Source organism: Ixodes scapularis, unplaced genomic scaffold (assembly GCF_016920785.2).
Source record: "Ixodes scapularis isolate PalLabHiFi unplaced genomic scaffold, ASM1692078v2 PGA_scaffold13__105_contigs__length_92229423, whole genome shotgun sequence".
In the NCBI taxonomy this organism is placed as follows: Eukaryota; Metazoa; Arthropoda; class Arachnida; order Ixodida; family Ixodidae; genus Ixodes; species Ixodes scapularis.
Genome location: NW_024609839.1, coordinates 57,051,414 through 57,122,320, shown reverse-complemented (window position 1 = coordinate 57,122,320; position 70,907 = coordinate 57,051,414). Strand labels below are relative to the sequence as shown.

At 47.4% G+C, this 70,907-nt stretch overlaps 4 protein-coding genes across 4 annotated transcripts; 2 read left to right on the top strand and 2 right to left on the bottom strand.

Moving 5' to 3' along the window:
- The first annotated feature begins 1,711 nt into the window (after positions 1 to 1,711).
- LOC120848854 (protein ALP1-like) lies at positions 1,712 to 2,785 on the top strand. Its single transcript, XM_040220894.2, has 2 exons — positions 1,712 to 1,860; positions 2,191 to 2,785. The coding sequence occupies exons 1-2, from the start codon at positions 1,712 to 1,714 to the stop codon at positions 2,783 to 2,785; spliced, it is 744 nt and encodes a 247-aa protein (XP_040076828.2).
- A 1,412-nt stretch (positions 2,786 to 4,197) lies between these two features.
- Positions 4,198 to 9,172, bottom strand: LOC121835444 (trihelix transcription factor GT-3a-like; the record flags this gene model as incomplete). Its single annotated transcript, XM_042289644.1, has 3 exons — positions 4,198 to 4,623; positions 7,952 to 8,108; positions 8,985 to 9,172. Coding segments are annotated over 3 exons (771 nt in total), but the record flags the coding sequence as incomplete, so codon positions are not given.
- Positions 9,173 to 33,777: 24,605 nt separating this feature from the next.
- Positions 33,778 to 36,588, top strand: LOC121835443. The gene is made up of 6 exons (XM_042289643.1): positions 33,778 to 33,907; positions 34,563 to 34,659; positions 34,960 to 35,159; positions 35,429 to 35,765; positions 35,991 to 36,148; positions 36,227 to 36,588. Exons 1-6 carry the CDS (start codon positions 33,778 to 33,780, stop codon positions 36,586 to 36,588), a joined length of 1,284 nt encoding a protein of 427 aa, XP_042145577.1.
- Positions 36,589 to 38,589: 2,001 nt separating this feature from the next.
- On the bottom strand, positions 38,590 to 44,698 carry LOC120848861. Its single transcript, XM_040220902.2, has 6 exons — positions 44,619 to 44,698; positions 43,718 to 43,899; positions 43,234 to 43,393; positions 40,415 to 40,541; positions 40,188 to 40,328; positions 38,590 to 39,520 (listed from the first exon to the last, which is right to left on the bottom strand). Exons 2-6 carry the CDS (start codon positions 43,818 to 43,820, stop codon positions 38,636 to 38,638), a joined length of 1,416 nt encoding a protein of 471 aa, XP_040076836.2. The 5' UTR covers positions 43,821 to 43,899; positions 44,619 to 44,698; the 3' UTR covers positions 38,590 to 38,635.
- Positions 44,699 to 70,907: the final 26,209 nt, after the last annotated feature.

The window sequence follows — 70,907 nt, the reverse complement described above, 5'->3', positions numbered from 1 at the left end:
TTGTTAGAACTGTAGGGAAGATTGTGTGTTTCTTGAAAAAAGATTTCGGCCCCTCCCATCCGGTCCGCTTTCCTATAGGCCTCAAATAACGCGGACCAATCTTTCCTTTTGTCGCAATTCCATTTGGCTGCTTCCGCAAATTATGAATGTTGTAGATATGTCCAGTGGCTTAGTGCTCACTTTTTGAATGGAACCGAAACTAAAAACGGACCAATACAAGCTGAAGTGTGCAAGACACTTCAAGAGAGCCTATCATAGTGAAAATGAACTTCTCTAATGTGGTAAGTAGGGTCAGCCAGTTCGTAATTTTTTATCCACTTTTGAAAGGCTCCTGAAAAACAGGAGTCATGCGATTTAGAGCAGCTCGTTTTAGCGAATACCGTTTTACCGACCCCAGTTCATCGAATGCCTTTATAGAGAAACCAAGTTTAGAGAAAATGGCGATGAGCCTCCTTTTAGCGAATTCGGTCGCCGCGATCGACGTGTGCGGATAACTCTGGTGAGTTAACATTTTTGTAATGAGCCGCCGCGGACTGCCGGCCGCGAAGCGGCGGGAGCGCAGCGGGGGGCTTGGGTTAACACGCGCACCAGTGATACACGCGCGAAGTAGAAAACCCTTTTTTCATTAGCGTCCCCTTTTCGATCAACGGCACTTCTCTATCTGAGGCTCTGCTTTCTCTAAACTATGCTTCGATAAACCGTACCCGTTCTCTAATACCCCTGTCAGACGGCAGCTAAAATGGCATTTACGCCAAATGACATTCAGGTTTTCAAATGACATTCAAGATGGGACCTGCCAGACGACAACTAAAATGACATTTAGGTGATGTTCATTGCGATTGCATTCGCCAAGTCGAATCAGTCACACAGAGTATGCTTTTGCGGTAGCGATTATTAATTCCGCAATAAACTATTTGTTATATTTTGTTTGAAGTAGATGAAATTTATGAAACACCGCAAAGTGTTTTTTAAACGAAGTCTGCTTTTTGATGAGACGCTTGCCGCTTGGCGGCTTGGCTTGCTTGGCTTGCTCAGTGGGCTCCCTCCTTTGTTCAGCGCCGTGTCTCGTTTCTTTTTCTTCTCTTCGGCTGCCGTCGCTGTTCGTTCCGCACGAGTTTCCCCCACTTTTCCACGTGCGATGGATCCTGCGGTGGACCCCGTGGACCCTGATCCGGCTGCCGCCGTTGCGATGGACGTACTGTCGTGTGCTGCGTATGTTATGTACGTGCCCGCTCTGCAAACAAGTAGTTTGTCTACTTTTAGCGTGGACATCAGGTCTGCCAGGAGGGAGGCGGATCTCCTCGAAGAGGAGCTTCTTGCGAACAGCGTTTTGCTTGCTGCCGCTGCTGCTGCGTCAATGACTGACGCCGTGCCGCGCAGCGTCCAGGCGTTCGTGAGGAACGAGCGGTGGTTTGAAGATACACTGCCAAACTTGCCTGCTTATTTTTTCAAGCAGTCTTTTCGCGTGATGCCGACCACGTTCCGGTACCTCGTGGATGTGTGCCGGCCGCACATGGAGCGTGAAGTGACTGCCATGCGTGCGACCATATCGGTGGAGAAGCGAGTAGGCGCTTCCTTGTACAAGCTGTGCTCCACCGCTGAGGACAGGACCATCGCCCACCTGTTCGGCCTGGGACGCTCCACGGTGAACGAGCTGTACAAGGAGTTCTGCACAGTCGTTGTCTCCGCTCTCGAGCCCGAGTGGGTGAAGATGGTAGGCGCCGCCGAGCTTGCTGAGCACGTCCGGGAGTTCGAAGCTACCTTGGACTTTCCGCAGGCCATAGGGGCACTTGACGGCTGCCATTTCCCTGTGTCGCCACCACAAGCGGACGCCACCGACTACCGGAACTACAAGGGCTGGTAAGTACCTTTTTCCGAAAGGGAACCGTATATAGCCTCCATTATTTAAGAGATTATGTTTGGATTAGCAGTACAGAATCTGCATGTCCTAGCATTCCCGAGTTTAGACCACATAGTTTCTAGCCACATTACCAAATTTTTTTTTCTTCCAATCGCTATTTGGGAACTTACTGCTTGAAGACAGAGTCAGTGGAACTGTCTGACCAACATTGCTAAAATGTGGTTTAAAAAAAGTGTTTTTTAGCCAATGTGTTCCATTACCTTATTGGGGGAGGTAATTATGTGGTGACCCAGCAGGCTAATTGAGTGCTTTGTCACGCTTATATGCAGGTACAGCATCATCCTCCTTGCCCTGATGGACCATAGATACCGTTTCCTGTATGTCAACGTCGGAGCGCCAGGGCGGTGCCATGATGCCCATGTTTTCCGGAGGTCGGCACTGGCAGGCATTCTAGAAGGGCCAACCTTCCAGAAGCCCATGATCACCATCAATGGGACCGCCGTGCCACCACTGATCCTCTGCGACCAGGCATTCCCGCTTACGTCCAACCTGTTGAAGCCGTATCCGCGGACGGACGTCACGGACAACTCCACGCAGGCGGGGTTCAACAAGCGGCTGTCAGCTGCACGCAGGATTGTTGAAAATGCCTTCGGCCGAGTGAAGGCACGGTTTCGCCTGATCCTGAAACGCATGGAGTGTGACGTTAACAACGCCCGCCTGATCGTACGAGCCTGCTGCGTCCTCAACAATATCTGCGAGCACTTCAACGATGGCGTTGAGGCCCAGTGGCTCAGGGATGCCCAGCGTGTGGACGGCGTCCACATCCAACCGGTCTGCGCCATGGACATCGAAGCAGACAGCGGACAGAGGATCAGGAACGCCATTGCTGTCTACCTGCACCAGCGCTCCAGGCTGCAGCACTGAATCCCTGTTGCGTGATTCACCACGGAGGCCCCATGTTACTGGTGGCATGGCACTGGCCTGTCTAAACATCAGTGCTGTCTACATTTGTGCAAGACAACTGAGGTGCACCCTCGGGTGCACTTGAGTCGTCTTGCACAGATGCAGACAGCACAGATGTTTAGACAGGCCAGTGCTGTACCATCAGTAACATGTAGCCTTCGACCAACCAAAAAAAGGCCCTTTTCAGGGCCAAACAAATAGGCTTTTGGAGCTTGCTATACTGTGAGACCATGCCCTCCCGTGTCTCGAGTAAATGCTTCATAGGAGTCATGAAATGTGCCTTTCATTCTTCGAAACAAATTTTGTTGATTGAATTATTCCAGTTTATATCTCAACTTCTTTACGAAAAATATAGAAAGCTTTGTAAGGCTTGGCAGATGTTTAGTGACAAGTACATATCAATAATATATGAAATATGTAAGCAATGATTATGATATTCATTGGATATTATTGAATCATTGGATAATATCAAATGATTTAGAACAGAAATTACCTAAATCATTGGACATTTTTTCTTATATTTGGTGGCAGGTTAAGGACCCATTCGATGTTATATCTCTAGCGTGTGGTTGTTGCCCACCACCTAATCAAGTGTCGCAAAAGGCAAAGCTTCAGAGGCAGAAATCTGCACTCTCAACTGTTACCACAGCTCTGAAATACTTCATATTTTGATACTAATACCGTATACTCTATCCTAAACATCCCCTTTTTTTCACACCCGCGATGTTCAAAGGGGGGGGGGGGGGGGGGGTGCGCTTGGAATCTCGAAAATACGGTAGTTACCTTGAGAGAAAGTCATCCGTGAAATTTTCCTTTAACAATATCTGCACAAATGGCACTAGACTTCGTTGCTACGAGTGATCCCAACCAATTGAGTGCTGAGCAAGCTCCTGTGCTCCCTCCAGACACTTGCATGGCATTGAATTGAATCCAATGGCACGTGTCTGCTGCAACCTTGTCATAAGGGTGAAATGGAGCATCATGCCTAGCATTAAATGCCGAGGTAGAGATTATTTCATATTCAGCAGTTTCCTTCACCTTGCAGAATATAATGATTATATAGAGGTCTATTGCTACAGTAAATACTGATATGGGCCTCCAGCACTGAAGTTGCACAATAAAAGCTGCACTACACTGCAGCTATTTAGAAATTGCCCCGGTAGTGCAACAAAATCCAGAGATGTCCTTAGCTGGCATGCAACAAGCAATGGCATGACCAAAATGTCGTAGGTGACATGCTGTCATGCAAGCTTATGCCTAATGAAGTACAGGCGGTGGTGGGTTTCATTCAGACAGAAGAAAATTGCTTGGACCACATAGCTAGTACATTCTTCACTTGAGATAACTGAAATGAGCCTGCACAGAATGATTGTTTACTTGGAGGCTTTATTAAGGAACGCCATCATGGCAGCCGCAAGGTCTTGTTGAGACTTCGCCATTTCTCTCTGTGCTTTCACAGCGTCCTGCTGGGTCTTCAGTGCCTCTCGCTGGACAGCCAGCTCCTGCTCCCTGAGCTCGAACTCTCTGTTCCGCGCTGCTTCGTAACTTGCCAGCAGTTGAGCTTGGCGATCCATAATGACTTTGAATGCAGCAGTGCTGGGGCCCTGCCTCTTCCTCTTGGGCCCTCTCGGCTGGGCCTCGTCCGTCGCCTCGCTGCTGCTCCCGCTACTTCTTCTTGAAGCCGTGGCGGAGTCGAAGCCAGCACTGGTGCTGGCATCTGCGCTTTCGTCCTCGACATCCGCAGCACGCTCCCAGTGAACATCTTCCTCGGGGGTGCTGCCTTGCGTCTCCGAAAGGAGCTGTAAAGGATGTCACAAGACAAGCTTTCCATATAGAAGAACATGAACTTGCTAGTGGCCAAGTATTGCCCGCAGCCACCCTGCAAGGTGTTTCTCAAGACGAGAGTCAAATTGTATCTGAAAAGCATGCAGCGTATACAAAAGGCCACTTCCAGAAAAAACAATTTCGGCGTAATGTGTTCATTATTTACAGTCGAGTAATGACTTTTGAATTTGTAAATTTAATAGTATGCTTTTAACAAGAAACTTCATCAGCATCATCGGAAATCACTTAATTTATTTTAGAAATGTATAAAGCACATAGAGGACTTTACGGTGTCCTGAACAAAAAGCTAGATTTTGATCATTTTCTAGGTTTCGGTTTTCTGTCTGGGCACTTTTTTGGGCCAGCGGTTCTGCCTTCCAGCGAGAGGACAGTTGAATTCTCACGCTGTTACACAGGAATTAATGCACACAAAAGCAGATACCAGCACAACCATGCGACAAAGTGTGATAGTTGAAGAGCAGTTAAATACGTCGAAAAGCTGGCACCCCTCGGTAGAGCCGCTCTCAAAAGAAGCATGCGCCATTCAGAAAACTGCAGTTTAAGCCGTGATGTCCATGACGCCAGGAAAGCAGTGAAAGCGATAAGCTGGTAGAGCGATACAAACCCTTTCAGGTGCATTTGTTGCCGAGTTCTTAAGAGTCTCACTGACTAAAACTCCATTTCATTGCTAGCAACGTACTGGTATATACACAAAGTACAGTCACAGTCTTTGCAATCCCCCAGTCTGCAAAGGCTTTCAGAAAAGCTTCACAGCTCTGCCACCATTTTAAACTATTGAGTCAATAATTGACACCACCACCAGCATCAACAGCAACACACGTGAGACGGCCGACGTGCATGAGACACTTCTGTTGAGACGCAGCTGCGTGAATAACCTCTGGCAAAGTCCAATTAAGGAGCATTTAGCATGAATGGAAGACCAATGATATCAGATACCACAGCAACCTATTTATTGAAACACTTTATTTCTAACTACATGAGTAATATATCCTTTGTCGGATGGTTTTCTGCTTACATACAAAAACATGCCACCTCGCTTCAGAGTGCAGCGGAACTGCTGCTTGGACTTCACCTGACTACACGCCTGGATTTCTTGAAGCCCTCTACAGAGCTAAATGTCCAGGGGGCACAGTACAGGCAGCTGTTATCCAGAGGTCATCGAGCATGTCAGTTTGCTTTTGGTGAGCGTGTATGTCAAGAACTTCCACCCAGGAGACCGTTTGCTGAAAAGAGTCATCCTGTCTCGTGCAGGGCCTTTGTCCTACCAATTGTGAATGAAAACGTCTGGTGGTACATTCAATTGGCAACAGCACCTAGACCACCTGAGGCCATGCGGGTCTACCGTTCCTGGCATGGAAGGCATCAATCTGGTGCTTCCGTGCTTTGGAGCGTCCAATTGAGTGCCGGAGCCGGGGAGTGAGCCAGAGACAGTAGAAAGATACGTGGGGGTCAGTGCTCCTGGCTGGGAATCACAGGCAACACCGGCCTGAGCGACGGTACCTGAGCGACCACCTGGACGTTCAACAGGTTCGAGGTGGTGCGGGGCTATGGAAGATGGCCATCGTTCCGGGACTCGCGTACGCAAATGGCGTACTCGTCCTCTCATCGCAAACGAGAGAGTTCCTGGAGAGAATACAGAGGGATGCGGGAAGAATGGCCCTGGCAGTCTCAAGAACAGCACCCAACGAGGGTGTCCAGGGGGACCTGGGCTGGTCGTCCTTCGAGGCCAGAGAAGCCAGCGCCAAGGGACTGTTCAAGAGGAGAGTGTGCAGACTCCCGGATGAGAATTTTGCCCACCGCACCCTGCGCTACTTGATATACCAGGAAAGAGGCACCAAATGAATGCACCGCCTCCGAAGGCTGCGGGACTACTATGGTTTCGAACCGATCTGGCTGGAGTCTGCGGGCGAGAACCAGGAGGGCCCAGCGGCAATCAGAAAGGGCATCCGAGCGGTGGAGACGGAGAGATGGAGAGCGGGAGCGGCGGCGAAGCCGTCCCTCGCGATGTACTACGCGGAGAAGGAGGCCATAGGGAAAGAGCCCTGGTACGACAACTCGACAGGCAGTGGACTCCTCGCAGAGGCCCGCATGGGTACATTACGGATCCGGGTGTGGAGGGCCAGGTTCACCGAGGGACAAGAGAGAACGTGCATACTCTGCAGGCAGACCGACGAGACGACGGAGCACCTGGTGCTGCAGTGCCCACACATTGTACCGGTCCGTAGTACAACGGTGCTACCAGCAGCACTGGCTTTCCGAATCAGTGCAGAAAAGGGGAGGAAGAACAATCGATCGGCGGTAGACGTGAAAAAGAGGCGGCTGGAAGTCTGGTGGAGGCCCTGGGGAGACACATCGGCGGAGGGAGTGCAACCGATCAGCGGAACACCAAGCGGAAGCGGAAGTCGCGGGAGGCGCGACTGACTAGGCTAGATCCAGTATCCGTTACTGTTGATCACCCGATACAAAGGGAAGAGCCGTAGACTCAAATCCAATCCAATCCCAGAGAGGATTCGGGGCACTCTGAACTGGTGCCACGATTTTGTAATGCACTTTTTATCTAGCGTAGAGGAGTGTGTTTTATGTGGTGTTAAATTTTCCCGCTAAATTCGGCAGGAAATTATTCCGAATAGGGTGGCGTCAGGTGCGACGTTAAAAGGGTAAAATTTTCCCACTAAACATGGCGGGAAATTCTCCTGCTAAATCAAGCATGAATATTTCCTGCCAAACGTAGCGGGAAAATGTTACCCTCGTGATGTCACATGTGACGTCATGTGTGACGTTATTATGGGAAACGTCCCATAATGTAACACGCGGTTACGGCGACAGCGACGCCGCTCAACCCGGAAACAGGCGCCCAAGAGCTGCACTCTAAAACAATGTATTAATAATGCCTGGCTCGACTAGCATGTTTCGCCCACACACCAGGGGCCCTAAGCTGGACACTTGGCGAAAAGGTCGGCGAGAAATCTGGCGCCCGTGATTGGTCGACGCCGCACTTGACCTTGGCGCCGGCCAATCATAGCCGCCGGATTTCTCGCCGTCTTTCTCGCCAAGTGTCCAGATTAGGGCCCCAGACGAGAAGTGCACACGAAGCACCACTGCTGCAGCGTGACGTAAAAGAGTTGGTGTATACGGAGCGCCCACCAACTATGTCCATCTAGGGCTGGCACAATGGTACGGTTCACCAAGAAATGCACACAGGCTCCACTCTCTATAAGGACAGAACACATACAAAACATGTAGACAAGAAAAAGCCACGATTAAAAACTGAAGTATGGATACCTCCGAAACTGCTGGTGTGACTCTCTCCGAGCAGTCGCTCTCCTCTACCAGGCTGCTGTCATTCACGGGCAGCGACCCCAGGATTCGATGTACTTCCCAGTAAAAGGGCCAGGTGATACCACCAGACCCAGTGGTGGTGCAGGTCCTCTGGTGTCTTCTAGGGAATTAAATTGCAGTGAGTGGCAGGTTTCCGGTGAAAATCTTCAACATATGTGAAACTACCCGTATAGCTGAAATAAGCGTAAAAGCAATGTCGGAATGGGGATGCGCACATATTATGCTAGTTGTTCTATTCCCCTTACAGATGAGGCCGATGATATGAAACCTGTTGCTGCCGCATCACGTAGCACTGTGCACTTGGTTGCACAGTTGCAAACATTGATGACGTGATAACGCTATCATCATTAATTTTTTTTTCGATTTATTGAGACACGCAGTTACGCGCTATAAACGTGTTTGTTATACATTTAAATGACTTTGAGAATACAAACTCATCGTGAAATTCTCGCGTCCCTGATTAGCTGCTGCTGATTCAAAAAGTTGCTCGCTTGTTTCGAGCCGAACAACCGGTCTCGATCCCAGCATTTTGTGTCGATCTAAGGAAAACCCCGCTAGCAACCCCAAAATTGCTGAGAAAGTTGCCCCGTCCGAAGTGGGCCTCACGAAACGCAGCCGGAAAGTCAGCCTACATACGGGACTCCCCACTATTTCGAGGTACGCAATGCAGTTGTGGCGGGTAGGCGAGCATCGCCCTGGTCGCCGCTCCTGCCAGTTGCATTGCGTGCGTCCTCGCACTACAAGAGTCTGAGAACGGCAGGACGCTTCTTTCGAATGCCCTGGCTTCAACACGCGCCCGCTCCGCGTGTTGAAGCCAAGGCCCTTCGCCGCGCCTTGGCTGGGTGTGCATGCCCGGGGACCACAGACTCACGAGAAGCCAAAACGCTATCGAAGGTACCGAGCGCGCGGGGGAGGCACTCTGGCAGGCTCCTCTCTTTTTATTATCAGTCACTACAGCAGGCTACGTTCAACTCACCGGTACGTGTTCGACAGGTTCTCTATCTTGTGATGCACCTGGTCGACGGTCTTCTTAAAGCCCGCCTCGGCCAGTTTCGCCGCCATGTCGGCGTACACACCAAAGTTCCTCTTTGCTCTTCGGAGGTCCTCCAGGCGATCCTCCCATATCGCCAACAACACCCATGTTTCGTGGACGCCCCACTGGACGCGAGGCTGCCCCTTCTTGCTCCCGCCGCTCCCGCTTGCCTCCGCGCCGGCCGACATCGTTCACGTCAATGTTATTACAAAATGCGAAATATATACAGAAAATACACTCGATTGAATATATATACACAACACAGAAAATAACACGCTATTAAATGATGAAATAAAAGTAAACGAAAAAGAGAGATAATTATAAAAGAAGAAGAATAACAGGGATGAACGAAAGTGAGCAGCGAACGAGCAGGCGAACGAGCGGACAAGGAAGCAAACGGACAGCGAATTAGGCAACCTGGACAATAAGCCAGAACGCGAGTATATTAAACATTTCAAGTTTAAAATATGCACAAAATTTTCATCTCGTTGTTATTTGTTTTAAAAATAATGAAGATGGAGCTCATTTTTGGAAATAATTAAACCGTTTTATTTCAAATAATATATCAGTTGATGTTTATTACAATTGCAGTCGCAAAGTCGGGCACTTCGGGCGTCTCGCGAAAACACTATTTTTCTTGTGTTGTCTGCTGGGACAACAGAATATAAAAGAAAACTGGGATATAGAGTTGCGCACAATGATTTTTTTTAAATATGTCAGGCTTATGACGAAACTAAATGTTTGTGGCTAAACGTCGGGCGAAAGGTATTAGCCAATGCAAGGTCGTTGAAAGCCGATCCGTATTCCGAGCCTTCTGAGCTAGCGCGCAGCTGACCCAGCTGACAGCTTCTCGCTATCGATTGTTTCGGTGATTTCGCTCATGTTTGCTTGCTGTGGCTGTCCTTCACGCTAGAGCTTCGTTTGCCGTGTTCACTTCTACGTTTGCGAAGGATCCTGAATGCCGTATTGCGCTTCCGCCGTTGCTTTCTGGCGGTATGGGTCGATCTTGGTTCGAGCGTCTCCGGCTTTTGAGAAGGCTGTCATCTCCGTCGTAGACGAATTTCTCTAGCTTCGCCGCGGTATGACTTCTATCGAACAGGTGAGTGCTGTTGCTACAGAAACTAGTGGCTCACATGACGTCCAAGCATACTCAGCAAATGAACGCTGGTTTGGGGACAGACTGCCGTACCTACAAACGTACTACGTCTACAAGCGGCCGTTTGAATGATGCCGGCGACGTCATCGGGGACCTTCTGAATGTGTGTCCGCCCCACGTAGTGTGCTTGGTTGGCCAAGTGACTCGTCGGTACAGATGTCGCTGGTCTGCCGCTGGCGTGGCCTAAAAAGAGGGGAGGAGCCTGGGAGAGGGGAGGGGGAGGGGCTATTGCGGAGCGCCAATGGCGAGGTGCGCGGAGGGGCGCGCGCCGGGAAGCAGGCACGGGCGCTGCGGGCTCCTATTTCAGTTGCTTTGTTGGAGTACAGATGGCGCTACGAGCGCGCTGTCGCGTGGAGTGGGGAAGACAGGGCAGACGGGCGCACCAAGGACGCGGACACCTATTTGAGTTGCTTTGTCAGAGTACAGATGGCGCTACGAGCGGCGCAGTGCGCTCGTGACGGTTGTGCGCCTTCGCGCTACGCGGTGAAATGGGCGCACGGTCGCACTAGCGACGCCGGCGTGCTGTCGTGACGGCTCTTGCGGCGCGCCGCCGTGTTTCGCTTGCTTTTGACGGCTCTGCGCTCGGTCGCGCGTCGTCGCTCTCTGCGCGCTTTTAAACATGGCGCTAGTCACGCGATGTACTCGGGGTCCCTTTCGTGCGCGCTTTTAAACTGCAGATGACGGGGCTCTGTTGCGCTTTTGAGTTTATACATTTGAACAGTGATTGCAGTGATGTCTTGTAAAATTTAATCGGAATATATAAAACCATCCCTAATTGATAGACAGTTTGACGTCTATTTTTAGGTTATTAATTGTCGTATCAATACCGCTTTTCTTCTAGCAGTCTTCTAGCTGAAAGGCTCAATATAAAAAAAAAAAGAAAACGCATTACGTATAGTGCTGGTACCTGATACATAAGAGCAATTCTTACAAGCTGCGACATTCTTTGAAGCGCCGACTGCTTGACGGTGCAGTTTTAAGGAAGCGAATGGCGGTGCACAGCACAAGACTGAACGGAATGACGCCATTTTGTTTCAGCGGAATGGGCCCCGTCATTTGGATTGGTTCTCGTTACTTGTAAAATTAATAATGAAGGGACTTTACAGTGTTAAGAAGCGGGGCGTCCCCTACATCGTGATGTCACCGTCTTCCAAGCGCCGGCCGCTCCCGATGCACGGCGGAGGCTACGCGGTCACTGTCGTGCTGTCGTGTGACCGCCAGTGACCGCCTGTGGCCGTGTGGACGTACACTTTCGTTCGCGGCTCCCGGAAGGCTCCCACTTGCTTTGCAGTCACTTGCTTTCTCTTTCTTTATGACAGCATTTCAGAAATTTCATAACATAAGTATCGTGATAGTTTCATACCAAAATTTATTTGTCTTAAAAAAAAAAAATAATAAGACATCCTCGTTGCCCTTTTTAGTGCGACACCTTTAAGCTCAATTATCATACTCAATCTCGAGCCCTTGTTTGTTTCATTCTCCCAAGCTTGCCGATCGATACCAGGGGGTCCGGAGACTGTGCCAGTCTGACAAAGGCACGAAAGAAGCCAAGCGAATTCGATCAATCTTAATGTACGAGAGTTTCCCATCAACTCATAAACCGTCATACATACGCAGAATGAGAGTCGTGGAAAAATGGACAGCCATCTAACGACACTTTTTTGGGAGTGCCAGATAATGTGTGTGTGTGTGTGGGGGGGGGGGGGGGGGGGGATCATAACGCGTTGACACGTGCTGAAACGCGCAGTTGTTCGGCGGCGCAAGTGCGCATGCTTCGGACGGTGGCGAATTCTGAGTTACCTAGGTTCCGTTAGAATGGAATTCTACATTGATATTGGGAACTTCTAGCAGTCCGTTACCGTGTTCCGCGTACTGCGCTACCGTCCACTCAAGGTATCATCGAGGCACGCCCTTAAAAGCATGCTTCAGAGGCTCCGGTAGTGCGGTACGCGAAACACGGTAGCGGATCGCTAAAAGTCCCTATTACTACTATCTACGACTACAAACTGTTCAGAACGCTATCGAGCCAAAATATTGCGTTACTTTTACTCTGAAATTGTTTCTCCCCACGTATCGTCACCTCTAGTTGACTTCTTCCGACATGGCTCGCATACGTCAATCGTACAAACCCACCGTAGGGACGTACCGTTCAGAAGCCTGGCACTCTGGGACTATTATGTTTTCTTGTGTTTTAGACTACCCAGCTATGCGGAGAGTCAAATAAAAACACAAAAAGCTGTATGAAAGTAAGACAAAGCATAGAATAGTAAAATAAGGAATAAGGAGAAATATAGTAGATTTTTTATTCTGCGATGAACATGAACAGAGTTTTAAGTCGCACTGAATAAACTGATGCACTTTACACACAGAAGTCGGATCTATTTCAAGATACGCGTATTCATTTCAAATACAATTCATAATGCGACCGTTGGATATAAAGAGAAAAACAATTATATGTTGCTCTTTCAAGACGAAATCAAAACTAGCCCATAAAGGGGGTGGTAAAACAAATTCTGTATTTTGCGCGAATACGGCCTATACCCACGTCAGACGGGAAGGTAAATGTCATTTTGATCGAATGTCATTCATCGCTCGGCGAATCAGCTCGTGATGCTATAGTTCTGCATGTGGCGGTTGCACGCGCAGCGTGGCTTATTAAACACGCGGATTGGCCGAGCTGTAATGTCATTTTGCTCAAATGTCATTTAACGTGCCCGTCTGGCAGGGGTATCAGTACAGTGGTCTCAAACTCATTTGAGTGTAGGCTTATAGATTAGACACGACAACTGCGTGGGCACTCGACTTCGGCTCGTAACAGTCAATGCCTCGGCGGACACTCGGATCGTGGCTCGTGTCCACCCACAGCGGTGATGAGAATAGCCGTAACAATTCCTGGATTCCTGGAGCCGTTTAACGGCATAGGATTGGCACGAGGCCACGTGGCCGCTTGTTCTGGCTTAGATTTGAGGGGATAGACGATGCATATAGATATTTCTCGAATTTTTTTAGCGACTGCCCATTGCCTAGAAAGAAAAACTAAGTCAAGTTTATTCAGTTATTAACGTTGGTGAGTGATATTAAGTAGTAATTGGCGAAGGTACAAAAATCGTTTCGTGGCTTCTTTGATGGTGATATTTATTTTCTATTTTTTTGAAGTCGAGAATCCCGAGCTTTTAGCTTTATTTTTGGCAGTTGCTCCTGTTGATCGAGAGATCGCGCAACCGAGATGCATCCCTCAACGAATAGCTCGCTCTTGCATTACAAAAAGCTGGAAAGCAAAAAAATATAACAATACAAAGGGCAAATGAACACGGATAAGTTTAAACTATGTGAATACGCTAAAAGAGCAGAGGTACTTTTCGAGCAAAAATGAATCGACGACACGAGATCACTACGCCGCATGCCATGTCTAGCGGTCGAGACATTGGAACCGCGGGACTCGAAGCTGATAGCCTGCGGGCCGCGTGTTTGAAACCCCTGGCTTAGAACGAATCCCTGCACGTTTATGACCAATCAAACACGCGTTCGTTTTTCTCCGCACAAAATAAACGTCGCAGAAAAAACAAAAAACAAAAAAAACAGCGTTTATTCTCTTAACTCGCAGTCAGAACAAGCGGCCGAGTGGTCTGGAGCCGATGATATGCCGCCAGTGTGGATCATAGCCACACGCTGAGGTTGGCAAAGCACAGGACACGCGCTGAGTTTCAGACATTATTTGGGTTCGGCGTCGTGATTGCCGCGATCGGACACACGAGCCACTATACCCGAATGCTTGTCGAGCTATCGATTATCACGAGTCCAAATCGAATGCTCACGCGATGCTCGGGTTCAATCTATGAGCCGCATTTAAATATTATCACTAGGGGACTATACCAACACTGCGACCCCCACGCTACGTCATCAAGTTTTGCGAAGGATAGACTGAAAGAACACGCTCGCTTTTATCCTTGAAATTACACTGCAACGAAGAGGTTTCTCGGTCATTGGTGTTGCGTGCGAGTATACCTGGGTCCCACGAGCGCCAGTAAACTCGTGTAAAGTGAAACACATTCCAACTGAATATCCTTGCACCGCCCATTTGTAGGGGTAGTGCAACAATTTTAGTGTTAAAAAAATTGTCAGTTTTTCTTTTTTTTCCTTTTTCTTTTTCTTTTTTTTTTTGCATCCAATCACTACGAATGACATGTAACAAAACGACGAATAACTGAAGAAAGTGAGACGTTTAACAAAACGAATTTGTACAAATCCACGATCCCGGCACGTCGCAGAACAAAGTTGTTTTTCTCGCCTTAAAAAAAAAAAAAGAAAAAAAAAAAAGAGATGCTTTTGATGGCATTGCGGCCATCTTAATTAGTGGCATTTACAGTCAGTGCCTCCATCACGCGCTCTTTGTCTTTCGCAGCGCTTTGGCTAGAGTGTACTTTGGCTGCTTGTATTCGCGACTCCAGCGACCTATAGGTGGCGCCCCCACCAAACAAACATGGCGGCTGAGTCCAGGTCGCGGCGGCTCGGCCGGGCCGCCTGAACAGGTGGCGCGTTCAATTTAACAGATTTTCTTTTGTTCAATGCCCAATTTTATAGGTATTTGAACTGAGACGGTTAAGTGTAGCCGGTGCAGATAAACTTGCAAAGCATAGTTTTGTTTTGCCGGTGTTTTTTTTTTTTTTTTTTTTTTTGTTCTTTTCGTGTCAAACTTTCGTTTCGGAGATTTCGTTTAAAACCGAAACTATGGGCTCCAGAGAGACAGTAATATACTAATCAGTTTTGATCATCTAAGGAAAGCGGCGATGACTATAGAATTGTTCCACAGAGAGTAACTTTTCAGCTAACTCGCATGCCTCGACCATGCGACTTATCTGTCCGCGAAATCGAGCTTTTGTGCGTATCCGGGTTTACGAAACGGCTCCAGTCGTCTGCTCGGCCAACAACACAGGCTGCAGGAAAATTACGAAAATTAAGCAACCGCTTCTTGAGCCAAGGACCATGTTAACCCGCCGGCGCCCCACTAAGCAGCTGATACTCGTATTTCGATTCAGGTTTCAGTAGCAATCGAGAAGTCATTTTGACGAGCGGGTTATGTATTATATTACGTACTGGGGGGGGGGGGGGGGGGGGGGGGGGTTCCTACTAAAGCGATATTAGTATATCCTTCGGGTTGAAATATGAGCTTAGTTGACTAGCTATTAGGTGAGCTGCTGAATAAAAGTATATTTGACAGACGGAGACATACTACTTAAACTTAGCCAAATGGTTCTATAGCCGGCAGCATGGGGACAAACTGAAGACAGTCTTCATTGAAGATACGCGCAGAACTTCTCTGCATTGAACGAAGAAAATTAGTATTTTTTTGTGGCCGGTCAACCTGACCAATGCAGACGTATATTGCTGCTGGCTTCGACGTCCTCGTAATATAAATATTGGAGGCGCGATAGGTCAAAATGCCGTGACATCATCTAACGTTGCGAGACTTGTCTCCCACCTTTTGAAAACAGAGAATTTCCCTCATTCATCATTTGCAGTGAGCAAGTTTTCCTGAATCAGGTAATTGCGTAATCAGCTTAACTCCTTCAGTGTGGTCCAGAGGCTTTTTCGGCGAAAAGCAGCCAAGATGAATAGCCAACGCACCGACCGGCGTGGGTGGCTCAAACTTGAAGCTAATCGAACACAACCAAACTCAAGAAAAGCAGCTATCGAACCTTCCCATTCACTTGACTGCAACATTGATGTTCCCTCCAGTATCAGTTACCAAGCAGTCGTCACTTTGAATGTGATTCGAGACAGACAAGAAATCAAAGTTTTTCCGTTATTCCTCCCCATCCAAGAAATCGAAAGCACGCGACCGTGTGCTGTGGAGTAAACGGGCTTTCAAACACGTAATAGAAGAAAACAATCTGCTGAGGCTTTACCACACTAATGATCACTCAGGTAAACTTAAGAAATATTCGGACCTTCGTCAAATTACATTGTTCGCCACCGCGCCGACAACACGTCTCCGCGAAAGCCACCAGAGACGCGGAGGGGCGCGGAGCGACCTGGACCGGCTGGTTCCCGGTTTTCCCGCTTGGCGGCGTCCGTTTTGCTGGAGTCGCGAATAGGGAGTATTCACTGTCGGCCATAGCTGTGTGCGCGAATGCTGAGCGCGTGCTGACGGCGAGCTTCCACAGTTATTTTGCAACGTGCATTCCGCACCATCAAGAGTGCCGGTCTTAGCAACCTATTGATGTTAGCTCGTTCTGAGCTTGCGCTCTAAACAGCACCCACAAATATGGCGTCCAGTGAATACTCCCTACAGCTGCGTGAGCACTCTTCCGCTTTCAAGACGAGAAAGCTCGCGCTGGAGGCGGAGCTTCGACTGCGCTCTTCGCCCACGACTATTCGCCCCGAGATTCGATCGACACGGCTCATACGGTGAAAATCAGAACTACGCTTTGTTTTACACTTACTTGGAGCAAAAGGAATGCTACGCACGTGAGGCCGAACCCATGGGAGACGCCAATGCAGCGCTCGCGCACTGGGATCAAGTGCTAAGAGCTCGTGCTCTGTACCCTTGCCCGTGCTCTGTGCCGCTGGTGTGGATGCTTTGTCTCCACCCGCATTGTGGACAGATGGAATCACCTAGGGTGCCTCAATGTCCTTAGAATCACCCCATGCCTCATAGAGAACCATAGATAAACAAAAGCACGCTTCCATACAGTCTAATCCGGGTCTCGAGGCCAATAGTGTTTGTTTTGTGCGCCATAAAGAGAGCAAGACGCGTTATCGGAACTGTTTTCTAACGGCTATAAACGAGACAAAATGCCTTTATATAAAATCGGCTTCGATACTTAAGTGATGACATAACGAGGAAAGGATCATGCCGGCGGCATCGCTTCTTTCGCCTATTGTTCGTGATAGTCTAGATCAGGGGTCTCAAACACGCGGACCGCATGCGGCCCGCGACTCGCCGAGACGCAGCCCGCAGGCAACCGGCTACGAGTCCCGGTTCCCATGTCTCGAGTACTAGAAATGGCATGCGCCATCGTGATCTCATCTCGCCGATTCATTTTCGCTCGGAAATTGGCCCTCTTTTTTCAACTTTTTCACATCGTTTCTACATACCGTATCTGTGTTCATTTGCCCTTTGTTTCGCTTTATGTTTTGCTTCCCAGTTTTTTGTTATGTACAACAATTCCGCGACTAGGCTGCAAGCGTGAACTCTTCCTTGAAAAATGCATCTCGGAGAACTCCCGATCAGCAGGAGCAACTGCCTAAGATAAAACTACAAGCTCGGAATTCTCGCCTTAAAAAAAAAAAAAAAAAAAAAAAAATATATATATATATATATATATATATATATATATATATATATATATATCGCCATGAAAAGACAAGTATATGGGTGTTGTAATGAAACTCTTCGGGAAAGCAAGAACTGCCAAATTAACTGATTCTTTCATACAGACATATCGAGCTTGGTTAATTCCCGAGTGAATTGAGCAACGGGAACGGCAGTATACTTGCTCTCCTATTTTAAAAATGCGAGCACGTTGGCGGGGCGGTGTCATTTTAATTATCATTATATCACATCAAGTCAGGGCCCAGAGTAGTCATATAAACAAATGAAATCTAAAAACGTCCCTCGGAAAACTGAGTTTACCTAGATTGTATATAGATTGTAGGGAGGGTCCAACTCAAACTATGGGGAGCGTTTGCCGTTTGAAAGCGGACGCCTCTATCGGAGATTGGTCGCAAGTGTATCTTGTTAGCTCCATAACCTAAAGGTGTACCTTCTGTTTGCAAGTAGAAAAATGCTCATGCACGCTTTGGTGTGGTGTCCTTAGGTATGGTGTCACTCTATTTTTTAACTGCTTTCGACAATGGCACGCCAGAATTGATAGCATTCTGAGGGGGATGTTGAAAAGTGTTACTTCAACACCTCAGGTGATAACTTATTTAGTTTACTCAAATTGCCTTGTTTCTATTCGTTATTTATTCAGGCGGTTGTTTTTTGTCACTTTTGATGCAGTGATTTTAAAACTGAGAGTTTGGCCCCACGTATATTTAGAACACTACTCGGCTTTGAAATTCCTCGTATCTATACTCATTATGGGGAAAGCATTAGGTAATTTTACGTGCCGAAGATTTTTAATGAGCTACCAGATAACTTATTCTAACCATGGGTTCAAAAAGAGTCTGAAAAAATTTATTACATGATATTCCCAAGTGATAAATCTACAGTTGATATTTAGTGAGTTATGCTGCTACCTGCTATTTCTGCAAGGAATGGGCTGTACCGCAAGGTCATGCAACATAAGCCTCCCTTGGCTCACGCAGACCTGTATTTGTATTTGTTTATTACTATGAATAAAAATGTATAATTATTATATTATTAATAGTATTATTACTAGTATTATTAAGTGCGCATGCACTGCGTTATCGCGTGACTATACCCCATCTCACTAAAACTGTGCAGTACAGCCAAAGCTACAGGAGAGAGTGTACCCCTGAGCTGTTCAAGAGGAGGGAAAGGGGGAAGGAGGGAATCCCGTTCCCCCGTTCCCTCCTCGTAAACAGGTTAGCACATGCTCTCTCCCCTGTAACTTTGGCTGTACTGCACGGTTTTAGTGAAATGGAGTATAGACACTTTTCACAAGGGCGCCCCAGTATCGGCGAAAACGTTGTTTTGCCGTCGCCACGCCAATATAATATATTTAGGATATAAGTGGTAGCAGTCACACATTCTCGTTTTGCCGCCCCTCTATATTTTTTTTTTTTTTTTTTTACTATTTACAGGTTGAAGCGTTTTATTATTTTTTCGTCGCCCACACCGGATACGTTTATTAAGTGGCCGGGGACAAGAGTACACAAATATGCGGATGGCTCCGGTCAGCTGTGCCCGGAAGCAAAGCGAGAGGCGCCTTGGGGTCGCCAACGTGGCCTCCAACGAAGGATTATTGAGTTGACCGACGAAGTTCGTCCCGACAGCCTTGGAGAGATTCCGCCTTCTCCTAGCTTCTGGTGCGTTTGTGGGATTATCCCTTACCGCATGGATTATCCTCTTCCTCCGTCCGGACTTCGATGGCGACACAGCGACGAAGGACGTCTGGCCCCTCGGCGCGGGTGTGGTTAACGCGAATGGCGGTGTTTGAGGGAGAAGGAAAGGCATAGCTGTACGTTGAGACAATGGCCCTATCGCTTTGGTCGGGGCATTGTCCATCGGGATTCCCTGCTAGCGATATGGAGAAATGTGACGTTATAAAAGGAGCGGCAGGCGGCTGCTAGTGTGGGTGCGATTGCGCTATGAGCAAAAAGTTTCCATATGCCGCCAACGAAGTTTTGACGCAAAAAAAAAAACCATCCTGTCGGCAAAAAAAAAAAATTTTTTTTTTTTCATTGCGCGCTTTCAATTGTGACGGACGGCTCAAGGAGCTGCTTGTAGTAAAACATTTACGATCTTGCGATGTACTGGTAAGCAAAGTAAGGTTACCGTCATAATCTAAACCCTGAAAAAAGGAGAAAAACAAATACTGAACAAGACGACTCTCCTTGTATCAAGGTTTAAATTATATTTCCTAAGCAGCTCACGTGCACGCTTTCGCTCCTTGCAAAGGTTATCGTGTCGCAGACGGCACGAGCCGATGCCCCGCTTGCGGCGTCTCTGTGAGCGTGCACACGGCGGCGCCGCTGACCGATCGCCGTCTGGCCGGGCAAACAGCCCAAATGTGCGCTTGAAGCGTGGAAACGGCGTGATGAAACGAAAGGCCAAGGGTATCTACACGAACGGAGAAAGCAGATGCAAAGGTGTGCACCAACGTAAACAACGGTAGAAAAGTGCGGTCGCTCGCCGCTATGAAATCCGTCCGCAAACTCAGTAATGCGCGCCCGCATTCCTTTCCTGCTGCTCGTACTTTTTCTAACTTGATGATTACTCTGTCGCGGGGCATGCCGACGAAACGCTGGGCGGGGCACTTAGCAATCGCTTCAACCGAGCGCGGCGCAGTTTACCAAGGCTCTTGCCGCGAATCACCATCGGCTCAACCACCACCATGGGTGTTACCGGTGTTCAATGTCGTCATGTGACGTAGGTTCAAGGCATGTATACAAATGACGAAGCAGATTCCACTGGAACAAAATGGCGCCATTCCGTTCAGTCTTCTGCTGTGCGCCGCCATTCGCTTCCTTAAAACTGCACCGCCACGCAGTCGGCGCCTCAAGAAATGTCGCAACTAGTAGGAAGCTCTTATCTAGGGACTTTGTGACACCGCGACGCCCCTACACAGCGCGCAGTCAAGTAATGCAAAGAGCACGTTGACAGGTATTTCGGGAACAAAAACAAGACACAAAAAACCTCAATAAATTCTATAACTTAGGTCTAATGAACGGACGATGACGAGGCTTGTATTGGTGGGGAACACGTATCTAAGCACCACCGCGAAAAAAAAAAAAAAAAAATTCCAATCTGGCATTGTGGCGTGGGAGCCAGTTTTTCCCGCAGTGCAGCTGTTCCTTTATTTTTATTGTTTTCGCCTGGCAGCAGTTGCTACACTGCGAAGTTTGAAATGCTTGGATGATAGCTGCTCCGGTTTCTATTTCCGTGCTCGCTCGATTGGTTGATCCAGAGCCTTTTATACTGGGTTGATCACCTACAGAAGTGGAAATATTTCTACTGTATTATTTTTTCTTCATTTTATTGATACACTGAGTGAGAAGTTGTTTGATGGTGGGTGAGAGATGTGAACTAATTGTGCAGTCCAAAAAATTGGATATATGTAAAATTCTTTAACCCAGTCCCTGCTGCTTTGCGCCGTAGTGCCTTTTGGCTTGCTCGCTCCAATTTTGGGTCACAATCCCGTGCACAAACTAACAAACGTACGAAAAGAAAAAGAAATTTGTGAAAAGAAAGCAGGAATATCTGATCAGGAAATTCATTTCCCTTCGCAATTTACAAGCATTGCTTTTTCATGCAAAAATAACAATTTTATTACCGTTCGAGAGTTATTTCTGTTCCTCGCTTTCATCTCCTTTAGTGAGAGGTCAAGTACCCAGTGCGTTGTCTTTGTTTGTCTTGAGCCTTTCAGCTAGCAGACTGCTAGGAGAAAAGCAGTATTGATACGACAACCAATAACCTAAAAATAGACGTCAAACTGTCTATCAATCAGGGATATATTTACGTATTCCACATTACTTTCACAAGACCTCACTGCCATCACTTTGCAAATGTGTACACTCAAAAGCGCTACAGAGCCCCGTCATCTGCAGTTTAAAAGCGCGCAGAAAAGTGAGCGCGAGTTCATCAAGTGACCAGCGCCATAAGCTCGCCCAGAGAGCGACGACGCGCGACCGAGCGCAGAGCCGTCAAAAGCAAGCGAAACACGGCGGCGCGCCGCAAGAGCCGTCACGACAGCACGCCAGCGTCGCTAGTGCGACCGTGCGCCCATTTCACCGCGTAGCGCGAAGGCGCACAACCGTCACGAGCGCACTGCGCCGCTCGTAGCGCCGTCTGTACTCTGACGAAGCAACTCAAAGAGGTGTCCGCGTCCTTGGTGCGCCCGTCTGCCCTGTCTTCCCCACTCCACGCGACTGCGCGCTCGTAGCGCCATCTGTACTCCGACAAAGCAACTGAAATAGGAGCCCGCAGCCTCCGTGCCTGCTTCCCGGCGCGCGCCCCTCCGCGCACCTCGCCATTGGCGCTCCGCAATAGCCCCTCCCCCTCCCCTCTCCCAGGCTCCTCCCCTCTTCTTAGGCCACGCCAGCGGCAGACCAGCGACATCTTTACCTGACTCGTCTGCACGTAACCATCCCAGTGAAAAAGTGAGTCGGCGCTGCAAAGCCATACTCCACTTGCTCTGGTTGTCCCTCACGCTCGATCTTCGTTTGCCATGGAACCCTCGCAAGTTCCGCCCCTAGGAGAGAAACGCACGACGCCGCTCCGTTCATATACCTCCCGGAAGCCCCGCCTCCCGAGGAGGAGGCCCCGCCCCTTCAGGACGGAAGCCCCGCCCCCCGAGGAGGAGGCACCACCCCCTCAGGAGGCTCCGCCTTATTACAGGCCAGCGATATCAATACCTTCACTTCTACGTCTGCGAGGGATCCTGAATGCCGTATTGCGTTTCCGCCGTCACTATCACGGCGGTTTGGGTTGATCTTGGTTCTAGCGTCTCCGGCTGTTGAGAAGGCCATCCGTCATCTTCTTCGTAGACGAATTGCGCGAGCTTCGGTTTGAAGACAGGCTACCGTACCTACTAACGTACTACGTCTTCAAGCAGGCGTTTGGTTGATGCCGGCGACGTGATCAGGTACCTTGTGAATCTGTGTCGGCGTTACATAGAGTGCTTGGTTGGCCAGGTGACTGGTGTGCACCTAACCACCCCAATGAGAAAGCGAGTCGGCGCTGCAAAGCCGTACTCCACTGCGGAGGACAGAACTATCGCCAACTTGCTCGTCGTGGGGCAAACGACTGCCAAGTGATCGCATCCCTCCGACGCGACTGGCCGAAGGTCGTGAGCGCCACCGAGACCTCTGAACGGTTAAACTCACATGAGATAACCGAACTACCCCAGGACTCCCTCAGGTCATAGAGAATCGCTGTACGAATGCCACCTGTGACATCAAGTTTCAGCACCAGCGGCTACCAAAGCACAATAAAAATAGTAAGTACCCTTTTTGCAAAAAAAAAAAAGGCAAAAGTTTACTGTAACGAAATATGATTTATTAAAGAAAAAGAAATAGATGTTTGAACTAGTAGAAATAATATCCCTACATGGTCTTTCTAGCTCTTAGAAAATTCAGGCGATCTTGTTTCAAACTCACAAATTTAAAAAGAAAACCAATCACTTGTCTTCCTTTTATTCGTTAGCTCGCTTTAATTTGAATAAAACAACTGGATTGATCATCTTCCTAATTGTGCATCCTTGATAAGGTGAAAATGACTAAATAACTGTTTCTAAATATGAGACAAGAGTGCCAGCTTCTAGCACTGTAAATACTATGTTTAGAAGCTAAAGAATGTTCGCCATTCTGTGGAGTTTCAAAGAAATGGTCCAAGCTAGCTGTGCGGTGAAATTTTGACTGCTCTGCTTCCCCATTGAATCTCCAATTTTGAAAATAATATGTCTAAGGTGCAAGATATATTATGCCTAGAGGACTGATGCATCTGTTGCAATGTTTCTATCCAACTACAGTGATTCCTCCGGCTCTCCTAGACCACTGCTACCAGTTCCAGTATCTTAATGTTGAAATGCTGAGGCAGTGTCGTGACCATGTTCCAGAGGTTGGCACTGGCTAGCACTCGGGAAGCAGTGACGCTCCAGGCACATATGGCCACAGTCAATGGGACTGCCGTGTCCCTACGGATCCTGTGTAACCACGTGTTTCTGACAACATCCAACATGCTCGAACCTTTCCCAACCCAGGACATCATCTTGCAGGGAACTGCACGTCGATCAGTCAATTCCGTACATGTGGCGACACTCCCAGACCTCTCAGCATCACCCCCAACTTCTTGTAGTGATGGATAAATTTCACCCTACTACTGGCTTGGAGACTTGGAGTGGACATGAGGGCTATGGTTTCATTTACTTCATGCGCGAGTGAAGCTGAAGCTATGAGCATGAGCATGTTGCCCTGAACGATGCTCCCACTACATCAGCGTGCATGCTTGCTAGCGGCATTGAAAGCCTGGATCTTGCACTTAAAATGAAACGGAATCTTGTGTTGTGTGTGTGCATCTGGCAACATCGGCGAGTCAGCTGAAGTTAAGCCAAGGCGAGTCAAGCTGGTTTTACTGAACCGTTTGCCATTCCGGGGACTCGTCATAAACCATGTGCCTCTTGTCTAACTCCTCTTTTCTGTACGGCCAAGTCGGCCGCCTGAATAAAGCTTTGGGTAACGACGAGAATGAAGAAATTCAAACTCCGAGGCATGTAGCCACACTTTTTGGAGCAACGACAGCTTCATGGCAACTTGGCAACGACAAGAGTGCATGGCGGAAAAGGATGAGCCTAACGTTGTCATCATGAGGTGGCTGGGACATCTCGAGGAGTTCGACCCAAAGAGGTTGAAGTTTAGACGCCCCTGTTCCAGGAGCGTCTAAACTTTTTCTTCATTGCGCACATCATCGAGTGGTCCCCAAAACGTTCAGTCCTGTGTAGCGTATGTGGACCAACAATCTACACTGTCGTATGCTCGTTGTGTGTGCCGGTGGACTCTCTTTGCAGACATCGTTTTGGAGCTCTCCGCCCACTTCACACCGTGCCTGTCAGTGATTGTTCAGTGCTTTGCGTTTCATAAGTGCAGCAACGACATTGATTTCTGTCAACAGCTTAAAGGGGCACTCAAGTGGATTCTGAGATCGTCTATTTAATAGCATAACTCAATCCATGGGCTTTAAGCATCCTAAAAAACCCAAGATAGCATTCAAGGGCAGCCGATTTTCATATTAGAAATCCAATTAAAGATTGTGGCACGCCACCCTTTCTGTGCCGTAATGCAGAACACCAGGGGGTGCCACCGGACAAGAAGGCAGCAGGGAAGGGCAAGCGACAGCCAGTCACAAGTGACGGCTTCTCGGCGGGTTGATTGATTGATTTTTGAAAGGCGCATTCGAAAATTTAGTGTGCCCGGAAGCCATTATTCGTAATTGGCTGTCATGTGCCCTCCCCTGCTGCCTTCCCGTCCGATAGCACCCTCTGGCGTTCTGCGCCACGACGCAGAAAGGAGGGCATGCCACAATCTTTAATAGAATTTTAAATAGGGAGATTGACTGCCCTTGTATATAATTTCAGGTTTCTTAGGATGCTTAGAGTTCATAGATTGAGTTATGACAATAAATAGACAATCTCGGAATCCACCTGAGTGCCCCTTTAAGACGATGACTGCCTTCTTTATTGAAAGTAGCTACACACTCAGCCTTCTGCGCAGTGCGAGCAGTCGAGTCTCTAACATTTCGCGGCACGACGCCCTATTTCTCCAACCAAGATCTAAACCACCATGCAACCCCCTCATCATCACGGTCCATCCCTCTGTACCCAGGCTCAGCAAACTAGTCATGGACGCCACTTTCCGCCTCGTAGACTCTAAAGTAATTTCTAAAGCACCCACCCTAACTTCGTATCGAAGCCCAACTTAACGATCCCTTCCAGTATGCAGCAACCACTCCGAAACCCCCTCATATTTACGGTCCATCCCTCCATACCCAGGCTCGGCAAACTAATCATGGAGACCACTTTCCGCCTCGTAGACTGTACAGTTATTTCTAAAGCACCCACCCTAACTTCCTATCGAAGCCCAACTTAACGATCCCTTCCAGTATGCAGCAACCACTCCGAAACCCCCTCATATTTACGGTCCATCCCTCCATACCCAGGCTCGGCAAACTAATCATGGAGACCACTTTCCGCCTCGTAGACACTACAGTTATTTCTAAAGCACCCACCCTAACTTCCTATCGAAGCCCAACTTAACGATCCCTTCCAGTATGCAGCAACCACTCCGAAACCCCCTCATATTTACGGTCCATCCCTCCATACCCAGGCTCGGCAAACTAATCATGGAGACCACTTTCCGCCTCGTAGACTCTACAGTTATTTCTAAAGCACCCACCCTAACTTCTTATCGACAGCCCAGCTTACGATCCTTTCCAGTACGCAGCAACCAGTCCACAAAGCCTCAGACTTTGCTCTCTGGTACCACGCCGTGCGGCACTCCGACATGCCTTGCGTGCAGACACACCGGCCCTCCTCCCAACCTGCCAATGAGAATTCCTCCGGCCCTTCAAAATTGTCACAAATATGAGATAATGCTGCTCTCCACCTAGTGAAGGCACATCTGAGATATTATAATAACCACTGTGCCCAGTTACGCCAAAAGCTCACCGTCGCTAAGACTACTCAAGTCCCTTGACTCATCTTTCCATTCTCACTCATGCAAACTTGTTGACAAAATTCTGGAAGTCAACTCGTATCTCTATGCCGATGGTCTCATCTGTAAATCAAGGGAACTAGACACTCTCTTGCCCCGAAATGATGAGGCTGCCTTCCAACGCAATGATGATGTCACCATACGAGACGATTTACCCCTCACTGCCCCTGAACACGTTATCTTATCGAAGGGCCTGTCCTTCGTCCCTGCACTTCAAAGCTGACCTTACCCTTTTTTTGTTGTAACATGTGGACAGCGAACAATTCTTCCGATGCCTCCTTTTAGATGCCCACTTCACCCAGCGTCCGTCTAACTTTAACCGCACCATGTTCGACACCATTAACCCAAAGACTGCTATCCGGACCCCGCTTCCCGCCAAACACCCTGAAACTGACAGTTCAATCAAAGCATGTCGTAGCATCCTTGCCAACTCCTCTAGCAAACTAACCTCTAAATACCGCAACGCAACCCCACAAGAAGTTACCGCTCTGAAATTCCTTCGAAACCGCACTGACCTCGTAACCAAGCCAGCCGATAAGGGTGGAAACGTGGTGGTCTGCACTCTGTAACGCCTACCCCTCTCTCAAGTTTACCTCGCTGATATCGAAATGCACTGTCAACTTCCTAGACTTAAAAGTCACTAGTGGCGGTCACAGGTTCCACACCTCTGTGCACTATAAACCCACTGACAGCCATAGCTACCTTCTTTACTCCTTGATCCATCCTAGATCCCAAATCAACTCTATTCCCTTCTCAGAATCCCTTTGCCTCCACAAGACTTGCAGCGACGAAATCGATTTCCGTCAACAGCTTAAGACGATGACCGCCTTCTTTACTGAACGTAGTTACCCACTCGACCTTATGCGCAATGCGAGCAGTTGCTTCTCCAACATTTCGCGGCACTGCTGCTGCGACTCGCATCTTCCAAGTGCTCTAGTGGAGCATGTCGGGCTGCTTCAACACCGAGCCGAAGCAGCTTCTATGGCTATGTGGCCTTTTCCTTTTCACTCTTGTCAGCTCAGCTGCACATTACTGCTTGTGCCGGCCCTTATACCACTGCTTCGTCGGCCTGTTCTGGAACTCGTGGCATCATCACTGACATTGCCACTAGTCTCGGGTATCTTGGGGTCAATACCAGTGGCAGCCTTGATGCTGGCTATTGCACTGTCATCGTCAGCCCCACACAATTATTTTAGTGCTGCTTTTCCAGAAGGTACCTCACACAGGTTGCTTTCTGCGATGCTTTTACACTGCACGTCTGAAAACAAGTGAGGAGAATGTCACAAAAGTGGCCATGGCTGCAAGAAACTGCCATTTGTTGTTTGGAGACAGTGATCCCGGAAACTTGTAGATTCCTCTGTAATGTAGTCAGCTCACTTTGCCTACTTCTATGGTGGCCCCCAGCAGCAGATGTTTTCTGGAACATGTAGATATCTTAAGTAGCAACTGTGCAGCAACTGTATTCAATGTATGTATGCAATACCTTATTGAACAATTTTTAGGATGTTTTGGAATAAAATTGTGCACGTATAATGTAAACACACGTAGCATATTTCGCTTTGGAACAGTATGGGACCAGAGACTGACTTTATGCAGCATTTCTTTCTATTTCTTTTTGGAGCATGTCAATGGGAATGTAAAAGCCGGTAAAAGGTCACGGTGTCGAATACCTACACTACGTTTATTGGAACAACAGACCACCATTTACAAGATTTGTACCACTTAAAAGAAAAGTAAAATCTTTTTGACGTCTTGCATTCTTCCCAAAATCTCTACCTGGCGGTAGTACATTTGACAAGGCATTTCAGCCAACCTCGGGAGCTGTTGCCTGCGCAACAAACGCGAAATTTAAAGCGCTGCTAGGCGTAGACAGCTATAGTATGAACCACGACCAAGCCGGTCGTGCAATGAACACGTTCAAGGTACGCAGTGCTGCGACGACCCACACACGCAAAACAAACACTAGGCGGCCGTCCGCTCCGCTAATTGTCTTGCGCGTCGTGGTTTTGCGCGCTCACGTTGGTTACGCCCACCGTCAAAGTTATATCTTACCCAAACATGTTCCTCGAGGTTTCGGTGTTGTGGTGGACTGAGATATCTGTCTTGAAAACCGAGGGCTTCTAAAAAACGCCCCAATGCCGGTGCAGAACCCGCCGTTCCGCTTCTGCTACCGAAGGCATTCGAGGTGCTCGTCTCGCATAGTTGTGCCGCAGTCTCGCTGGTGGTATAATTAACAGGTGGCCTTCTCTTGCCGGCAGGCGCTCCTTCCGACATCGTAAAAACGCGCAAATGTTGAGCGTAACTGGAAATGGAACGAACAGCCGACCGAGGCGAGCTCACGACAGTTACAGCGGTTCAGCGCTGGGTTCAGCGCCATTAGGCCTACTAGATAGCTGGAGCCGCTGGAGCCGTGAGTAGGTTAAACATTTAGGAACGTAAAGTGTGTGCAAAATATGCATTGAACTAATTGTTTTCGTAGTTAAAACGAAGTAAAAATTGTTTCCACAATTAATACCTTCTTTTTAAAAAAAAATCCCGTCACATGTGCCGAGCGCTGCCAACGAGAGTATACGCTTTACGAACTCAGTTTACCTGAATAGGCATTTCCGTTGAATGCCATTCGAGTTGCCGTGTGGCAGTGCCTAAATGACATTTACACTGAATGCCATTTGGCGTAAATGCCATTTTAGCTGCCGTCTGACAGGGGTATAAAACGTGCTTCGACGAAATGGCATTCTATCAACCGTAGTAAACCCCTGAAAAACAAGAACCAGGTCAAGTTGAGTCCGGGTTTTTTATGTCCTTTCGGCGCTCCTCTAAACGCACAGTGTCCGGTTTCTAAACGCTATTTCTATTTTGGCACGGAAATAAGGCAAAATACGCCATATTTATTCGCACCGGGGCAATGCATTATAGTCTTCTATTTCCAGCAATCTGCTTTCCGCCATGCTTCCATCATGACACGGGATCTCTCGGCGGCTTTGTGATTGATTTGGGAGAACCGGGGGGTCCTCGCGATGTCGCGGTGTATGTGTGTTGACAGGAGACCGTTCGGCAACTTTGAGCTGACGCCGTCTGAGCTGATCGTTGGCTGGAATGTACGGGGGCCTGAAGAAAGGAAGAGGGAAGGGGGTAGGGCTTTTGGGAAAATGAAGAAGAAAAGCGGAGGCACTCGGTTTAGAGAAGCTCGCTTTAGCGAACGCCGTTTTACCAACCCCAGTTTATCGAATCCCTTTATAGAGAACCCAGTTTAAAGAAAATGGCAATGAGCTTCCTTATAGCGAATTCGGCCGCCACGAAGCGGCGTGTGCGGGTAAATCATTTGAGTTAACATTTTTGTAATGCCCCGCCGTAGACTTCCGCCGCTTTGCGGCGAAAGCGCTGCAGAGGGCTTGGGTTAGCACGCGCACCAGTGATACACGCGAGAAGTAGGAAAGCCTTTTTTAAATACTGTTCCCTTTTTGGTAAACGGCGTTTCTCTAAACTGAGTCTCTTCTTTCTCTAAACCGTGTTTCGATAAAACGAGCCCGTTCTCTAAAACGTGCTTCGATGAATTGGCATTCGATCAACTGTAGTAAACACAAGAAAAGAGGGGGAAAAAGGGCAGCGAGTGACGTATAAGTTTGTCCTGTGAAATGAAGTTTTTAGCTGAGGAAGTGGCTGAGTGGCTAACAAGGGTGCCTACATGTTTCCGCCGCTCCGCTGTTTAGGGTGGCGACAACGTTTGTGATACCTGTGGCCGACAAACCGGTGTTGCCTACCTCGTCACCATGGCAACCTGCGCTGTTTTCGTCGACCATTTTGTCACACTCGCCGATCCTGTGCTCGAACTACGCCGCTAATTGTCGTCAGCGCTAGGGAGCGCCCACCGCTCTAGTTCCAACGGCGAGGCCCCGGCGTCCGATGCCGGTCTGATGCGTTTTATTTTGTCGCGGAAATTCGCGTTTCGTTAAAAGCAACGCACATTTCCTGCTCGCAACTTCCAAATATGAAACACCCGAATAAAGAGAGCGACAGCCACCACGACCGCCATCCTGCTGAGTCTCCGACTCCTCTCGTGAAGGGAAACGGAAGTGGTCTCACAGTGTTGCCGGTGTTTTGAGACTACAGGCATTCAACGTCGTTTATGTTTAGCGAAATAAGAAGTGGAAAATTTGGCGGTGGGAGAGCATCTCTGAAAGGGTAACAAGAAGCTAGCACCACTCTAAAGCGGAGCAAAAACTTTGCAGGCACCGCAGGGCTAACCCGTCTCAGCTGAAGGCTTCATAAACAGTACAAAGCAAGCCAAGTTTTTTTTTTCGTTTGAGGCTTCGTCTGTTTTGTTCAGTGTTTTGTCTTTTGTTCGTTACCCCCCCCCCCCCCCCCCCCTACTCTCGTTTGCAACTATGCTCAATTTATTTCTTACGTACGTAAATCAGGGAATCAGGGAGCGACTGAATGATTCCGCGCCGGGCTGCTGGCCGTACCATTATGTAGATGACTACCTAATCATGCATGAAGAGCAGACAGACCCTGAGTCTATCCTGCAGGCCTTCTCGTCGGGTCCCGCAGACCTCGTCTTCAAAAAGGAGGACACCTCCGACGGAACTCTCCAATTCTTAGACCGGTACTTAGACCTGCGTTTGGCGATCCATCCCGGGGGAATCTGCTGGGAGTTTAGGCAAGGGACGGAAGAAGCCAGTTCTGCATTACGCTAGCGCTCACTCCAAGACCGTTAATTAAACCAGGGCTTGTAAGGTCCCTTATGACGTCAGCGCGTTCTAGATCCTGCCCCCGTTATGCGGAGAATATTGTCCGGCTGCAGACGTGGAGTTTGAGGAAGGCTGGCTTTCGCGACGACTTGCTGGACAACTCGCTCAAGAAAATAAGTTTCGCCCTTCCTAGTTCAACACCGGCACCCAGGCAAGGGGAGGGAAAAGTGGCCGTCATTGCTTAAATACACAACACAGCGCATCGGCTAAAAGCGCTCGCGTCTAGATTCGAAGTAGGGGTGGCGTTCCGCTGCGAATTCAAATTCAGTTAACAAAATGGCTAATTGCACTCCCCTAAGTAAGACCTGCTCTAAGATGCGCGGGCATCAGTTCGTCCCCTGTAAACAAGAGAGGGTCTACTCTATCCCGTTCCCCTGCGGTGGAGAAAGCATAGGCCGGACTGGCAGGTGTATCAACGACCGCCTGCGGGAGCAGACAGGCGCGGAGAGGCATTATGGGACACGCTGTCGGAAACAACGGACGGATGGAGATTCCTTGCTCTCTTATGTCATGATGTAGCCAAAGAAAAGATGGAGGCGAGGAAAGGCAGCGCGTTGCCTTCTGGGTTGGGAAACTCACTCTTGAAACCTGGGAAGCTAGAGTCCACCGAGACTGAAAGGTAACGCAAACCATTGTCTGAAATGGGGAAGAGAACTTTCTCCTACTCCGCGCCCTTTCCCTCTCAAAATTTCTCTTTTCCCTCGCTTCAATTGGATCGGGCACGACACGTAACAGTTGCGTTCTTATGACCCCGCGCGATTCACTGGTCTGCTAGACACCAACGCCATCACTGGGCGAGGCGTAGCGGTGGCTCCTTTGCTTACGGTCCGGCCGTTTTCGTTTTTTTCCTTTCTTTTTTACCAGGACCTCGACGACAACGCGATGCCATTATGCAGTGCTAAGGATTGCACAAAAAGCATTGCGAAAGAAGACCGTTTTTGCCGTCCCGACGGGAAAAGAAAATCTTCAGTGACGAAGATATGGCGTTTTAGTAAATAGTTTTGGCTCTCCCGCTACGCTACACGCTAGAGCGACGACGCTACTGCGAATGCGCGCTGCTAGCGGAAACACTGCGGAGCTGCGGAGGCTAGCAGAGGCGCGCTATCGGACCAAAATAGCGAGGTGCGTAGCGCGGCGTGCTAGCGTGGGTCTCGTGAGACGAGTCTTGGCGGGATAAGGGCTGGGGAGGCCAGCGAGGGACGCAATTGAAGAAGACCGCCACGCCGCGACAGTCCGGTCTGTGTGCTTCGCTATCGTGGTTCTGAGGGGTGGGTTACATCCTACTGCTGCGAAAACTAGCCGCGACAAATCCGTTCCACGACTGCAACAGGTAGCGATTTATGGCTAACGTCAAGGAGTCTAAATAGTAGGAGGGGGTGCCTTGCAATAGTTGTGAAGCCTAGTCATCAAAAGTTTAAACGATTTTGTGGCCAACGTGACCGTCGACCTCAGTGGCGTAGGGGGGGGGGGGGGGGGGGGGAGTTTGGGGGGTCAGAACCCCACCCCACCGATATTCCGGGGGGGGGGGGGGGGCACTCGAGAGCCGGAGACCGCTTCCAGCCCGTATCAGTCGGTTCTCCTGCCTCCTTCTTCACCATTTTGACATACTGAAAAAAGCGAGGATCTTTCGCATTGTTTTCTTATTTCACATGTGGGATTTCGCGTGTTGTATCGTCGACGTGTGGCGATTGAATCTTCTTTTTCCGGCGTGTTTTTCTGTCCAAAAACCGGCCAGGTCCCGCCGGGCCACGCGTATTGTAAAGGGCGCCGCGTCGGCTGCCTGCGGGGCCATATGGTCGCGACTCGCCGCGGCTTGTGTGACACTCCCTGGTTGGCACTAGTTAGCACCTCGCCGGTCCCGACTGGGACCCTAACTTGACTTGTTTATGGCCTCTGCGACTCCCATTCGGGGGACGCTTCTGCTCGACGCTTGGGCGCTACCACTTCTTAGAATCCGGAAATGAGTTTGCCAGATGCCCCAGTTGAGCGTTTTTGGTGTTGACTTTGTTTGGAGCTGGGGGCAACGAGTGTCTTCGCCGCAGTGACGATCATTTTTTTTTGTGTGTGTGTGTGAGTGTTTCGCGATTGTAGGGGAGCTGGTGTGTTTTGTTTACTTTATTAGCAAAGAGCGCCGTTCGGTTGAAACTGGGAAACGGTGCGGCAGTCGACTTGGGAGGTTCGAGAGCGCAACCCGCTCTTCCTATCGGCTCCGGGCGTAACCTCGGGCACCGCGGTAAAGGGGAAGACCCGTCTGGACACGGAACGTCACCTGCTCCTGTGATGCTACTCTGCATGCGGTCTTCCTCTGCCGGAATACCCCAGTGCGTCGACCGTCTGTGACGCGACAGCGTCTGAAGCTAACAACCACCGCCTCTGGCGCACCGCGGCCACGTCGAGACAGAATCCATCGCAAGCAACCGACCTCAGGTGCTCTCACGCCTCTGCGAGCCTCGTCGTGCCGGACTGCGCCAAAGTGCGGGTTACCCACCCGATTGCGGCACAACCTTCGTCCGTGAAATTCCAGAAAAAAATTGCGAAGTAAAGCAAAGTGTCAGGAAACCGCGGACGACGTGGCAACTCCAAGACCATGGGGAGAAAAAGTAAAAGCCGGGGCCTGTGGCCTGCACACACTATCATGGAGATCTCCTCTCTTCCTCTGTGTAAGGACGGCGGGAAAGATCCCCTTCGAGAGGTAATAGCTTTTAGACCCCGCCAGCCTTGGTGCTTTCCAATAGGTGACCGGCGTTTTGGCAGGAAGTGTCGTCACCGGATACTCGATATCACATGACTTCGCGCTTCCGGTTCGAGCGGTGGTGCGGGCGCATTGACAGCCGTGCCGTGAGAGCTATCCGCTGGGCTGTATTCCAACAACAAAACGATGGTTCATTGCTCTGCGGTTGGTTGTTTGAACGCAAGCCACAAAGGAAAGAAGATGTTTCGATTTCCGTGGAATGAAGCGCGGAAACTACGGTGGGCTGTCGCTGTGAAGCGAGCAACGCAGCGAGGTGACCTGTGGCAACCGAGTGTTGGAGCACGTTTGTGCGAGGCCCATTTCGTTACAGGTGAGTAGTGCCGTGTTCTGTCTTCCTTCAAGTAGGAGCCGCACGAAACAACGTTTTCTAAGCCCCATTTTTACCACCCTGGAGGAAAGAGTCAAATAACCCGAGAAGCGGACGTTGATTACTTTTTGGATCAAACAGTACATGGCGTCTGCGAGATCGATCAAGGATGGTTATTAAAATAGAAGCGCTTGTTCACGCGAACGTATGTTATTTAAAATGAAATTTAGTGCTCACATTTTGCCACACTTGAGCGCTTGTGTATACTTTAAAGAATGCTCATAGCCGACAGACAGTGCGCGTGGCCAGGGCGGCTCGCTCGCGTACTGTGGCCTTATCTCATCATTTGTTATTACCGATGCCAGATCAGCTCAAGATTTAAGTATAGCGCTCGTTCTCGAAGTCCTCGAGGCCGTATGAGAGCGAGCCCGCTTCGTTCAACTCGCGGTGAGCGGTAAACGTTTATCAAAAAACAGGTTTTATAAAAAACAGTATTTACATAAAAGAAGGCAAACGTGCCCGCCTCGTACAGATATCTTTGTGCGAGTATGCAGCACGTAGATTCTAGGACCGCACACATGTTTACAGTCTTTTATGTAACGTGCTTGTTTCGTTTATGAATATCCTGTCTTGACTTCATGTGCCTTTCTTTATGCAGGATCACCGAACACCGATCCTAATCATGTGGATTACATCCCATCACTCTTTTCCTACGATGCTCAAACAATGCAACACTCAGAAAAGAAGACGAAAAGGTAGCTCACAATTTATTTGTATCTCAGTGTCAACACAATCTTTGATTTCTCCGCAATTTTATTTACCAGCTACCAACGGCACGCACTGATCACTGGGAAGCGATCATTGGCGTTGCAGCGAGCTCAAACAGCATCACAAGTAAAGCAGGCACAAGCGAGCACATCCAATGTGGAGGAGTCTGAGCAGGCTGTGGAGTGCCAACAATCTGTGGAGACTAACTCGCCACAGTATGTTTGCCTGTTGTGCGTCCTGCAGTACCTTCGCTTGGTGTCTCATCAGTGATGTTTCATTTATTTCAGATGTCCTATACTAGGTGTGGAGGTGCAGACAGAGCCAATTTCTGCTCGCTGCACAAACTGCAGCAACCTCATGGAGGAAACTAAGACACTCAAGGCGGAAGTTGCTTCACTGAAGAATAAGCTGGAAGCACTTCGAGACAGGCAGACCCTGAACAAGGATGTCACTGCCATGCGTGATGACGTGGTGCTATTTTATGCAGGTAACTTTATTTGAGTGGTGCACTGGGACACGGGCCTTGTTATTCATGACTTCATTGTTTGTCCTGTCTGTGAATCTGATGCCACTTTTTGAGGTCAACGACAACACTACAGCAGATTGCCCTCTCAGTTTGCCAAAAGTGGAGAAAATGGTGTTTGCTCTATTTTTCAGGATTGCTTGACATAGTGTCTCACTGTGCAACCTGTACGCACGTAGCTGCCTTGTTTGTATTTTGTCATGACAGAAATCGACATGTATTATACTTTGCAGGCATAACAAAGGTGCTTTTCATGGTGATTTTGAGCACTCTGACACCCCTCATGCCTGCTGCCCGAAATGGCTTTCCACTGGGTGCTCAGCTGTTGATGTTCCTGATGAAGCTGAGACACAACATGGCCTTTCAAGACCTTGCTTACCGCTTTGAGGTCTCCCCTAGGACGGCAAGCCGAACCTTCAGAGCCTGGCTGGAAGCTATGGCACAGCTCTGCCGGGGGTTGATTGTCTTCCCAAGGCCCGAGGTAGCTCGAAGCTGGCTCACGTTGAAAGAGCGCGAGCACTTCTCCAAGTTGCGAGCTGTCATTGATTGCACCGAAGTCTCAGTATCAAGGCAAGTTGCTTATGGAAAGTTTACGCTGCATCAAAGTTAAAATATGAGCATTTTTAAAAGTAAAACCACTCAGTTGTAGCATCCAAGGTGTATTTTGGAGAAGCACCTTCAGCTTGGTTTGCTACCTGCTGACGCTGCAGAACATACGCTTCTTGGGAAACAATCTTTAAAAAGAAACACCAGCTGTTCTTGTAGTATTCGACAGGAATACATGTTTGCTTTCAGGCCTCTGAACTTGGACACACAGCAGGTTGTGTGGAGTAGCTACAAACAGAACTCTACTCTGAAGTATCTAGTGGCAGTCAACCCCCATGGAGCAGTCGTGTTCGTCTCGAGGGCATGCGGAGGGAGGGTCTCCGACAAAGAGCTCACCATCGCCAGCGGTAGTTATTGTTTTAGTACACCTAATTTATCTAGTTTTAGTTTGCTAGCTACAGGAGATAAACATTAAATTTTTTCAGGATTTATGGACCTTCTCGAGGCTGGTGACCAAGTGTTGGCTGACAGAGGGTTCCTGTTGCACGAGGAATTTTTTGAAAGAAATGTGCAACTAATCACGCCGAGGTTTAGGACGAATCGACTCCAGCTGACGGTACAGGAGGTGACCAACTCTCGGAGAATCTCCTCTTCCCGGATCATAGTGGAAAGATCAATCGGCCACTTTAAGAAGTGGAAGATAATGACTGGAACTGTGCCACACACACTCGTCAACTTCTACGACGAAATCAATGTTGTGGTGGCTGGACTGACCAACCTCTCCCCAACACTGGTGAAGAATGGTAAGAACAATCAAAAACAAAACATAACAGTTCTTCGCATCTGACTGCTGATAACTCAAATGAGCTTGTTCTAAAACCTAAATAGTTTTGGTGATTGCATTTGGTTCACCAAAGTTAAACGGCAACGGCTTGTTCATGCTAACTGTGTCGCAATGTGTACACTCAGAACCAGGTTTCCAAAGAACATTTATGCCATGTGTAATCCTAGCTAAGGTGTCGAAATGTAGTCAAGACTATTTTTTGCAGACATTTCTAGAAATTGCATGAGGCCATGCGAGGCACTCAAGCAGTTGCTTAGTGGCATGTAACTGTAGACTCTCGACACATCTTTGCACTTTTATGAAGTGATACACTGCTGGCCGTGTTCCATCCCAGATAATGACAGTGCTAGTGTGAAACTTGTACTGCTGTCTCTTAAGTTTTGTGACGCTTGTTGGGTGTGCTCCATGGTTTGAAGCTAGTCTATTCATGGCCATGCATCTGCACGAGAAGAGTTCTGGTTTACAAACATTTTATTCAGAAAGATGAAAACAGCTCATACACATTTCAAAACAACATACGAAATGTCATGTAAACGTAAATATTTACCAGAAGTCTGTAGTAGTTGGGGTAATTATTATTAGGAAACGACGAGCAACCAATCCGTAAATTAGGGGCCCGATGTTTCAAGGCCTGCTCGGCCTGTTCTTCAGGGGCGATTTTGGATGAAAGGAGCCACACTCCTTTTCCTCTATGATGATGGCAAAAGCGCACTGTCTCTTCTTCGTCTACGGCCGTTTTTTTGTTACGTGGTGGAGCCTGTTGACATTTACACATGGCAACGCACCAAGAGACCTATTGATTATTTTTTGCCGTGGTATCGATCTGCTGAACGGTCTGAATGTGCATGTTTACAATCAAAGCACATTCACACCACGCCAAAAAACATCAATAGGTCTCTTGGCGCACTGCCATCGGTGTATTTAAACAGGCTCCACCATGCGGAAAAACAAACTGTCGTAGATGAAAAAGAAGGGATAGTGCGCTTTGGCCACCACCATGGAGGAAAAAGAAGTTTGCGACTTTTTTCGTCCATAGTCGCCCGTGAAGAAGAGGCGGAGCTAGCCTTAAAACGTCAGGCCCTTCGGAAATGTGGTCCTGGTCGAAGTGTTCTATTGCGACTGCCACGAACTAGCTTTGGTGGAGGTAAACGTTTTCTAATAATGAAATGTAACCTAGAAATGCGGTATTTGTACATGACATATGAGAGCCTAACTATCCAGAACACAATTTGCAGCTCGAAATTCGTTTTCTATCCGCCCGAAAGCTGGCCGGTTTGAGTCACGCTCACTCTCCGTGGTCACGTGTCGTTGTGGGTGATCAAAAGCTCATTCGATATTAAGAATATAAAAGAAATATGATAACCATTTTCTGTGGCTTCTGGAAAACCGCAAATACATTGATTGAGTAAAAAAAAAAAAAAAGTTACAGAGCCACGTGACTTTTGCCAACTCTCTCCTCTATGTCTTCGTCCCCAGTCTAGTTTCGGTTTTGAGCAATTGCGTTTTTTTAGTTTATTAAAACTATGTATGACGCTGTAGCAAAAAATGAATTAGGTAGTCTTATGACACCTTAATCAATCGCCTGGCAAAATTTTTGGGGGGTGTCCATGTCTCTTTAAACTGCATTTTTGAATGGGCCTTCTATCGGGGAAGAATGAAATGTGAATAAAGGAGCGCGTGGCTCGCGGTACAGGCTGCGCCACCTGGAAGTGAACCTAGGGGCGAGGGTGCGTAGCCTACTTCGATGTGTTCACGCCCCTCGATTGGCGCTGAAAGCTGTCACCGCTATCTTTGCCTGCTCGGTGAGTGCGGCGAGCTTCTTTGCACCGCACGCGCTGAGCCAGCAAAGATAGCGGTGATAGCTTTCAGCGCACTAAGAGGCGCACTGCTGAAGCTTGGGGAGAGCAGAGGGAGGAGCGTGAACACGTCGGAGTAGGCCACGCACCCTCGCTCCTAGGCTCACTTCCAGGCGGCGCAGCCTGTACCGCGAGCCACGCGCTCCTCTGTTCCCATTTAATTTTTCCCCGATAGTACATGCTCAGTTGGTAGATCACATAAGAATCATTCTTGGAAGGATAATGTCGAGCATAAAACTGTTTAGGCTGGCTATATTACTGTCCATAAACGACTCGTCTCTGAAAATCCTCAAGATTGGGCCTCGTCCCTTTGGCAGATGATAGTAAAAATAACATGTGGAAATGTCCATCAAGTTCAAATGAAGCTGTGCCTGAACTTGGTAATAATAGGCATGTGTCAACTTCAACGTCCCTTCTTTTGTAAAGCAAAAATCTGACATTTTCTTTCCCGCTTCTAACAAATCTTTCGGCTCGCAGTGTTGCAAGACATAAGAGCACTTTACCTCCACCAAAGCTGGTTCGTAACAGTCGCAATAGAACACTGCATCTGGGCTACACCCAAAAAACGGATAATCAGGGTGGATCATGAGGCCACAATCCTCAAGCCTCGCATTTGTGTGGGAAGTGCTGAGGTACCCCAAAAGCTTCCTTTTTGCCTCAGGCTCAGTTCTGATGCCGTACTGCACGGCTGGGGTATTCAGCGGCCGTGGCTTGAGCATTTTGTTCACGAGTGTAGCACACTTTACTCGCTTGGACCGACATATATCCTTGAAAATCGATGCAGTAATACGGCCCTTCCGGTGTCGAAACCATGCAGGACACCCATGCTGGTTCCGTGTTGTAACCTCTATGCGGTCTGCCTCCTCCTTTGTTATTGACAAGTTTGTCATCAGAAACTCTGAGAGTTCTTGTACATTTTCACTCACACAGCCTCTGCAGCTGAGCTCCCTGAGGCTGAATGCACAGAGTGGCTGCTCTAGAGTCACTTTGAATTCCCGGGCTTTCTGCTGTGGTTGCTCAGCATCTTCTTGCCTTGCCCGGCACTCGGTCAACGTGAAGACCCTTGCGGTTGGTATCACCTGAACAGACAGTGTTAACTTTTAACCAACATCGGTCAACGTGAAGACACTTGCAGGTGGCATCACCTGAACAAACAGAGTGTTTACTTTTAACCAGCACGCTAATGAATGGAAGCAGAAATTATTTAGGACTTGATGCGAAATCTCGACATCTGGCAAGTTTTAGTAAATAGTAGGACTAATTTGAATCGCTTGGGTTCTCTTGACGAGCACCACAACCTTTGGTACATGGTGTTTAGGGGCAATAAGCTTTGCGGGAAGCAAAATCTTTTGAACCTGCAAATCAGGGATCTTTAAGTCAGTTTCAATCTTGATCACACAAAAGATGTTCTGCAGACAGCATTCGAACACGAGTCGCTGACATTTGAAGATTAAATGTTGTGTTACTCACTCCTTGAACTCGTTTCAACATAAGTAGCTCAGACAGTTCAAGGAGAGTTCAGACAAATCGCCTTTATACGAGCATCATGGTGATTTGCATTTGAATGTCTGCAGACTGTCTTTCATAAGATGGTATAAGCAGTGTGATCCCGGCTTTTGGCATGCACTCTGCCTCAGTGCTAACAACTCACTATAACGCTAATGGATGTCGATCAACATTTGTATGTTCTGTGTAGCATTCAACACGATTATGCTTGGATTGCTAGATAGGTGGCACTTTGCCCACCTCTTTCAGTCTTTCCAGAAACAGCTCAACATTTGGCACCCCTTTAAGCTTTGGGAGTTGCTGCTCTCGAGGATGTCCATTCTCGTGTGTATCACGCCTGTGGTGCACATACACAATGTCCTTGGATACCTTTGGTGTTACCTGCAAATAAATAAGTGAGAATATAAGAGAATGCTCGTAAACATGCTAGTTTGCTCTCGGAGTTTAATGTGCACAATGATACACACCTTTTTCAGGGTAGGCTTCACCCACTTGCAAGGAAGATCTGTCGGTGCTTCCTCCTCCAAGGCCTCTTGGGTCCAAAAGTCGATTGCAAAGCAGACAGCCGCAGCGTGGCTACAGACTCGTCCCAGCCTGTAAATAAATTAACAAGGCATACTTAAATGGCAAAATGTTTTTCAGCTATAGCCCGTCTTTGGCATAAGCATGCAGCAGAGCATGCTTAATGTCTCCATGTTAGAACTAAGGCCCGTTCACACACATGCAACCAAGTACGACCAATAAAGACCAGACCAGTATTTAAGCCTCTTACGACGGCTTAAGACTTTCTCCGCACCAGCGCATCTGGTCCTCCGCCTTTGCAGGAGGCTTAAAAACTGGACTTGTCTCTCGGTCGCAAGTGTGCGAACGACGCTTTAGGGCACCCAATAATGCGCTCAGTTTTCCTGAAAATGAAACATTTAGTCTTAAAAAGTAAACATCCCTTCTGCGCTAAGAAAATAAAGTGTTTCAACGTGTCAAAGCCGAAGTGTCCTTACTGAATAAAAGTTATTGATACTCACTCATTTTTCATTTGTGCTTTTTATAGGACAGTCATATGCGCAGAGGCTGTGTTTTCCAGCTCACGCAAGTTCTTTCACGTCTAATCAACTTAGTCTGTGTAGGAACCACAAATAGCATTGTTTTCTACCGGTACGCAGAAAACTTTAGTTTTCTACGTACCGGTCTTTGCTCGGAGCGCAGTCGAGAGCGGTTGACCCATCGGCGACCAAAATTACCCACGGGGTTCCAAAACAAGATCTTTTACCTTGTCGGTCGCGTAACCGTGACTTAAGTATGTGGTTTATCTCCTATGAAGCACTGTTTGCAGACAAAACTAAACCAAGAAAATATTGAACGACATCTGGTCACGAAGCAAAAAAAAAGAAATGGTGGGGGAAGCATACTAAAATTTTTATCGTCAGATATTTCACGAAGCGATCGAAAAGATGACTTGTGATGTTTCCATGTTGTAGTATTGCCTAAAAATGAAGTTTCGTAACAGACAAACTGTTTGCAAGCGATATCGTAGTCTGCTCCATGTGAGTCAAATTAGATCTTGCTCTTGCTGCAGTGGCGACTAGAATCGGACCAGAGTAGATGCCGCAGGGACAACTCCGAAAGGGAAAGAAGCATAGTAAGCATGAGTTTTCACAGCCCTATAAGTGGTATTCACTGAGCCTGCAGATTCGATTTTGCCAGGGAGTGCCACCGTCGAGGTCGTGGTTTGGGTTTGACTGGCTCGGGTGTGCGGTCGTCTGTTGGTAGTGTGTGTCAATTTCATATCGTTAAAGAAACTTTCTTGAACAGAAGAAAGGAAAAAAGTTTATCTCGGGGGCAGGCCGTTTTAATTTTCCTGTTGCCGCCGAGTAATACGTGTAAAGGCTGAACCGCATGTAAGCGATTTAGCAAGCGACGAGACGAGCGACAGCAAGCCACTTCGTTGTCGCTTGGTCAGTCACGCAACGAGGCACACCGTACGAAAGCGGCGGGAGCAAGCGACCAAGGCGATGGGCTACGATCTAGAAATCCAAAAACTGAGCGACGCGACGAGCGACTGAGAGAAATCTCCGTAGCTCCTCGCCGACTCCCGTCGCTGTCGCAGTCACTTGCTAAATCGCTTACATGCGGTTCACTGTCACTCGTCGCATAGTTTTTGTATTTTAGAAAACTTAACTCATCGCCTTGGTCGTTTGCTCCCGTCGCTTTCATGCGGTTTGCCTCGGCGCACGAGTGACCGAGCGACAGCGAAACGGGTCACCGTCGCTTGCCTCGTCAGGTGCTCGAACCACATGCGGAAAAAGCCTATTGACGAAGACTGCAAAAGTGGGCTTTTTCCTCATCCCAAACGTGGTGGCTAGCCAGTGTGAGACGACGGCAGCCTTATAACTTCGAAGAGGCACCGCGGAAACGGCTGACGATCTGCTGCACTTGTTGAAGTGGTTGCAGAAGTGTGTACACGCGATGCAGATCGGTTGTTTTGGTCACAACCGACGCAGTCGCTGTGACCGCTAATGAAAAATGGGCCGCATTTTTCAATACCTGTGCACTCGGTGAGCCGCACGGTATATTTCTGCACAGGAACGAACACTGAAGGCAAGGCATACGACACGGAGGCAATGGAGCTACACGATTACACGGCCGTAGTAAAAAAAAAATAAAAAAAAATACACACACACACAAGAAGCTAGCAAAACAATACGAAAATAATCACACCGTGCTTCAAAAGCACCAAAGTAGAACAATCTCAGTTGTTGCAAAAGAGGTACTGCCGTCGACACGGAGCGCAACACGGAGCACTGCATGGAGCCGATGGAACAATGCGGCTGTGGGGGACAACTCCGATAAAGACAAAACAAACTAACACACCAAAAATATTCCTACGGTGCTTCAAAAGCACAAAAGTATAAAAATAACCCTTAGTTTCGCCCAAAAAGACTCTTTAAAGTTGTAAAATGCTGCTAAACCCCGCTGAAAAGTATGGCCAGACGACACCCGACATGTAAATGGGATAGAAAGAGACCTCGAAGATGGCGACCGTGGTCGCCGATGCCAGGGCACCTAGCGAGTGACAAAAAGTGAATGTTGCCTATTACATTCTTGACCAAACTTATTGACCTCCGTCGTCCACGGAGCCACTCGCGTTGGTTGTGCGTTTCACAGAAACAAAAAAATGACGTCAACAACAACAGCTTACCGGGCGTGCAAACATATTTCATAAAACCGCCCTACGGAGTGCTGTCCAACACACAACTGCAAAGGTTTAGGGTAATGCATGCAGCCTTACCCAGCCATGCAGGTGCACTGGGCGTCCAGGATTTCTCCAGATGACCTCACGGCTATCCAGCAGGTGTACGGCTTCCCTTGCCGCTGGGATGGACTGACCTCCCCTTTCACAATAGATATGCCACTCTCCAGTTGTGCAACTTTGATTGCATTTACTTTTCCTGCAGAACAGAAGCAATAATTCATATCAGCACTGTAGTCATGAGCACTCTGAAAGGAAAGCAAAGCAGAAAGTCGAGCTCTTGTACACGTGCCTTGGCTTTTGCTGCAGATAGAGTATTGTACAGCAACGCGTAAAAAATAAAATGATTGTAACAACATTGCTAAAAATGAAAAAAGTGCAGACACGGACAAGAACAAAAAGGTAGACAACAAAGCGCACCATTTGTCTACCTTCTCATCCCTTTCCATGTCTTTAATTTTTAACCATGAAATACCAACTAGCCCAAACTTTCAGGATAGTCAACATCGCACATAGCACTTACCAGACTTCACGTACTGAAAGGCTTCAAGAGATTTGAAAGCTTTTACAGAGTCGCCATCGCAGCACATCTTGTCTAGGAAATATGCACAGATGTGCTCGTACATAATCGGTGGCCACAGGTTTTCTCCTTCGGCATAGGCCTGGTTGCGGCTTGTCCCCAAGTGGAAACTAACACTGGATTCGCTGGAATATGCAACAAGAAAATAAAACAGTTGCTGCAGTTTTATCACTATGACACCAGCGACTGCGGGAGGTTCTGCTCTGTGCATACAATAAATATTGATTTAGAGCTTGATCGTTCATTCATTAAAACCTTGGTCAACAAATAACAACAACATTAACCTAATCCTCACGTTACTCTAACACAAGCAGGCAGCACATATATCGTGGAAATGAAGCAGTCGTTTGTAGCCCATCTCAAAAGCATTTCACGTTCGTGAACCGTTTTGATACTCGCTAGCATTAAAAGAACATGCGGCGTGACCGTCATACACACAGGGACACGCTTAGTCCAAGTATTCGGATACGCGAGTGTCCAAGACCGACGGGCAGCGCGCAATCGCACGTCGCCCACACGTTTTGACTTGTGTATACCCTTCGGAGCGCGATTAAAGTCGCCAGGGCACCGACCGGGCACTGCACCTAGACGCCTCCCACAACGTACGTTTTGGCATCCATGCCAGGTTGTGATGCGGTATAAATATTAATAAATCGAATCACTATCGAGCACGTTGGCTCAAACGAGAACGTAGCTAATAGAGCTCAAAACGTTTATGCGACGGGCGAAATAGGCTTGTGCCACACTACCGCACCGCGCCCTCTTGAAATGGATGCTTCCGCGTACTGACTCATCTACCATGACCGTAAAAGTAACTTGAGATGTTCGGGAACTCAAAACTCACCAAGCATGAGAGGGTGGCACAGATTCAATCTCTCCAGCAGCGTCTAGTAAATCGGGCTCAACAGCCACAAACACGTCCGCGGCCGCCATGATTCTGCTAGCGACGAACCGGAAGTGAGAATACCCATGGTACCTTGCGGCAGCTTCCAAACGCCGGTCACCTATTAGGGGCTCCCCGGATGTCTCATCTAGCTTAGACGACTTTTCGGAAGACGGCATCGGTCTTTGTGCTCTGTGTCACGAACCCCGCTAACCGCAGAGCATGGCATATCGCAGAGCAAGTCGCCGTCCCCCGAGCGGGGGTGAGAAGACTCAGAAGAGCCCTTGCGGGCAAGGTCACTGTGTCGGGAGATGGGAAAATGCCCAGGAGCGGTAATTGAACCCACAAGCTCTGTCTGTCCGGTGCAACGCCTCAGCGGCTAAGGCACTGTCTGGACCAGCAGAGGTTGTAAACTCCTTGTTCATTTTTTCGCAAATTGTTGCCCCCTTGTCCTAAATAGAAAAATCAAAAAGTCGCCCTCTCCACCCTTCATTTTATATTTCAAAACTCGCAAGCCCTGGCGTCACTCTACAGTCAACACCGGAAGAGTGGTTCCCGCTTGCAGCGTCGTCAAATAAATCTACGTATATTGAAGCAATCGCATTTGAATGCATTTACAGGGTGTCCCAGCTATCTCAAAGTAAGCTGAAAAAAAAAAAAAACGGAATGCTCTAGGCGAATGAAACTAACTGTTTGCTTTTAGCAGTCGTCTTGACAAAGACAGTGGAAAGGGGGGGGGGGGTGTCGACCCCCCCCCCCCCCCCCCCGCCCCCGAAATAAAATCCTGGCTACGCCACTGGGTGCGCGTGACCTGCAGACTTGTACCGTACGGATTACAAGTAATCAAATTACTTGTAATCACGAAAATAAACCCTGGAGAAGGGGAACAAGAGGGACAGAGGACAAACACAATTCTCCAAACACAGCTAGGTGACTGGTGCGCGACCGAAAAAATCCGCCTGGTCCGGGTATCGAACCCGGGACCTCTCCATTACAGGTGGAGAGGTCCCGGGTTCGATACCCGGACCAGGCGGATTTTTGAACACAACATATAACTTGTCGTGACAAGTTATATGTTGTGTTTCAAAAAGCACGGTGAAAGCTTCGAGTCATCGCACCGGTGCAAAAGCATGTCACGACCACGTGATTTCTCAATCCGCTTTAGAGTCGAGGATTAAAGCTAAGGAGGAATGAAAACTAATTTCACGACTCCTTTAAGCGTATTACAATACGAATATAAATGAAAAGGGGGGGGGGGGGGTGTATTACGTGAGTGGGATGCTCTGCTAATCTTTGAGGATGTCACTTTCAGCTGAGTCATTGGGTGGTTATTTTTTGTCTCAGCGGCATGGTAGCCTGATAGTGCTCATAACGGCGCGGACGGTGATATCGCACCACTTACCCAACTAGAGAACTACAAGCAGCCGTAAAGCACGTGAATAATAGGCAGTTTCATGATACCCCTAAAACATATGGTTTCGGGAACAATTCTTTTTAAAATAAATGCCACCAAAACGGCGGTCGTCGCACAGAGCTTCGCCTAAAGGCTAGCCCACATGGCGCGTTTTTCTCCGCGTCTGCGCCTGCGTTTTGACGTCACTTCCGGCGCCGGGTAGAAACGCAGCGCTTTTAGGCGCATTCCGGCGTATCTGGAGGAGCCAGATATTTTGGGTCTAGGCGTCGCGTCTCCCGCTGCGTCCAGAAGGCAACAACCAATGAACAGCCGTGTTCACTAGTTGCAAGGAGCGTTTGAGTTTCCGCCACTGTAGGACTGTAGTTTTCGGCACAGACCTTGCGACAATGGGGATAATAATAATAATAATAATAATAATAATAATAAAACTTTTATTCGCACAGATTGCGATACCCACTTCGCAGAGTGCAAGGCTAGGCAAAAAGGTTGATGAGACCCTTGATGAGACGCTGCTAGCCCACCGCCAAGTAGGGAAAGGGATACGGGAGAGGAAAATAAATACAAACTCAAAACAGAAAGATACACGTGTCAAAACGGGTAACAAACCTGCGCCATTCCACAACAAAGCAGAGCAAAGCGCGCGCGGGCGCGCGCATACACACTCGCACACACATACGCGCGCGCACGCGCGGAGTTTACAAAATTTGGACGCCCGCGGCCTTAAAGGCCGCTGTACAAACGGGACGTTTTGCAGGGAAAAACCTTTTCTCCCGAAGCTGGGGCACGGGGAGGGAAAGGGCCAGCGTTGGATGGAAAGGGGTGTATCTCAAAACGTCCCATTCGCATTTGAGCCTTGCACATTTCAACCCATTCTCATTTGGTCCTTCTCGCTTGAACCTTCTCATTAGATCCGAATCGTGTTTTTCGCAACTGGACCCATTCTCATTTCGCCCGTTCGCGCTACGACCGAATGGCGCTAGTTCGGCATGCTTTTAACGTCGTTATGCCTTCGCGGCTTTGTTGATGAGCCTTACCTTGCTTGGACCCCCAACATACCATCAGATATATGTTATGTGTAGAGGTACGCACTGGAGAATCGTATATTGACGCCTGCTTCCCTTCCTCTAAGCAAACGAGAAAAAAAAAAGCGATGAACATTTAATTTGGAAATTTTGTTTGAACAGAAATAGCACACATAATAGCAGTGGTTCTCAATCATTGATGTTTCGCGGACGCCTTGTAGAAAGGCGGAGATGATGGAGGACCCCGTTCGGGGTGAGGGGGATAGAAAGGTATAGGTTATTATGATAATGATTTAATAAATGGATATAACTAAGTGCTAATGTAAAGTAGACTTATCTCATTGACGTACACACGAGAATACTCTCCCGAAAATTGGAACGTTTCTTCTCAACGTGAAGAAAGACAACTAATATCGCCGTGCATGAGTGATGAGACAGGGCTTCGCGGACCCCTAGGATGTCTTCGCAGACCCCCTTTTGAGAACCACGGCATAGAAGTGGTCGCATTGTTCCAAGTCGAGAGATCTCAAACAACGTGACATTTCGGAGTATGATCTGACTGCGATAAATAGTTGGTCTGTTTTATTGTCAGCTAGTAGCTTTTCACGACGACCTCCACGCACTGCTAAAATCCTTAGCAGAGAAAGTATGCCTGTAGCGTGGCTGGAACACACATACACACACAAACACACACACACACACGCACACACAAATTATATCAATGTATTGATATTACCCCCAAAAAACGGTTTTGGTGTAGAAAGAGTCAAGTGCGACGGGTCAAAGCGAGATATTCTTGAGAATCGCTGTTTTGAAAAGGGCCAGGTCAAAAGGGCGAAACTAGAGCGGGCCCAAATGAGGAGGGTTGGAATGCGAAAGACGAAACGAGAAAGGACCAAATGCGACAGGTCCAAGAGAGATATTTCTGAGAATGGTTGTTTTGAGAAGGGCCAAGTGAGAAGGTCGAAACGAGAACGGGCTCAAATGATAACCACCCGATGGAAAGAGCGTCTAGAGAATGGGATTAGTCTCGGGGCGAGCCACCCTCTCGAGAAAGAGTGGGGACGGAACAAAGCTGGCCGTGGGGGTTCCGGCTACCAGGTGGAAGAAAGATAAGCTTGTCAAACGGCGACCTCGGATGCGAGGACGGGCACGTCAGAGAATTTGAAAATAGCTGCTTGATTAGCTGGACGACCCAGTGCGGACTACTGGCTCTAGAAGGTGACTCGAATGAAGAAAACTCGTTTTGCTCCAAAACTCTAATAGCATTCTGGAACGTAAACTCTTGCCACAAATAAAAATAACACATGCATGAAAAACTTCAAAGGCACCTAAGCTTTCGGTGTCGTCCCAATCCGGCTGACGCCTCAATTCGGCTATTGCCTCAATTCGGCTAGAAGTTTAAATTCGGCTGGACGTTCCAGTTCGGCTACATCCTCAATTCGGCTAGAAGTTTCAATTCGGCTGGACGCTTCAGTTTGGCTAAATCTTCAGTTCGGCTACAAGTTTCAATTCGGCTGCATGCTTCAGTTCGGCTAGATCCTTGCTTCAATTCGGCTGGACGTTCCAAGTTGATCAAGCTAGGCATCCAAGCATAAGGTGCCCCCAATTTTTTTAGAGAGACATTAACTATATCTGCATCTTGCCTTAACATTGCAACGTGCAAGCTCAGATCGGTAAGTTCAAGCAGCTACGAAGGCTTTGGGCACAGAAACATTTGTGTTTGTGTTGTTTGTTCTGTGAAGCTGCTGTGCAAACACCAGGTCTCTGCTCCAAAGAAATTTATTCACTTGCCCAAAGAATGGATTACAGCAGACCAAAGATTGCTTCTTCCAGGGCTGGCCACTGCTCACGTGAAAGGGACAGGACTCTTGGCAGCTCCTACGTCGAACTGAGTTGAAGAAAAAAAGAAGATACCTGCATCAGTTATGAGACAAAACAATATGGTAGGGGCTCAATCCAGTGATTTACATCTTCAGGAGGCTAAGGAGAATGTAACAGTATACCTGTAATTTTTTTTCAAGGTCACAAATTTGCCTCAAAATTGGCTAAACACACCAGTAGCTATGACTGACCTCGTAACCAAAACCTTACGTACGCAAAAAATTGTTTGGCGACATTTAATTTTCAAATTCGGTCCTCATCATATTTTCAAAGTGAAAGTTTCTACTGGCAGTATTAAAAATATGGAGGCTCGGGCAAGCTGGTGTTGCATACTCCTCTACAGCGCGAAAAATTCACAACCAAGCACAGGCACACACAAAAGGAAAAGACATTCATGAAGCTCTGACTTGCAACTCAGACTTGTATTATTTCTTCTCTGCCTGTGCCTGTCTTTTTAAACAATAAGATTTTTTTTTGGCTTGATCTGGATGCAAGATAATCTAATTATTTTTTGTAATAAATCTGGACAAGGTTTAGTGACAGTTTTCTTCTAACCTCGAAATCTTTTCAGCTTCAATAACTTCCCTAATTAGTTGGTTATTATTTTTACTCATTACGGGGCAATGTTTTTAGTTCTGCTTGACATCTGCAATCTTGGCAATGTATGCCTTAGTGTCCAGAAGTGATTCTGTTTATGTTGTAGTCGTGTTCCCCTTGTCTATGTGACATCAGTATTTGTGACGTCGGGGTGGGGAGGGGTTGGGTTTTGGCAGTAGAACTTGTTTCCAACTGATTAGAAGAATTTCAATGGCAACAAATAAAGCCTGCGGAACCCCAACAATAGCTCAGCAGCACGAAAGAAATATGTTCCATTCTGTTCTCTGATGTGGTTGTGCTAGCCATGCTCCAAACAAGAGTTTCGAACAAACCATTTGGGCTTCGTAACGTGAAGAGGGGTACAGTTTCTATCATGAAGGAAGCCATTAGCCCGCAGATTTTGTGGGACGAGCGAAGGCGGCGGAACTTTCTAGATTTCACACTTCACCCCGCACAGCCATGCAGCATGGCACGTTCCCGTGGCACCTACGGCTGTGAGTAGCAAGTATGTCAGGGAGCCTTTAAAAAGGTGGGTAAAACAAAGTTTTTCAGTGACCGAATCGAGGAGACTGATAGCTTAATGTACCGACACTTGGATAAGTAACCCTGTTGTTGTTGTTGTTTACGGGTTTTATGGCGCAAGAGCTCCGAAAGCGATACTGCGCCAAACTAGGTAGGATAAGTAACCCTGGTTTGCAAGTTTTGTCGTGGGAGAGTTGGTATTAACTGGGGTGTACTGCGAGTTGTAGAGGATCTAGAGTCACACCGCCATATTCAGCTCAAGAAGCCTCGTCTAGGCACAGGCAATCATTGAGACTATAAATTAATTAATACACTTGTGTCTGGTTATTTTTTCTGTTTCTTTTGACTTTCTGAGAATCGAGAAACTCAGCAAGCAAATTTAATATCTAAATTATTCTGAAAAACTGAGAATTTAATCAAAACAAGCTCTGAGAAACATCAAATTTTCCACAAAGGTAAACTCCAGAAAACACCCTCCAATGCCGCAAAGGATTACATTCTTTTCCCCTGTCTTTCTTCTCCGACATTGTTTCCCTGCTTTTATCAGTCTCGGGTTTTCTAGATTATGATCGACAAAGGATTAATTCTGGAAACACGGAATGCCGCTTATAGTGATGCTGCTATATGTCACGCTAGGGGTAGCCAGGCAGGCTCTGGTGCAGCTTGGTTATGACCTTCCTCGCAAAGGGAAGTTTTGGCATTGCATATGAGGCGATACTTGCCCAAGTCTAGAGGTTACCTTGGCAAGGTTATGGAAGCACCCATGCTCACAAGTACGGTAACTGCCCAGGTCACCTTGGAAGGTCTCAGCACACGGCAGGCACCACCGTCTGTCGTAGGTATGATGTGCTGCACTGTCTGATGACACAAACTGCAGCAAAACAAAACATATTTTCCTGTGAAACAGTATCCATAGCTGCAATCTCCGTACCAGCACACTGCATGACTAGCTAATCTCATTGTGCACTTCTTTCTACATTAGAAGCACAGTTTAGCCTGAAGGCGTCGGCATATTTCGGTTCCACGTATAAAGTCACTCATACAGACGTCAAACAAACATATTTCGCCACCTCTGTGGCTGTGGCAGAAAATACTAAGAAAGGGGAGATAAATCTACGATTGCATGCTTGAAATGGTCAGAAATGGGAAAAAAAAGCCCCGAGACACTTTCCTCCCATTTCTCCTCCTGTGAACAGCAAGGTCGAGGCAGCACACCAGTGGTGCAATCGGTGGTTTGTACGCGGTGCTCGAACGCGATTAATTTACTATGTTTGGATACCATCATTTCAGCCATGTTGCGATTACATTGATACCTTAAGAACTGTCAAACGCTGATTGAAAAAAAATTGTACCGGCTCATTCACGACTTTCTTAGCTTTGGTTGCTCCCATTACGGAATAAAGGGTTTGTTCACCAATTAAACAACGCACTCCCGAGCTTCACCCAGTTTGTCACTGAAGGCTTTGTTCGTGTTCGAAGCTAGATCTTTGCTCAAAAAGCACTTCGAAATTACAAACAAATCTACAACGACTCTCAGCAACCCTCGTCTCATTGAACCGCAGCGCAGTTTTCGCCCAAAGGAGCCGCAAGTAACGACTCTTGAGAACAAACTAATTATCTATAAAAGCTAGACACAATGCATGGCTCCGGCATTTGAGCACAAGGCATTTGACGTCTTTCGGAGAACGCTACAAAAGCTTAGTATTCCAACAAGAGCTTAAACGTAAAAAATTTCAGTTTTCTTCGTATCTGCCTGAACTGGGCAGAGCCACCCGAACGACCCGACGTATGCAAGATCCAAAGCATGTGTCGCAAACTGCTGTGTGCAGCACGCCGGAGCAGCCATCTTTCCGACTGTTTGCACGCTGGCTCACATTGTTTCGATGCACCTGTGTCTTGCGTTTAACGTTTCGATGGCAGCCTTTCAATTTTAAGAACAAAGCGTCAAGTGCTAGCCTGGCTGTCACTAACACTGTTCACACACACAGTTGCTCAATGCGAAATGTAAACAAGTACGCCCATGACATCCTGGAAAGGACAGCCTGGCGCCTAGGCAGTACGGCCACGCAGGTCCAATCAAAGCTCGCAGGATGCTGTACATAGACTCCGCGACACTGTTAAGCACTAGACACAACAAAGAAATAAATGCACCTTGATCCTACGAGAAAACTCTGATCACACAGAGTATAGTAAGACTTGCGAAGCTTGTAACTGGGTTCATGAGCTTTTAATCACTCCCGCGACACACACCTGCACACAATGTGTCATCCGAATTTACCCATTGGATCAAGGTACATTAAATTTTTTTCCGCTGCCAAATGGAAGGGAAGGTGCGACAACATTATCCTTTTGTCTTACCCTAGCATGAACTAGCTGGTAATGGTACAATTACAAGCGAGTTGCTTTCACTGCTGTCCCTCCTGCTCGAGCTCTCGTACAACCAAACCGCAATTAAACGCAAGGCGCTTGCCCGCACTTGTAGCCACTCCGGCTAGTCCATGCTAAAACGCGACAAAGCATGGCAGGAAGCCTGCCACTACAGCAAGTCAACCGCCGGGCATGACTGGCGAGTGCAAGCGCCACGCGAGTCACATGAATGTTCTGCAATAGCTGCGTGACTTAAAAGAACCCAGATGAAACGCCGTTCGTTGTGCCATTCAGTGGTGCAGGGGTAGAACATCGGGCTCCTAATCAAAAGGATATGGGCTCGATCCCCCTATAGGGGAGACATATCATTGATCTTCTCTCATTAGGTGAACCCTATCTTTGCTTTTATTCTCTGTTCCTCTCATTCGACGTGCTTCCGTGACCGACTGGGTAATCCATGTTGATCTACAACAACTGGATCGGTCGTTGCATGCTCTTAACCCTAGATATATAACACAGAGCTGAAAACAAAATCACAAAATTTTCAAGAGCCGCAGAGGGAGGGAGGAGGGGGGGGGGGGGCCGCGGCAGGTTTTTTGTTTAGAGCAATAAACGAAACTCAATAAACGGTACTCCACTCGCGCGTTCAAGTGGCGTCCGAAAGTCTCGTATAAAACAAGTTCTCAAAACGATTTTTACGAAGGGGAGTGTGGCGTATTGGTAAGATGTGTCACATAAGCACGTGATCCCGGGTTCGATCCCCACTGCGGGCTTACTTTATTGTTTTTGTTTTCTCGAACATTTTATTTTGCCGACGCATTTGGCGATATGTACATTTATTTTTTTACCATTAACACAGGAAAAAAACGAATGTTGTCGCCGAAATTTCGCTGAGCGAAATAGCATGGTACTTCGTTTCCGGAGGTGCATCGGGGAAAGCGGGGCTTGGTATGGACGCCGCGAAGCGGCGTGTACGACAGGGCCAAATGGGTCAATAGCTTTGTAATTAGCAGCCGCATACTGTCGCCGCGAAGCGGCGTGAACGCAGGCGGGGGTGTGTGTTAACGAGCTCCCCAGTGATACACGCGCCGTCCGACTCCCGGACGGCACTTGTAAGCGCGATTGGAGTGCCGTCGGGCGGCACTGTAGACACAGCCTTCGGAAAGTGCTTTGTGGCCCCTTCCCGAACTTGCGCTACCATGCTTTCGTGGATACTCACCCTTGATGAACGAACTGTGAAGCGGGACCGGTCAGTGATTCGGTATTACTTTCGCTGCAATCGGAGGCGTTGATTTGAACCGCTCGTGCCGTCGGGCGGCACTGTAGACACAGCCTTCGGAAAGTGCTTTGTGGCCCCTTCCCGAACTTGTGCTACCATGCTTTCGTGGATACTCACCCTTGATGAACGAACTGTGAAGTGGGACCGGTCAGTGATTCGGTATTACTTTCGCTGCAATCGGACGCGTTGATTTGAACCGCTCGTTCTCGAAATAGGAGCCTTGTCTTGAACAAAACCATCCAATAACTCAAAGGCCGCAACCACGTCGCACACAACTCTCTACCTGCCCCACATGCGTTGCGCCATCTTGGGTCCCAGTGTTGCCAGGTGAGGAAAACAAAAATCAGTGGATACTGGATAGAACTCAATCGAACTCCCTAAAATCAGTTAATAAAATTATGCACTTTTTTTACTCCGAGACTAATCTTTTAGCAAATATCATAAGCTATAAAACCGCAGTTTAAATAAAACTGTATTCCCAAATTGAGCTATAATTAGTATTATTTTTATTGCGTCACTCTGCTGCAATGTCCGACAGAAATGTTTTAACGTTCAAAAGTCGGTTTGATTGTATCAACTATTCCGATGACTTCACTCAACGCTGCAATACAAAAACCCAAACTCCTCTGCGTGAAAACGGAACTACGTGGATGCGAGTTGCAAAACCTCTTCGTGGTCTGGAAACACTGTACGGGCGGCCGTCTTGAGTTTCGGTTTCTCCGCATTTCCTTCTAGGGCATGGACGCTCCGCCACTGAGTGCGATTCGGAAATTTTATTGTTTTCTGACTTCCGACCGATCACCCAACGTGGCCGAAGAGCTAGGCCGTCATGCGCTTCATCTCTGAGGACACTCTTTTTTCGATGCGAACACCGATGAAATCGTACTGTTTAGCGTTAGACTGCCTACCGTGTTACATGCGACTCAATTTTTTTTTTTTTTTTGTTATTGACAAAAGTGTTTTATTATTTTTTTTTTTTTTAGAAAGCTCTGTGTTTCAGTGGAAACTGTGCCCTGGGAAATATTTTTCAGACGTTGCAAGAGCTAAATTGGTTTCAGATAGGAAAAATTGGGTTGTGTGTGTGTTTATACAGCCTAGAACTTGGTCTGCCTCACAGGGACGACGAGTCTCCCAGCTGTAGATGAGCAATTTAGCCAGTGCAGTACAATCGCTAGCCTGGGGTCTTGAACGTGCACCACGCAGTAGTGATACACGACCGCACGCCGGTACGATGCTCATCCAAAAGATAGCACTTACCTCAAGCACAGTTGACGGATGTTTCGCTATTATTGAAGATTTGTTCAACCCTGGCAGGATAACTGCATTGACTTTCTCAAGACTAAACAACTTTTTTTTCACCTCGGCTGCGAAAAAAAAAAAAGAAAAAACGATGTAAAAAAATGAGTGTGAAATGAGGTTGGCACCACCCGTGTGACAGCGGCACGGCTAAACGAGCGCTCTAGCTGCAGGACCAACTGTAAAAATTATTGACACCAAGTATAGAATTTTGAACGGGGGCTGATGGCGCGTGCTCCATTTTTGTTTTCTTGGTTTAAATATTTTTATTCATTAGCGCGCGTGGATAGACGCTGTAGTGCCGCTTTATATTGGCACGCTCACGCCCTCGCCAGACAACACGGCCGCCGCTCCGCCACTCCCTCTGACCAGACCAAGGAGCCCCGCAAAAGATGGGACGTTTGCAGTATTGATCTTTATGAAAATATACCTAATACTAAATTACCCAAGCATCAAGAAGAATGCAGGGATTGGTGTTCCAGGCGCCGCACGCCTATGCCTTCCCCGTGTAAAAGATTCGAAGTAAATAAGCAAAATAAAGCGTTGACGAACGCGCGTGTAAGATGCAATTTGTTTTAGACATCTGCTTTGGAAAGTTACTAATGTGAGGCCAGCACGTGCGGCGCGTGGAACACCAATCCCTGCATTCTCCTTGATGCTTGGGTAATTTGGCGATAGGTCTATTGTTGATCGCGCATACCCGCTTGGTCGCTGAAGTGCTAGTGTAGTCACCGGGCGGCCATCTTGCAAATAAACAAATTGCGGTTTTGCTAGCGTTACAAAGGCAGCCGTCAGCGTGCTGGAGAAACTTTTTCTACTCGTTCGTCGTCATTCGCTAAAGAGGTTTTCCAAGACCCTGTGTAAGCGTTGAGGCTTACTGTTGAGAACACGTGGAAAATTTTACGAAAGTGCAGGGCCGCACAAAAAAGGCACAATTCGTCGAGAGCAAGTTTCACCGGTCTCGCGACGTAATCAAAATTTCCTTGTCACGCCGAAATGCTACGTCTCTGTGCCTTCGTACGCTTGCATACCGATCAAGATTCGACGTTATGTGGATGTGTTTTACTAGTACAATGTGCGTGAAGGTGTGTGTGCCTCTACAGCAGCGTTTTACTTGACTCTGCCGACTGTATTTGTAACTTGCGGCACTCGCAGTCCAGAAACGAGCTACATCCAGCATTAAGTGGCGGCGGAAGAAAGGCGGGGGAGGGGGGGGGGGGGAGTACGTTTTTTTTACGGGTTACAGAATACCAAGGAACATTAGCTCATCACTGATCAGTGGTCTGACCCGTGGGTCTGACTCATGATCAACAACTGCACGTGACATCAAATTTGAGCGCGGCTCGATTAATTATGATTGGTGAACGGATTGCACTCCGCTTCAAAGATTTTCAATCTCGCTGTCTTGTACTTTTGCCTTTTGCCTGCTCAGCAGCGTTGCTCTATTAGTTCTGCTATGTCATCGATTAGAGATCAGTGCTGCATTCTTTTGCGGGGCGCCTTTGTCCGGCTAGAGGGAGCGCGAACCACCCCTCTATTAGGGTGCCTCAATGTGCGTTTGTCATAGGGCGAAGACACTCATTGTTGTATTGAAAACTGCCTGCGGATGCCGAATGACCTTAAAGGGGCGATGCAACGATTTACGTATTTGCGCAAATACCGCTTAAAACGGATCCCTAACGCTAATGACCCGTGAAATACCCGTTCGTCTTTCACCACACGCAATCGAAGTCGTAGAAAAAAAAAATAAAGAAAAACGAGCACCGTTCACCCCCTCAACTCGCAACCATAACAAGCGGCCACGTGATCTGGAGCCTATTATATGCCACCAATGTTGATCATAGCCGTGCGCTGGGGTTGGCAAGGCACAGGACACGCGCTGAGTTCCAGACATTGTTATGGTTAGGCTGTTGACGTCATTGCAGCGATTGGACGCAGGATATTACCCAAATTCTTCTCGAGCTGATGCTTTTCGAGCTCGAGCTTCTCGAGCCCAAATCAAGTGCCCACGCATTGCTCGGGTCCAATTTCTGAGCCGCATTCAAATATCGTCACTGGGCGGGACTGCCACCGCCCAGCTACGTCATCAGGTTTTGCGAAGGAGAGAATGAATGAAAACGCTCGGTTTTTTCCTTGAAATTACAGCGCTACAAAGGTGTTTTTGGTCAGGGGCGTTGCGTGCGAGTATCCTTGAGTCCCACTTGTGCCAGTGAGCTCGTGTAAAGTGAAAAACATTCCAATTGAATATCGTTGCATCGCCCCTTTAAAATTGCGCCAAAGCGCCGGGCAGGGCTCAGCGCTCGCTCCGAACGAGATCGAAGCGCGCGCATTCTGGGCATAGAAATGGCCGAGATGCCGCCACCCTAAGACAGACGTGGCGAAACTGTATGAAGGCACCCTACCCTCTATCCTGGGAAAAGTGGTGCCATTCAATGTTGTGGAAATGCTCGAGACACGTGCCACGCGCCCCTTCTGTGAAGAACATGTCGTCTAAAATCTAGCTCAGTGCTGCGCTGTGCCGCCATGATCTTCCCAAGGGCTGCACGTTGCACGTGCCGCGTGTATCGACGCATCTTGCGCTACTTTTTTTTAACATAAGGGTCTTTAGTAATGATAAAAGCCCCTTCATATTTTAGAAGTAGCGCATAGCGCGTCGATGCACGAGGCAAGTGCAACGTGCAGGTCTTGGGAAGATCATGGCGGCACAGCGCAGCACTGAGAGAGATTTCAGACGCCATGTTCTTCCCAGAAGGGGCGCTTGTCACGTGTCTCGAGCATTTCAACAGCAATGAATGCCACCACTTTTCCCAGGATAGAGGGACTTTAGTAATGATGGCGGAGCGGCGATGGAACTTAAAGCGGCGCCGAGGCGTCTGGCGAGGACGCTAGCGTGCCTACATAAAGCGACACCACAGCCTCTATACACGCGCGCTACTGGATAAAAATATTTCAACTAAGAAAACCAAAATAGAGCACGCGCCATCAGCCTCCGTCACCTTAGCCTGGAACATTAAAACAACCTCGTTGCTTTGCAGCGATTTCCATACACTTTGTCTGGCGTCGGTAAACGAGCTTTGTAAAACACATCTAAAACAAAACAGAAGTTTGTTGTTGAAATATTCTTGAATAGAAAACATAACAGACACAGACTACGTGTCTGTTTGCTCACCATTCATGGAGAAGGGATTTTGCTATCGCAGTGGCTAAAAATTCGACGGCCGCGGCGGCGAAAACTTACGTGGCGGACGTCGAGTGGAGCAACACGGGTGGTGCCAACCTCATTTCACACTCATTTTTTTACATCGTTTTTTTTTTTTTTTTTGCAGCCGAGGTGAAAAACAAAGTTGTTTAGTCTTGAGAAAGTCAATGCAGTTATCCTGCCAGGGTTGAACAAATCTTCAATAATAGCGAAACATCCGTCAACTGTGCTTGAGGCAAGTGCCATCTTTTGGATGAGCATCGTACCGGCGTGCGGTCGTGTATCACTACTGCGTGGTGCACGTTCAAGACCCCAGGCTAGCGATTGTACTGCACTGGCTAAATTGCTCATCTACAGCTGGGAGACTCGTCGTCCCTGTGAGGCAGACCAAGTTCTAGGCTGTATAAACACACACACAACCCAATTTTTCCTATCTGAAACCAATTTAGCTCTTGCAACGTCTGAAAAATATTTCCCAGGGCACAGTTTCCATTGAAACACAGAGCTTTCTAAAAAAAAAAATAATAATAATAAAACACTTTTGTCAATAACAAAAAAAAAAAAAAAAATCTAGTCGCATGTAACTCGGTAGGCAGTCTACCGCTAAACAGTACGATTTCATCGGTGTTCGCATCGAAAAAAGAGTGTCCTCAGAGATGAAGCGCATGACGGCCTAGCTCTTCGGCCATGTTGGGTGATCGGTCGGAAGTCAGAAAACAATAAAATTTCCGAATCGCACTCAGTGGCGAAGCGTCCATGCCCTAGAAGGAATGCGGAGAAACCGAAACTCAAGACGGCCGCCCGTACAGTGTTCCCAGACCACGAAGAGGTTTTGCAACTCGCATCCACGTAGTTCCGTTTTCACGCAGAGGAGTTTGGGTTTTTGTATTGCAGCGTTGAGTCAAGTCATCGGAATAGTTGATACAATCAAACCGACTTTTGGACGTTAAAACATTTCTGTCGGACATTGCAGCAGAGTGACGCAATAAAAATAATACTAATTATAGCTCAATTTGGGAATACAGTTTTATCTAAACTGCTGTTTTATAGCTTATGATGTTTGCTAAAAGATTAGTCTCGGAGTAAAAAAAAGTGCATAATTTTATTAACTGATTTTAGGTAGTTCGATGGAGTTCTATCTAGGGATGTCGCGAACCACCCTAGGTTCGATATGGAAAGGTTTCGATATTTGCGAAGCGAACTGAGGTTCGATTTCGAAAAATTTCGATATTTTCGTACTGACCAAGGTTCGATTTCGAAAAATTCGCAACTTTTGTCCACAGCGGAGTTTCGAATTCGAAAAGTTCGAAGCTTTCTCGGTTTCTAAAATTTCAAATTCGAATATTTCGAATATTTTTTTACTTCAGGTTCGATAAATTCGAAGATTTCGAAATTCTTTGTAAAAAAGATTCGAAAACTTCGAACGCTTCGAATTTTTATAGACATGAATTTCGAACAATTCGAAGATTTCGAATTTCTTTTTCCATAAAGTTCGAAAAGGTCGAAGGTTTCGATTCTCTTTTAACGTTAAATTCAAAAAAAAAAAAAAAAAAAATTTCGAAGATTTTGAATTACTTTCTAATCCAAGTTTTCAAAGTTCGAAGTCCGATTTTCAAGTTTTTCCACAGTTTCAGTTTCAAATAACGTTTTCACGACTCACTGGTTTTCACAAAATCAAGTTTAGAAAAGTTAGGGTGTGATATCTAGATTCTGCGAAGTTGGTCAGGCAATTAAATGAGACGACGAGTGTCCCGGATGTGCTAGAATATTTGCCAGTGCAGAATTGTGACCGCCAGCCCCGTGGGGGGGGGGGGGGGGGGGGGGTCTTTAACCTGCATCAAGCAGTAGTGATTGCACGAACACACTGTTTTACGAGACTCTTCCAGTTCGAAACGGCCAGGGGCGAGCAGGAGGTTGAGGCTCAGAAAAACCGTGAAGCGACCTGGCAAACTAGCTCGCCACCCCTTGCACGCTGGTAGTAATCCGATCCGGTGAAGTTTATAATTGTCCTGGAGGTTTATTTTCTGGGACGGAGGAATCGTCTCGCAAAAAGCACAAAAGCCGACACAACTCGAGGTCGAGGAGCGTTCTACCATACAAGTGGCGTCGGAAGAGGAAAAACGGGGGGAAAGAGGGTAGCGGGGGGGGGGGGGGGGGGGGGGGGAGGGAGGGAGGGGCTTCAGCCTCCTTCTTCCCCTTGCAGGCATCTCGGACTGTTAAAGAAAACAATACGGGGAAGAAGGGCGTGGTCGAGCTTATTTTAATCTGAAATTATTTATGCATATGTATCGCTAATGTCGCTCTTCACTGCATAAAAGGTTGCGTAGATGGTCATTGTTAGAAACTCGTTGTCAGAAGGCACTGCTCGTCACATGCTTAGTGGTTCGGAAGTTCAAAGCCGTCTTTTCGACCTAAACACCTGTGCCGATAGTAACAAAAGAAAAAAATAAAAGAATAAATGCGGGAATAAAAAGCAGGAGAAAAAAAAAAAACTATCAAGAATTCGTTGGAAGTGTTCTATTCTTGCATATTCAGAGGTTCAGAACTTCGAAACAAGTTTCTTTTACCAAAGTGTGTACAGGCTAAAAGAAACACGTCCCAAGAACGTGAAGCGAAAAAAAAAAAAGTTTTCTTTTAATGACGTGCTGAACTTGAACACTACTAGAAATCTTCTCCCATGAGTTAATTTATTCCTTAACGTGAAAAAAACAATAAATATATTATTTTGTATTCTGCAGATGGCAATGATATGTACTGTCTGTGGTGTTAATTTAAATGCGATACCTCAAACAACTTAGACGAAAATAAATATCAAGTTTAGGTCATAATTGCATGCAGATACATGTTTGGACATTTCTTCGAAACTCACGTTGAATAACAATAATCACATCTTAAAACGGCACTTACCTAGGCTATACATAGATCATTCTTAAAAAAGTATAACTTATCTACCATGAATAGCTCCGGCTGCAGCGTGCTTCAAATCTGGCACAAACGATAGTCGTCAAAAACCCGTCGTCCTTCCTCGCCCCTTCGGGGATTTATTTCTTTAAACCTAAGCATGCCAGAACATTGAAATAAACGACATTGTCTTTCGTAAGGAACGCAGCACCGCGTGTAAAAGTTCGAGAAAAAAAAAATTACGAATGTACCCCACTACTTGAAATCAAATGAAACCGTCCGCCGGTCTTTCGAAGTTCGACGAACGTCGAACTTTTACCCTAAAAGTTCGAAGTTCGTCGAACTTCTGACTTTTCAGAGGTCGAAAGTTCGAAACTTTTCGAATTCTCTTGATAAATAAGTTCGAAAGTTCGAAATTCATCGAATTTTTTGGTCAATCAAGTCGAAAGTTCGACAAGCATCGACCTTGCAGCGCAATAAATTCGAAAGTTCGAAAAAGATCGAATTTTTTAGCGTAATAAGTTCGACGGTTCGAAAAGCGTCGAACTTCTCAGCTTAACAAGTTCGAAAATTCGACCTCCGTCGAATTTTACGATATAGACAATAGACCCTTTCCGAAATTCAGTCTGGCCACTTTGATCACTATCATCATCTGTGGAACGGCATTGGTGTCCTACCAATGGCGGCCTTCTAGTGACTGATAAGGGAAGACGTTGAAGACGCTCCTAAGCAGATGATGCGAGGCCTGTACATTCGGGGGGTTAGTACAACACGACGTAGGAATGGAACACAAGAGCTACGTAAGCGTTCATTTCCAACTTAGATTCTGTCAATTTGTGGGCGGCACACAATCGGCTTTAACCCCTTTGGTGGATAAAAATTTATCGAGGCATCTGTGTGGATTGGACCTTTGTTCTGCAAGTTCTTGGTCACCGTCGAACTGAAAGTGGTCGAGAAAGAACTCACATTGAACAATTCCTCGCGTGCCCTTGACTTGCGAAAGTGACGGTGTCCGATGAAATAAAAGTTCATTACCGCCATTGGTATGGCAAAAGCTAAACTCCTATACAAACCACCAGATGGCACTGAATTTCGAAAAGGGTCTATTCGAAAAATCGAAATCTTTCGAACCTTTCGAACCGCTTGATTCGATCATCGAAACTTCGATTCGAAAAAAGTTCGCGGCATCCCTAGTTCTATCCAGTATCCACTGATTTTTGTTTTCCTCACCTGGCAACACTGGGACCCAAGATGGCGCAACGCATGTGGGGTAGGTAGAGAGTTGTGTGCGACGTGGTTGCGGCCTTTGAGTTATTGGATGGTTTTGTTCAAGACAAGGCTCCTATTTCGAGAACGAGCGGTTCAAATCAACGCCTCCGACTGCAGCGAAAGTAATACCGAATCACTGACCGGTCCCACTTCACAGTTCGTTCATCAAAGGTGAGTATCCACGAAAGCATGGTAGCACAAGTTCGGGAAGGGGCCACAAAGCACTTTCCGAAGGCTGTGTCTACAGTGCCGCCCGACGGCACGAGCGGTTCAAATCAACGCCTCCGATTGCAGCGAAAGTAATACCGAATCACTGACCGGTCCCACTTCACAGTTCGTTCATCAAGGGTGAGTATCCACGAAAGCATGGTAGCGCAAGTTCGGGAAGGGGCCACAAAGCACTTTCCGAAGGCTGTGCCTACAGTGCCGCCCGACGGCACTCCAATCGCGCCTACAAGTGCCGTCCGGGAGTCGGACGGCGCGTGTATCACTGGGGAGCTCGTTAACACACACCGCCGCCTGCGTTCACGCCGCTTCGCGGCGACAGTATGCGGCTGCTAATTACAAAGCTATTGACCCATTTGGCCCTGTCGTACACGCCGCTTCGCGGCGTCCAAACCAAGCCCCGCTTTCCCCGATGCACCTCCGGAAACGAAGTACCATGCTATTTCGTTCAGCGAAATTTCGGCGACAACATTCATTTTTTTCCTGTGTTAATGGTAAAAAAATAAATGTACATATCGCCAAATGCGTCGGCAAAATAAAATGTTCGAGAAAACAAAACCAATAAAGTAAGCCCGCAGTGGGGATCGAACCCGGGATCACGTGCTTATGTTACACATCTTACCAATACGCCACACTCCCCTTCGTAAAAGTCGTTTTGAGAACTCGTTTTATACGAGACTTTCGGACGCCACTTGAACGCGCGAGTGGAGTACCGTCGGATGGCATTTGAACGCTCTGCAAGAGTGCCGTCGGACAGTTTTCTAGACACTACGTTTTCCGAAACCACACCCGTTCACTCGTTCTGTCTAGTGGGTTTTATCAGAACGGAAGGGATATAGCGAGCGCTGCCGTGACCGGCAGACTGGGCGAACTGCGATGAACAGGCGAGCTCTAGGAATCGAAAGTATGTGGCATCGCGCGTCGGAGGGGCCAGGATGGGGCTTTGCAGTGTGCGCGACTACAAGGACCGTTGAGATTATTCTTCCGGAGGCTTTACATTTCACCGTTCAGTCCCACAGCATCATACAATTCGCAGTAAAGTGAATTTGTGGGCAGTTCTCCTGGTTTTACAAGGGTCAGCAAGTTGCGGAACCGTTGGATTTCGGTCGTTGATCGCGGCGGTGACTGGACCCCATCTCACCTCCTTTTCACCTCAGTGAGTGACCTACACAGTGACCGCAATAACAATAAAAGCGAACTGTTTTAATCCAGGTTGTATCTGAGTGCCGTCCGATGGCACTAAAGTAACACTGGACTGCACTCTGAGCACGCATTCGAGCGCCGTCCAAAGTCTCGATGGGCTGTAGAGGGGACCTGGGTCATCGCGCCCTGAGAAGCGGAGCCTTCCGTATCCGTAGTCTGAAGGAATAGGTTTCACTCGAAGTTTTTTGACCATATCCAAGCACCTAGCAAGTCATCAGGGAAGTGTCGCAATCAGCAATTTAGAAGATCTGACTATGAGCCGCTTGCCGCTGATTTGTTTGTCATAAAGTGCGTCCAAACATATCCACAAATCGTTTGAGCAACCTCAAAATTCTTCAGGCACTCTCTGCGTTTGATATCACCACACATCGCGGCACCAGCTTTGCGTGGGCACTTCCAAGATGAATTGCCGTTGAAATTAGTAGGTAAGCGATTTCAACACGTTAAACTATCTGCAAAAAACAGTTCCTTAACCGAAGCAAAGTACCGAAGAAAGGAAGCAGACGACAGATGTCATCGGTCAGCCGCAGTCTCCATTTGGGAATTGGGATGAGTAGCGGCGCAGAGCCCAGCAGTGCCAGCCAGTCCTTCCCTACGAACAAGCGTCAACCACAAGGGATGACGGGTAGTCATGATGGGCGATGAAGTAGACGGCAAAGGGGCTGGCGATAATGGAGGTTGGGTTGCGGGGGCTACGGAGCTAACATCATGATCCCCTGCTACAATTCTATCATACTTGGTAGTAGGCCTCTCTTCCGAAATTTGAGTAAGACACAAGTTCAACTTTGAGGGCGTGTGGCGGGTCGCTACAAAACGCTCTCGACACCCTGGCCGACCGAAAAAGGCCAGGCTGTGCTAGCGAGTCCATCTATGGAAAGCGGCAAGCTTTGATGTCATGATGCTTTTGGAGAGAAGTAGTTGTAGTTGTAATTAAATTAAATTTTAGGCACTTTACCCACATATGCAGGATATGTTTGGGTCTCCATCGACAGGACAAGTGGCCTGCTTCATGAAGACCTTCCTTGATGATGTGCGACATGGACAATTGCCGTACGTGTGATCATCGATGCCTCCATCTCCCTGCAAAGGTAACCCATAGACTACAGCAGGTATCGCCTAGTATACAATGCCAGGAATTAATTTAGAGGGAAAGACCGTTCCCAAGCTCCTTGAGAACCTGCATGGCGATGCCCTAGTAGAGGGGTGGCCAAGCTGCGGCTCTCCGCGTGTTTAAAGTGCGGCTCGCCGCTCCCTCCCTTATCCCTCCTCTCTCTCTCCCCCCCCCCCCCCCCCCCCCACTCTCTCCCGGAGCACTTCCCCAAAAAGAGAAATGAAACGCGTTTTAAATGTGCTACGGCTGCCTTACGCACAATTGGACTGCTTTTGACTCATATAAGATAGACCGAAATTAGTTGTGAGTTTCGTTTATTGCTCTAAACAAAAAACCTGCCGCGATGAGATTAGCTAGTCATGCAGTGTGCTGGTACGGAGATTGCAGCTATGGATACTGTTTCACAGGAAAATATGTTTTGTTTTGCTGCAGTTTGTGTCATCAGACATTGCAGCACATCATACCTACGACAGACGGTGGTGCCTGCCGTGTGCTGAGACCTTCCAAGGTGACCTGGGCAGTTACCGTACTTGTGAGCATGGGTGCTTCCATAACCTTGCCAAGGTAACCTCTAGACTTGGGCAAGTATCGCCTCATATTAGGGTGACCAGACGTCCCGTTTTGGCCGGGACAGTCCCGTTTTTAAAGTCCGTTTCGGCCATCCAGTCTTTTTGTCCAAATAAGGAATCATGTCCCGTTTTCGGAGAAGTGCCTAATTTCGAAATTGGCACAAAGCGAGTTGAAGCAAGCCGAAACTATGCCAACTTGTTACAAATATATTTTACAAAAAAAGAAAAAAGAAAAAAAAAGAAAACGTAGGTACTTGAAAACATTTACCCAGTAAAATTGAGAGAACTGATCTTGCCCACAAACACGTTTTTTTTTTTGAAGACTCGTGAATAGAACTATTTTTTTTTAGTTACTGAATACAGCACGCATGTAATACGTTAACGCTTTGAAATAGCAGTTCTTGCATTAAATGTTTTCACCCAATCTCAATCTTTAGTATGCCCCCCTCCTCTGCCCTCCCGTCCGCTCCTCTCCCTCCACCCTCCTCCTCTCCTCCTCCTCCTCCTCCTCCTCCTCCTCCTCCTCCTCCTCCCCCCCCCCCCCCTCCGGGCTGGGATGTCCCGTTTTCTACCTTGAGGAATATGGTCACCCTACCTCATATGCAATGCCAAAACTTCCCTTTGCGAGGAAGGTCATAACCAAGCTGCACCAGAGCCTGCCTGGCTACCCCTAGCGTGACATATAGCAGCATCACTATAAGCGGCATTCCGTGTTTCCAGAATTAATCCTTTGGCGATCATAATCTAGAAAACCCGAGACTGATAAAAGCAGGGAAACAATGTCGGAGAAGAAAGACAGGGGAAAAGAATGTAATCCTTTGCGGCATTGGAGGGTGTTTTCTGGAGTGTACCTTTGTGGAAAATGTGATGTTTCTCAGAGCTTGTTTTGATTAAATTCTCAGTTTTTCAGAATAATTTAGATGTTAAATTTGCTTGCTGAGCTTCTCGATTCTCAGAAAGTCAAAAGAGACAGAAAAAATAACCAGACACAAGTGTATTAATTAATTTATAGTCTCAATGATTGCGGAAGGAGTTGCCTGTGCCTAGACGAGGTTTCTTGAGCTGAATATGGCGGTGTGACTCTAGATCTTCTACAACTCGCAGTACACCCCAGTTAATACCAACTCTCCCACGACAAAACTTGCAAACCAGGGTTACTTATCCTACCTAGTTTGGCGCAGTATCGCTTTCGGAGCTCTTGCGCCATAAAACCCGTAAACAACAACAACAACAGGGTTACTTATCCAAGTGTCGGTACATTAAGCTATCAGTCTCCTCGATTCGGTCACTGAAAAACTTCGTTTTACCCACCTTTTTAAAGGCTCCCTGACATACTTGCTACTCACAGCCGTAGGTGCCACGGGAACGTGCCATGCTGCATGGCTGTGCGGGGTGAAGTGTGAAATCTAGAAAGTTCCGCCGCCTTCGCTCGTCCCACAAAATCTGCGGGCTAATGGCTTCCTTCATGATAGAAACTGTACCCCTCTTCACTTTATGAAGCCCAAATGGTTTGTTCGAAACTCTTGTTTGTTTGGAGCATGGCTAGCACAACCACATCAGAGAACAGAATGGAACATATTTCTTTCGTGCTGCTGAGCTATTGTTGGGGTTCCGCAGGCTTTATTTGTTGCCATTGAAATTCTTCTAATCAGTTGGAAACAAGTTCTACTGCCAAAACCCAACCCCTCCCCACCCCGACGTCACAAATACTGATGTCACATAGACAAGGGGAACACGACTACAACATAAACAGAATCACTTCTGGACACTAAGGCATACATTGCCAAGATTGCAGATGTCAAGCAGAACTAAAAACATTGCCCCGTAATGAGTAAAAATAATAGCCAACTAATTAGGGAAGTTATTGAAGCTGAAAAGATTTCGAGGTTAGAAGAAAACTGTCACTAAACCTTGTCCAGATTTATTACAAAAAGAAGTATATAATCTTGCATCCAGATAAAACCAAAAATAACAAAAAAAAAAATCTTATTGTTTAAAAAGACAGGCACAGGCAGAGAAGAAATAATACAAGTCTGAGTTGCAAGTCAGAGCTTCATGAATGTCTTTTCCTTTTGTGTGTGCCTGTGCTTGGTTGCGAATTTTTCGCGCTGTAGAGGAGCGTGCAACACCAGCTTGCCCGAGCCTCCATATTTTTAATACTGCCAGTAGAAACGTTCACTTTGAAAATATGATGAGGACCGAATTTGAAAATTAAATGTCACCAAACAATTTTTTGCGGACGTAAGGTTTTGGTTACGAGGTCAGTCAAAGCTACTGGTGTGTTTAGCCAATTTTGAGGCAAATTGTGACCTTGAAAAAAATTACAGGTATACTGTTACATTCTCCTTAGCCTCCTGAAGATGTAAATCACTGGATTGAACCCCTACCATATTGTTTTGTCTCATAACTGATGCAGGTATCTTCTTTTTTTCTTCAACTCAGTTCGACGTAGGAGCTGCCAAGGCATCCTGTGCCTTTCACGTGAACAGTGGCCAGCACTGGAAGAAGCAATCTTTGGACTGCTGTAATCCATTCTTTGGGCAAGTGAATAAATTTCTTTGAAGCAGAGACCTGGTGTTTGCACAGCAGCTCCACAGAACAAACAACACAAACACAAATGTTTCTTTGCCCAAAGCCTTCGTAGCTGCTTGAACTTATTGATCTGAGCTTGCACGTTGCAATGTTAAGGCAAGATGCAGATATAGTTAACGTCTCTAAAACAAATTGGGGGCACCTTATGCTTGGATGTCTAGCTTGATCAACTTGGAACGTCCAGCCGAATTGAAACAAGGATCTAGCCGAACTGAAGCATGCAGCCGAATTGAAACTTGCAGCCGAACTGAAGATTTAGCCAAACTGAAGCGTCCAGCCGAATTGAAACTTCTAGCCGAATTGAGGATGTAGCCGAACTGGGACATCCAGCCGAATTGAAACTTCTAGCCGAATTGAGGCAATAGCCGAATTGAGGCATCAGCCGGATTGGGACGTAACCAAGCTTTCGCCTATGATGTGAGAATCCGTGAGCATTACAGCCAGAATTATGTTGGCGCAACTTACAATAAAGAAAGAAAAAAAAAGTTATGTTGGCGCAACGAATAGCGCGCTAGTTTCACGATCAAAAGGGCCTAGCTTCAAAACCGGGCAGGGGATGGTTTTTTTGTCCTGTTCTTTTTTTTATTTCGTTTATTTTTGTTTTGTTCGGTCACGTGACAAGAAAAATCACATAAACAGACATTGTTTTGGCACGTCACCCAGAGATTTTTTATTACTTCTTCTTTTCTTCTGCCTTTTTTTCCCCTTTTTTTTTCGGTTTACGCTCCCTTTCGCAAAACTCTTTGCACCTATTTCGCGCTACTTTGGCGTTAGCCAAATTATTTTATTTATGGCAGGGAATTCTGCCGTACGTATCTTACGTTACTATAACCAACCCTGGCTTGCAATTCGCATAGAGAATTTCGTCCGGCAACCAGTTTGGGAATGACGAGGCCAAATTTGAGTTATAATTTTTTTTTTTTTTTTTTTTCAGGTATAAGCATAATTTCGGCCTCGTTATCCGTCGGTCCCTATGGTTGGCTCTTCAAGTAACTTTTGGGAAGGTAGACGACGGGCATTTTTAGAAAGCACGTGTGTCGACGAGAGTGAACATTGCTGAAGCGCCTCCAGTGTGATTTTGGCCGTAAATAACTGGAGGCCCCGGGCAAGCCACCCTATGTAGCAAAGAATCTACCTTTCTGGTTTCATAGAGAGCTATGAAAGCCAGAAGGGACGAATTCCAGCCGAGTCAAACTACCGGCTTGCAAACGTAATCGTGTTGATAATAGCGCAAAGGAGTTTGTATGACTTTCACTGGCGGGTGTGCAGAGGGTAAAGGCACGGAAGTTATATACGCTTTTGCCTATTCACCTCCCGAACGGTTGGGTATTGGCTGCAGAGATCTATTTCGCTTTGTTTTATCACCGGGATTATATCTTGATTTCTGTGTTCCTAATTTCACAGAGAGAACGAAATCGCTTTTCTCGTGTGGTGTCACGGCGGAGAGACAGAAATCAGTGTACCGAAATTCAACGCTTGTGCTCGTTCTATAGCGCTTCTAAAAACCGTGCGATCACGGCTGTGCAACGTAAAGATTGTATAAGCTGCCATTACTTGTACTCGTATTGCATCGTGAGGGAACGACTATGACTGGGTCAACAGGAATAGGGAGAATGGGTGCGTGTGATTTGTTGAAGTTCGAATCAACAAATCGAGCTTCAACTAATGCGATAGCATTGCACTCATCCAACCAGGTATATGAGCTTTCAGATGGAGTATTCGCGTCCCCAGCTCGACGCTCGCCCTTCCGCGGCGGAAACGGTAAGCGGCTCTAGTGAGGGTCCCCCGATTCTCCTGCTCAGCGGGCATGGTGGAACTGCTCGCGATCATGGCTTTCGAATTGTCATTTCTGAATGCAAACAATACTCTTCACTGTCCCAACGTAGTGCTGAAGCCGGTGTGGGATTTTACCTTACTGGAGAGTTTTAGTATTGCGCGTAGAAGCAAACGCAAGCGGTGTGTGGTTGCGTTAGAGTTGCGTGCCCCACGTTGTGTGTGCGCCTCATCACCATGCGCCATCCAAGACCGCAGTTTTGAACTCCGCGCACGCGCAGTGAGGAACACGAAAAGCTAACGTAAACACACAGCGCTTGCTTTCGCTCGTATACGCAGCACGAAAACTTACTACTGTTTGACCGGCTTCCAACGCCAACGAAAGACGTGGTGGTGCAGTGAACAGAGGTGCAAGTAGGTAGGCGTTCGTTCGAACTGGAAAGGCTGAGATTGTCAAGAAACGGAGCGTAAAAATGAAAGTACCTAAACGTTATGAAAAAATTTGTAATTTAAAAAACTTCATTTATTTTTTGGGGGGCATTTTGTCTAGATGAATATTGGCGCCGATTTTGGACTTTTGCCCATTGTCAAAAGTCGCGACTTTGATAGCAAAATATACTTTACCCACAATTAATGTAATTTTACACGGATTTTCTACATTAGCTAGAATGTTTTCATTCATTTCAGACTACCTTTATTTTATCACTTAATAATTAAAAATGCTACAATTCGCACCAGTGACGATTATTAGCGCACTTTTGATTGTCACATGTGTTCGCGCGTTTGAAATTTGATCATAAGCAACAATTATATTAAAGCTTGAAAAATTACGTATTAAAATATCTTAAGTTTAATAATATTATTAATACAAATCACGGCAATATATGCCAAGATCACAAAAAAACGCCATTTAACCACAATAGTCTTTGCAGAAAGGTATATTTATTTTAGCATATGAAAAAAACTCTGACATCATTATCAAGATAAACAAACAGTCAAACACTGGATGGAATATAAAGTCATATGC

What these genes read in the sequence shown, in the direction of transcription:
- LOC120848854 (XM_040220894.2), top strand. Translation starts at nt 1,712, where the DNA reads ATGGTAGGCGCCGCCGAGCTTGCTGAGCACGTCCGGGAGTTCGAAGCT. An exon ending in TACCGGAACTACAAGGGCTG is followed by an intron (nt 1,861 to 2,190) that starts GTAAGTACCTTT and finishes GCTTATATGCAG; the next exon opens with GTACAGCATCATCCTCCTTG.
- LOC121835443 (XM_042289643.1), top strand. Translation starts at nt 33,778, where the DNA reads ATGTTTCGATTTCCGTGGAATGAAGCGCGGAAACTACGGTGGGCTGTC. An exon ending in TCAGAAAAGAAGACGAAAAG is followed by an intron (nt 34,660 to 34,959) that starts GTAGCTCACAAT and finishes CATTTATTTCAG; the next exon opens with ATGTCCTATACTAGGTGTGG. An exon ending in CGTGGTGCTATTTTATGCAG is followed by an intron (nt 35,160 to 35,428) that starts GTAACTTTATTT and finishes TATACTTTGCAG; the next exon opens with GCATAACAAAGGTGCTTTTC.
- LOC120848861 (XM_040220902.2), bottom strand. Translation starts at nt 43,820, where the DNA reads ATGTACGAGCACATCTGTGCATATTTCCTAGACAAGATGTGCTGCGAT. An exon ending in CTTTCAGTACGTGAAGTCTG is followed by an intron (nt 43,394 to 43,717) that starts GTAAGTGCTATG and finishes TCTGTTCTGCAG; the next exon opens with GAAAAGTAAATGCAATCAAA. An exon ending in TGAAGCCTACCCTGAAAAAG is followed by an intron (nt 40,329 to 40,414) that starts GTGTGTATCATT and finishes ATTTATTTGCAG; the next exon opens with GTAACACCAAAGGTATCCAA.